The sequence below is a fragment of the Nannospalax galili genome, unplaced genomic scaffold (assembly GCF_000622305.1).
Source record: "Nannospalax galili isolate Female #2095 unplaced genomic scaffold, S.galili_v1.0 scaffold113, whole genome shotgun sequence".
Taxonomy (NCBI): Eukaryota; Metazoa; Chordata; class Mammalia; order Rodentia; family Spalacidae; genus Nannospalax; species Nannospalax galili.
The window spans coordinates 4,406,041-4,469,870 of NW_008335444.1; the positions used below are offsets into that span (position 1 = coordinate 4,406,041).

The 63,830-nt window shown below is 47.4% G+C and overlaps 1 protein-coding gene across 1 annotated transcript; it reads left to right on the forward strand.

Moving 5' to 3' along the window:
• Nucleotides 1-3,672: 3,672 nt before the first annotated feature.
• Pkp1 (plakophilin 1) lies at nt 3,673-51,339 on the forward strand. Its single transcript, XM_008830288.3, has 14 exons — nt 3,673-4,195; nt 14,406-14,512; nt 34,971-35,365; nt 38,052-38,196; nt 39,776-39,983; nt 40,788-40,965; nt 42,305-42,419; nt 44,026-44,181; nt 44,958-45,134; nt 46,250-46,403; nt 46,727-46,913; nt 47,440-47,524; nt 49,489-49,595; nt 51,005-51,339. The coding sequence occupies exons 1-13, from the start codon at nt 3,994-3,996 to the stop codon at nt 49,561-49,563; spliced, it is 2,184 nt and encodes a 727-aa protein (XP_008828510.1). The 5' UTR covers nt 3,673-3,993; the 3' UTR covers nt 49,564-49,595; nt 51,005-51,339.
• The last annotated feature ends 12,491 nt before the right edge of the window (nt 51,340-63,830 follow it).

Here is a 63,830-nt window from a genome sequence, read left to right on the forward strand (position 1 = left end):
GGCATCTAGCCTAGCCCATTTAGGGCTCGATACACTAAAGTGACTGACTGAGCATGCTCCATGCAAGCAAGGGGAATTGCATACATGCAAAGGCATCCAGAAAGACATTACCATGATGCAAGGAATCAGTAGAGAGCTAGAAGAGAAACAGATTGGTAAGGGAGGGCTCACATTTAGACTGGAGAGGAGGAGCTATGATCAGGGATGTTGAGTCCTGAGTTAGATTTGACAAGAGAGCTGGCCCTATGACCTCTGTCCCAGTATACAAGTCAGATGCAAAGAGATGGACTAAATAAGGAGGGACTGTCTTGACAAGCATAGGAGCTCAGAGAACAAGGTTATCCCTTCTTCCCTCTCCATGGAGATTTGGCATCAGTTTGGGTGCAGGTGGAGGTGATCTCATCTGGTAAGATACAATCTAAGCAAGGTGAAGCTGCAGCCTTGTTAGAGGTAGCAGAAGCCCCAGCAACCTCTCAGTGTTCCTCAGAAACATCCTCCATCTGGCAGGACTTCCCTATATTATAGGAAGTAGTTACATAGTAAATACTTGTTAAATAAATGAATCTACATTCCACAGTTTTAATGATCACTGAGGCCACAGGATATTTTCCTCTCATGAAGACTGGGAACCTTGAGTGTTGTGTGAAATCTGGGTCAAGTTAATGCTATAAGCAGGTAGCAAAGAAAAGCACTATCTATTGCCATTCACGTTTCAATGCCTTTAAGGATGAAAATTTGCTCATATTATTTCAGAATCAAGTAAAAATTAACTCATTCCAAGCTTTCCCAAGATCATACTCCCTTAGCTTCCAAACTCAAATTGACCCATGCCCATCAGAATCTTCCATCTTACATACATGTTCAACAGTCTCCTGAAAGCATGTTGTATCTGAGTTCCTTGGGTGGGTGTCAGCCTCCACATTCACTCTGTACATTGTTAAAGGAAACTTTAACAATGTTTCCTTCTTTTCTGACTGATTTCTAAAACTGGACCCCACATGGTGTGGGGCTCAGAAAGGAGGGAGAGAGATGCTGGAAACAGATGAATATCTGTTCTTCATCTGGCCCTGCAAGAATGACTTGACTGCCCCTTCCTCCCCTTCTTGTAGCTCACAATGTCAGGCTTTGGTTTCACTATTATCTAACTTCTTAGTGTTTCCTTGTGTGAATAACAGTACCTCTTGGAGTGGTTATGGGGAGGATCAGGTAAAGAGTGCATGCAGTGGTACACAGCAGTAGTGGCAGGGGTTGGTCAGCACTCCCTGTGGTCCCTTACAGGTTCTCATTCACTTTGATGTTGAGAGTAGTGGGGAAAAAGAAAATGCCATCCACAGGACCTGATTCAAGATTCTTCTTCTCTACAAACCTCATAGAGACATCACAATTACAATGTTAGGATTGGCATGAACGCAAGGGGACAAAGAACATCATGGAGGCATAAGGAGACATGAAGCAAGTGACCTAACCCAGCTTGCCTGACTTTCAATGCCACATGATAGAAACAGATACTGTTAAAAGATTGATGCATGGAAGGGTTTGAGTCCACTGCTCGCCACCAAGGAGTCATGAGGAAGTAACCTGGCATTCTGGTCCAGACTGCCTGTGTTTGGCCTTGCCTTTATCAATTACTAGCTGAATGCTCTTACAGAGCCTCAGTTTTCTCTGAGAAAACTGAGAAAGGAGACTGATGGTACTGATACCAGCTTTGTAGGATCATTGTAAGGATGTCAATGCTGTCATAAAGGGCTCAGAGCCAGGCCCCACCTGAAGGCACCATACTTGTAGGAGTATATGTGCTGGAGCATAAATGCTGCTGGTTGCTATCAGTGCAATACAGATAACATCAATACCAAAATCAGCTACCAGTGGTAGCTGGACAAATTGAATTTTATATCTGAAAACAGTTTTAAAGATAATCAGTTTGGGCTTCCATGGACTTGATTTTTATAAAAATATGAACTATTCCAATCACCTGCTTCAGGGCCCATGTGTATTCTAGAAGGTAGCAAATTTATCATTACTTAAATACCTAATTAAGGTTTATGATAGTTGGCACACTGGATCTCAGCTAGGCCAAATGTATGATATAATAGAGTTGCATTTTTATAAACTGTCATGTCTACCTCATAGTACACTTGGGCCCTTATGTAACCAATGTGTGCTGTACTTTAATGCCCATTTTATAGGACTTTTATAAGGGAGCCTGGATAGTGTGGAGGAACAAGCATTGGGCCAGGAGTCACAGATCTGGTTAGAAGAGAGGCTTTATCTATGATTCACAGGAACACTGTAAGCAAACTGCCTTCTCTCCTTACCAGTAAAGTTTGGAGCTCAGCTGAGGTGATGTACGAGGCAGTCTGTATGTAGAATGCAGTCATATGAAGTGGTGATAAAAGACTGCAGCTGTTGAACATGTTGGCATATTTTAGATCATGTTTCTAATTTCTTTTTAAGAACATAACCCTCAAATATAAAACTGTTTCTAGAGGAATATATGGTCTGCTTTAGAGCCATTGCTGTGCAAATGGCTCGCAGGAATGCCTTCTGGGGACACCTGAGCTGCCTGTATGTAACACCCACTCCTCTGGAAGTGATGGAATGACCTTCATGTGATCCTTGAGACTGTCAGTCTTCTTGATCCTCCTTTGCCCCCTGGTTGTCCCCTCCTCTGCAGATTAAAACAACAAACTGAAAGGGACTTCTGTGGGCTGTGAGCTACATCTACAAATGACAGCATCTCACAGCTATTGGAGACCCAAAACCTAAGCTGACCAGATCACACAGCTACACAGTTCAGTGGTGGATCTCCAGAACCAGAAACCTGAGTCATCAAGAAGAGCATAAAATATTCCCAGTATCGCTTACTTCAGTGGGCAAGGCAGGGTGTGCTGCCTTTCAGAAAGATTGCCATCAAGTGCTTTAAAAAGTACTCAGCTGCTGTTACACACTGAATTCATTGGCGTGGGCTCCCCAAATACCTGGAGAGGATGTCACATGCCTGAAACATTCCCATGCATGTCCCAAGGTTGTGTGCATATACAGAAAACAGTCTTTGGACAGCAGGCTCATTGTGGGTAGTTTTAGAGATGAGGCAGCCTCCGATTTTTCAGTAAGGTTTCAATTAGGGTTTATTTACCTTAAATTAGCTAATGTCATCATTCAAAAACTTTTTATTGAATGCCTAATATATACCAGGCATTGTTTTAGGAGTTATGTATGGAGTTCCAGAGAGGAGCCATTGTTCACACGAATTTTGCAGGTTTTGTATTTATATCCTAGCTAGCGACAGATGTGTTACTTTGTGGTTTATCCCAAATATTGATGCTGGTATGGCCTTCCTACTCAACTCCATTTCGTTCAAGCTGAAAGCTGTTTTAGAGAGGAATGGGTTGCTCTAGTAAGATTGAGCTGTCCTTTGGACCAGAAAATGTGCTTCTGTGCTCGGCCTGGGAGCCTCCCACGAAAAGGGCTGGTCTCTGCCATGACCTCAGTATTTGAGGGGTACCTCGCTTTAGGGGACGGTGAGGGGGGAGCTTAACAAGAAAGGCTCCCTTTTCTGAGAGAGAACTCTACTGAACTGGGCACACAGGAGCCATCAAACACAAGACCTAGGGGCGTCTCCCCTGGGCCTCACGTCGGCCAGGAGGGAAAGGAGGAGCCCAGGGCGTCACGCGCAGGGGATGGCCGCCCTGCCCCCCAGCGCGCTCGGCGGTGCCCTGCAGCTCCGAGTCTGAGCGGCGGCGCGGCCGGCCGGGTGGAGTGGGTGGTGCAGGGCAGGGGTGGTATATCCTGTCTGACTGAGGGCGGGCCCCGCCAGTGCCTCCCGAGGGACAAGCCAGGGCGGAGGCGCCAAGAGCAGCAGCGGGAGCCCTCTCGTAGACCACTCACTCTATGGCCCTAGGGAGCCGCTGAGAGCGAAACGCACACTCCCGCCCGCAGCACCGACCCGCCGCGCCTTTCCGCCCCGCCGGCCGGCGCGCGCCTCCCGCCACCATGAACCACTCGCCACTCAAGACAGCGCTGGCGTATGAGTGCTTCCAGGACCAGGACAACTCCACGCTGGCTTTGCCCTCGGACCAAAAGATGAAGACGGGCACGTCGGGCAGGCAGCGCGTGCAGGAGCAGGTGATGATGACCGTCAAACGGCAGAAGTCCAAGTCCTCCCAGTCGTCTACCCTGAGCCACTCCAACCGAGGTAAAGGCCGGGCGCCCACCGGGTCAGTGCTTCACTCCCGATGCGCTGCGGACGGGCGGCGGGGACTGAGCATCGGCGGGTCCGACAGGGTCTGCGAGGACTGCCAGCAGCCCAGCTCTAGGGCAGTTGTCAGAGGGAGGACCTGCCCACCCCTGCGCCTAGCCCGTTGCGTAAGCCCGAAGGCATGCTGTGGGTCAGGATGAGGCGCACCGGCTACCCAGAGAGCCTTTGCAGCACCCCAACTGGTTGTAGTGTCCAGAGTGCTGGATCCAGACAGGTTTCTCTTCCCAGTCCAGATCCGGGTACCAGCTCCATGCTGTCTTGAGATGTCTGTCTTGAGGTTCCAGACCCAGCGCTTGCCTATGGTCAGACGCTACCAAACCCGCCTCCCCTCAGTCTTTCCCAGACTGCGATCCCCTGCGCCTTCAGCCTCTCAGCTTGCACCCAGGCTGAGAGGGACACCAGCCTTGGCAGAGGCGGTGTGTGGTGAGGGAAGGAGGGTAAGCTAATTACTGTGACGGAGTACCAGCTCAGGAGCAGCGCTGTGGGATGGGGAGGTGGATAGGAACCCCTATTGTCTCTAGATCCTCGGTACTTTACCTGGAGTCTCACAACTGGAATATGCAAATCTGATTAGAAGGCCACCATAGGTCCAGTGCTCCCATGAGACAAGGAAGGAGGTCTGGGTGCCCTCTTTCACAGATACCAAAACAGACCCCCCCCCCCCGACTCAGCTTAGGTAGAAAGAAGGATCAAACCAAAAGAGTAGGGAATGAGTATAGGGGGTTGGGGATACTCCTAGTCTCAGAGAGACCTCAGCTGAGCCCACACTGGAACTTCACAAATTTGGGCTTCTGGCCTGTGCCCACCCCAGCCTCTGTGAGTGACAAGGTCCTGGACTGGGAGAGGCTAAAAGAAAGGGACAGGGTCCCTGAAGCTGAAGGTGGAAGGTGTTGTACCTGACAGGGGCATTAATAGAGAAATTCAGAGCAAACACTTACATATAAAGGATTCTTGGTAAGAAATATGCCAATGTTCAATTATCAAGTATCATTAGCAAAACTTTAATATGTTTGTTTCTTTGTTGTTGTTTTTTTTTTATTTAGCCAAATTGAGTAAAATGCTAATAAAGACTACACACAGTACACCTGTTCAGGTCAAGCAGGACCTATGTATTCATTAGTGCCCAGGAGACAGTGAGAGGCAAAGGTAAAGAGGGAGACAAAGGAAATAAACTTCTGCTGGTTTGGGAGCAAACACACAGGCCCACACTCTCTGCACCTAGCATCTGTCCCTCTCTTCCCCTGTTCCCTAGTAGTCCCTGGGTACAGCTAAAGGGGGGGGAAATCGCTGTTGTTGGCAGACTCTGCCACCTCCCACACCAAAAAGTTTTGCTGTTCCCTGTGCCCTTTACCCTTGTCTGGGCTCCTGGCTCCTCTCCTACCAGATGCAGACTCCCTTGCTTCACTTCCCTTTTATTTAGTGCCTTTGTCACTGCTTTCTAGTTTCATTTAAAAGGTTTGGAATAACAGAGGGCCTCATTTCCAGCCACAACCCAGAGCAAAACTCAAGGGCACCGAGTCTTCTCTGGTTGAGACTTACCTTGTCCCTTTCCCACTCTACCCTACCAGATTCAGCTCCTGACTCATAGTGCCAGGAAAATCTCAAACTGAATTCAGTGCCCAAACACCCCTTCTCCCCACCTAGCAGGATGTTTCCCATCTCAGAGTGCTGTTTCTGGCTTGGACTTTGGGGTAACCATCTGATGGTCCCCCAAGAGGGTTCAGCCAGGTGAAGGCTGATTCTCATGCCTAATGCATACTTGTCCAGAAACTCTCCTGGGACTGACCCTGTAGGTGTGTCTCCTCTACCATTGGTCCCTGGGGAGGTTCCCAAAGGGGGCCAGTTTCCCCAGCGGCATTTGAGCTGGAATAGGCGGTTGGGGCACTTGGAGCTGGTGTGTCTGGTTTATCTGGCTTTGTTTTCGTCAGCTTTCTCTGTCCTCTCCATCAGAAACGCCCAAGCGTTGTGCCTTTGCTGCATGGCCACTCTACTCTCTCTTGTGCCTGGTGATTTCCATGCCATGAGCCTGCTTTCCATCCCGACAGAGACCAGTTGGCAGCTGTGAAAGGACTCTGCCCCTGGACACTTGAATTCTCCTTTCATCTTCTCCTGGAACAAAGAGTGGTTTCTTTGGGGTCTTGAACCCCTTATCCAGCACCCCCCATTAGAAACCCATACTCTAAAGAAGGCCAGCCATCCCACCACACCAATTGCCTGGCAAAATGGCCACTGTTCTTTGAGACCGTGGGGGACAATCAGGAATTATTTACCCATGGCCTTTTAGAAGTGGCTTTTCCATTGTCCTTGGACCCTTGGCCATGAGAGTTCTTTTCTATCTTTTCAGCCAGGGGGACTTGAGCTCTTGGGGGCTAGAGAAGGAATCTGGCATCATATACCTATATCTACCCATCCCTTCCCTGAAACATGGTAGACCAGGTCCTTCAACCTAGACATAAAGTTCCCAAGAGGGCTGAAGACCTTGTAGAGAGAGGCTGTCTACCCATCTGAATTGGCCCTGAAATGTTGTTTCTCTGTGCTTTCAGGGTGTCCCTTGTGTGTCAAGGTAGCAGGTGTTTTCTTCCTAACTGAGTGGGAAATAAGAGGCAAATGGCTACTTAGCAAGAGACCTTTGCTGGGAATCTTGACATCCTAAGGGTGGGAAAGGCCTTGTGAGTGTTAATAATGATCTCAGCTATGATGAAGGGCTGACAAGTTGTTATCCCACCCCAAAGGGATCACGATTCTACCTTCTAGATTTGTAGAATTCAGTTGGAGTCTCTTCCTCCAGCTTATTCCATATCTCATTTGATCCAAGCACAAATGTACTGCTACCAGGACACAGACACCACACACAACGTTCCATAAAAAGGATCTTCCTTTTCCTGTTGCTTCTTCCAAAGAATCTAACACTACCTGCACAATGCTGCCTGCTCAAATGTCTGTGATTTCTAATTTCTGTCTTGGACCTGAAGTTCTCAAAAGTATTGCTTCCCACTAAAATACAGAGCCTTTATTCCCCTATGCCCAGAGGTTAGAGTTGGATTGGGTTTGGGGAGGTGCCTGCTCACCTTCCAAGGTTCCCACCTATTCAGGCTCCTAGGGCAGCCTTGGCCAGCTCCTGAGAGAGTGCTGCAAAGGGGCAGCCTTGGCCAGCTCCTGAGAGAGTGCTGCAAAGGGGCAGCCTTGGGCCGCCCTGCCTTGTGGACTTCTGTGTCTGTATTTGCCTGTGTCTCAGCATGAACCCTGCCTGAGGAAGGTTCTGTCATCCCACTCTTGACAGTTGCCCTCTCCTGGCCACAGACTGTGGACAGACATCACTGTGGGTTGTTTACTCAGGAGCTAAACTGAGATGAAAGATGGTAAAGGGCATTTGCGTTTAAGCTTGTTCCAGAAGCAAAAAGTACTAATTAAACTTCAAATGAACTAATTCTGTTTCTTTACCATGGATCATGACTTGAAGTTGGGGTTTTAGCCAGAATTTCTGTTGACCTGTTACAACACATGCAAAAATGCTGAGTATTTCAAGGTGTTCTGTGGCAAATCCTGATTGTTTCTGTGGATTCCATCCTTTGCTATGATCACTGGCAGAGTTTGTAAAAATATATCACAGGACAGAAGGAGCAGTGACCACACTGCCAGTAATCTGTGGGGTGGGGCTGCCCCCCAGAAAACTATAAATACTAAATGCCAGTTATTCTAGGTTTGAAAATCTGAGATGTGCTTCTTTTGGGGGCTGTGACTTCTAGAAGGTATACGATGTTTGACTCTAATACAATGGAAAGATGTCAGATATCCTTACTTGACATTCTTTATAGGTTTATTCTACACACATGTACATACATTCTCCACATGTACATTCATATATTGTAGACACACAATTACTCTACATACATGAACATGTACAATTACATACATACATATAACCCAACATACATGAATATGTACACATATATACATGTGACACATATACAGACCCCACACACATGAATACACACTTACATGCATATATTTAGCACATACAGATTTCACATTTGAAGAATGAATATAGTCTCACATATGTATGCACACATTTACCATACACATCTATACACAGATACATACACAACACAAACCCTATGAATGCACATGCACAGATATACACAGCACATACCCCAAGCACACACACACCCCACACCTTGCCGATTGTGCTGTGGGAGGAGCCATGTTTGGTGATTCTCACTCTCTGCCATGCAGTCTTGGACAAGTCACTGCCTTTCTCTGAACCTCTGCAGCTGTTAGAAGTTGGCTAAGAGCATGTCAAAAGTGCTTTGTGATGTCAATGCTCTTTGGAAATAGATTTCTAAATCCCTTTGTTTGTAAACACTTTGCCCAAACTTTCTGAAGCTGCCCTGCAAAAAAAGACTCCTCTTCTGTGGCATCCCACTTGTTAGGTCTCTCTAGTAAACGTCTTAATATGCAAAAGTAAAATTCTTGTCTACTAGTCTCAAACACTTGGCTGCACGTTAGAAATCTGGTGATTTTAAAAAACAAATACCTAGGTCCTATTGTCTGAAATTCTGATTTAGTCAATATAGAGAGTGGCACAGGCAGTGAGACTTTAAAACTCAGCTGATTCTGCCATGTAGCAAAGTTCAGAACTGTGATCCTAGTCCCTACCCTTCACTCTTGTGGGTCTGTCACAAGGATTTGCTATACCCTGCCATGTACCAATTTCCCACTCTCACACCCTGAATGGAGTGGTTGCTAGTGATAAGTGCTGAGACCCATTCTAGCCTTTGCCCACTCTAACCTACCACCCTGCCTCCATGCCAGGCCTGTCTGAATTCCCCCACACTCCACCCAGACCATGGGTTTGGTGGTAGCTACACAAGGATTATTAGAAAGAGCAGACTCCACAGAGCTGGGCTTACCCATGGCTCAACAGAGCCTGCAGGAGCTGTGTGTACTGGTAAGGTTGAGGAGAGAGTGCCTAGGCCGAGTAGCATAAAGAGCTTTGGCCTTTCTGTTGTGTGCGTATACGCAGGAAAAGTCCAAGAACCACGGCAGAGTGCTTGGTGAAATTGTGCTGAACTCCTTGACCTTCCTAGGATCCTCAGAGTTCCAGAGAAGGAGAAGCAGTTGACAGCGTTCCCTGTGGCCAGGCAGAGATTTAGGAAGAAGACTGGCCTCCTCCTGCAGCACTTGGCCATCTGCCCACACAGTCCCACTCTTGAACATCTCCTGAGGGATACTGTCTCACAGTGTCTTCCTAGCAGTTTTCTTTGTTGCCTCATTTAAAATCCTCTTGCTGTGGGTCTACCCTTAGGTACAGTAGATGAAGAGATCTGTGATATGAGTGTGTGTGTGTGTGTGTGTGTGTGTGTGTGTGTGTGTGTAGTAAATGCCTTTTCAAGGCTGAAAGACAAAGGCTTCTTTTACAGGGTTTTATGCTGAGAAACAGGTGTGCTTGATTCAAGTATAGAAGTTAAAAGACATATTAGCCTTATGGGAGATAGATTCGGCAAGATATAAATCTCCAGAGAGGCTTGCCTGTGATGAGTTCCCTGATCATCAAAGTAGAAGGATTCCTGAAAAACAGAGAAATAGAGGAGTTTCAGATGCCTTCTACCTCTGAGGGCTGCCTATTAGTCAGACAGGCTGTGTCCTGAAGGCCTTCTCTATATAGAAACTAGTCCTGGGAATTGGGGATGAGATGGTCTAGTTGAGGTACAAAGTCCCTTGCTTAGGGAGCGCTCAGCTTGAATGGGGAGATCCAGGCCATGCTTTCTGGAAGAAGGGTGGGCAGGTACACATACAGGTATACAGACCCTGTACTCCTAGGGACACACCAGCCAGCAGAGAGTAAGCACAGCCATTGAACCCATGCTAATGTGGTTGTGCTGGAGATTTAGAGTGCTAAAAGATGGATGGGATCATCTGTAGCTGATTTTTATGTAAGGTTTTGAATGCAGGGAGAGGGATTAGTTAAGAAGAGAAAGAATGCTTCAGGTACAGTGGGTGTGACCTGTTTGAAAGCTTAGAGGTAGAAGAGGATGAGTCACTGCTGTCATATTTGCCTGCTCCACCAAGTAGAGAATTCTATATCCCTGAATGCAGGAAGGGGCTGGCTTTCAAAATTTTGTAGGCGAGAAACCTTGAGTTGCCCATATAACACAGAGAGCCAGAAGGGAAGATACATAAAGGAAAAACAGTCAGGAGCATGGCAGACCATCCACCTTGGTTTTATACACTGAATTTTCACATTGACATAGAACGAGAAAAGCAGCTCATATGGTTTGTAAAGCAGGGGAAGTAAGCAATGTCCTGAGGTGTTAGGGTTCTCAGAGGGGCAGGTGTGTCCTGACAATGATGCCCAAGTTGCACTGGCTGCCAGCTTCACTGCGAAGCTGCCATCTTTTTGCTCGTGATGAACACCATCTAGAGAACAATGGGGAAGCAGATGCTTGGAAGGAGGTACAAGATGATTCTGTGGTATGAACTGGAAGTTAGGATCTCTTCCCCTGACCCCAACAAGAATCCTTTCCAAGGAGGCGGCCTTGGGTGTCTGGAATTGTGCATATCCCCTTTCTCATCCCAATTGACAGGACACTCAGAGCCCCTTGAGTAGATGATCTGGTTAAGTAGAATTCAAGGACCCTGATCCCATTTGGCATTAAATGGAGATGTTAAGCCTCTAAGTACCAGAGTACCTTCACAATAAGCCTTCACAGAGGAAAAAAGAAGGTCCTTTCAAATGGCCAGATCAGGCCAGTGAGGTCCAGCCCCAACTAACGGTGCCTTGTGTCCAGGATCCCTAGAAAAGAAGAGCCATGAATCTGGCTTTGTAAAGTGCCCAAAGGACATAATGGTGGAGACAGTGCAGGCATGGGTTGGAGATGAAGCAGGTGCAGGTGTTGTTAATCAAGAAAGCGTTCCTAGAAGTTTTTGTAGAAATGGAAAGATCAGATGGAGAATGAGGTGTTGTGGTTACACTTGCTAAGAAGCATCCTCTTCTTGCTCTTGAACTTGTCTTTTAGAGGCCATCGTTCACTATCCAGATACCCTGGGGTCAGGAGAGAGGCACAGAGTTTCTGTGTGAGAACAGTGCTGTAAACAGAGCTCACCTGCCACCTTTACCTATAGTTATTGCTAGGTGTGATTCCAGGTGTGTGACATTTCTGGATTCCTCCCTACCTCTGCCACCTCTTCAGCAATACAGCTACTTTCTGCCAGAGAAGCTGTGCTGGCTGGCATCATGGTCACCTCATTGTTACAGGGAGCTAAGCAGCTCCCTAATTGCAGACATCTCTTGGAGGATGCCTTCAGGAAGTTCCTGGAAGGAACCAACCAAGTAAGAGTTACATTTCACAGCTGTCTTCACCAGAGTCACTCTGAGACCTGGGGACCAACTCTAGGGATTATAGAACCTCTCACTCTCTAATTCCATATGCCCATGTGTCCCTGTGTCCATTTCTGCCTCCATAGCACCGTCCCTACTTTACATGGAGAAAAGCATGTAAGAGAGCAGTCAGGCAGGTGCAGGGCATGGAAGGAGATGCTTTAACCTAGAAGGAGTCAGGTTATGCTGATAGATTAGCTCTCACAGGGGTGGAAGCTACTGGAGGTTGCCTCTCCAAGTAGGAGACCCCCTGCAGCTTTGCAAAACTATCACCACTCCAGATTTTCCATTTGGAAACAGCTGGCTGACCCATGCCTGCCCTTTGAGGAGAAATGCCTACTTACAATATGAGAGCCAAGTAGACAATGGCCTGCCAAGCTTTAGAAGAGATGACGGACATAGGGTGGATAGAGGAGGGTAAGACCTGGCTGTCAGCTCCTTGGAGTCCTGATTGTGTCTATACCTGGCTGCAATCCCCTCCCTGGTGACCAAGCCCACAGAATGCCTCCTGCCTCCTGCTGACATTGCAGTCTGTCCAAGGAAGCAGCTCCATCTTGGAAACAGTCAGGGGCAAGCTACCTGCACTCACAGAGAGCTGGGAGTACGTCAGAGGCTCTGTGGATCAGGTAGAGTCCCAACACTTTAGTCCCAGGGGCAGGCCTGTCAAGAGGTAGACCTGGGCCCAGGCGCTATGGGATGTGCTTCTGAGACTCTGTGGATGGAGAAGGTCCTGGAAGGACCCTGAAGCATGAGACAAAGGAGGCAGGGTTAGCTTCAGTTGCCTGTCTATCTTCCTTGAAGGCTAAACCTTGTCTTAGGAGAAGTTTCTCTGAGTGCCATTGGGCATGTGTCACTATAATCACACAACCATAGAACACTGAGAGTGTATGGAGCCTTTAGGATACAGAGAAGCCTCTTTTTACAGAAGAAGAATCTGAGGCCCATAGTGAGCTCATGAGCCAGACTAGTACCAACCTTTCTTTTCCTTCCTTCCTTCCTTCCTTCCTTCCTTCCTTCCTTCCTTCCTTCCTTCCTTCCTCCTCCTCCCTCCCTCCCTCCCTCCCTTCCTTCCTTTCTTTTTGGTCTTTTTTGAGACAGAATCTCCCTGTAGCCCCAGCTGGCCTGGAAATCACCATGTAGACAGGCTGGTCTTGAACTCACAGAGATCTGCCTGCTTCTGACACTCCCCCCCACACCCAAGTGCTGGGATTAAAGGTGTGTGCCACCACACCCAGCGACTAGTACCAATTTAACACCTTTAGACTTACAGGGAAAAAATGAGATTTACACAGTTAAATAGCCCTATGTCCACCTTACACTCTAAGATGGTGGGTGGGAGTCAAGGGAGGTGCCCTTTGTTGTGAGTGGTCATCTGGCACTGAACAGCTGAAGTGACCCTAGGTAGGAATGCTGGCTTAATCCCTAACTGTTCATCCTGTTCTAACCTTACTCCAAGTTTAGATAATCTAGTTCCCAGGAAATGGCTTAGAGCTGGCTGACTGAGGCAGAAGGAGACACATGGACCCAGGGGAGATCAGGATCCAGTCTTCCTCTCCTTAGACAGGATTTCTGATGGGGGAGTCGAAGCATCATTTTAGAAGAAAGGGACTTATGCCCCTCTAAGAAGGCTCTTGCTTGCCCTGCTCACCTTTACTCCCAGAGGCCATATTTATGAGATTTTAATCCAGTCTTGCTATGAACATCCAGGCCACAGAGCTCCCAATGTAGCCAAAGAAATGGGACATCAGGTGGCACGTGACTTGGTGTACAACAGCAGGATGGATCACAGGCTAGAGGAATGGCCTTGGGCAGAGCTGATCAATAAAAGCTTCCTGGAAGAGCTGAGGCTTTGAAAGATGGATGGAATTCAATGACTATGGCCCAGGAGGGAAGGCAGATTCAGTGTGGGGAGTGATGTGACCTAAGTCATGAGTGTATCCCTGTTAGCTATGTTTCATGACAGTGTGACCTCAAACAGAATAGCTTGCTTCGAGCTGGGCTTTGCTGTAGGGCCCCCTGCCATCTGGTGAAAGGGAGAAGAGGACAGGCCCCACCATGAACCCCAAATCCAGTTCTGCTTTCTGTGATTCAAAGCCACTTTGCCGCTAATAACACTAATGACACTCTGTCCTCCCTCAGAGCCTGTCATTTGTGGGTCTCCAAGCACTGTGAAAACATTAATTAATCCTCACTGGGCCTTTGAGGTTGATCGCTGCTTCCCCTTCACCAGCTGGAGGACCTCTGAGAAGAAGGAAGGGGCAGGTTTCTTGACTACCTGTTGGGGCTGAGTTCAGTTTAAATCCACAGTCCTGACGGAATTAGACTCCAATCACGCCTGTGCTGCTTGGTGGCTCTGACCTTGGGGATCTAAACTTGGAATGTCAAGATCCTGCCTTCCTTCCCCTAGTGGGAAGCTGATCTTTGTGGAGCATGGACTTGTGATTCCCTGGGCTGGGACTGCAGTACTCCAAGGTCCTCCAGACCAACTCCTGACCTATAGGTGTCAAGGTACTGCAAGGGGTAATACAAGCCTTCAAGAACTGTCCCTACAACAGTTTGTGGTGGCCCTTCACTGGGCCCCAGCTATGCAGGATGTGGAGAGAGATAGAGATGGCCAGCAGATGACTTTTTCTCCACTCTCCCCCCAGAAGCTTAGACTGGTCCCCTCCATGGATGTGGTGGACCTGGATACGGGTGATGTTCTGGGGAGCAGGTATGGGGAAAGGTCACAGTCATCCCTGCCCTAACCCCGCTTCCTCTGCCTTCCAGGTTCCATGTACGATGGCTTGGCTGACAATTACAACAACTATGGGACCACTAGCAGGAGCAGCTACTACTCCAAGTTCCAGGCAGGGAATGGATCCTGGGGATATCCGGTAAGGAACTGCTTCTATCCACAAAGAACTGTACTGTTTAGGGGGTCCTGGGGCTCCTGGTGGAGAAAGCTTCACTGGATGTTAAAAAAGAGCAATACAGACTTTGGTTAGGATTGTCAGGTCTGATCAGGTCTATTCGCTTGGCCGTTGCCTCCTAGGGGTCTCTGCATACAGCTTTGCTTTTATGCTGATTGGGTATTTGAATATCTCAAGTGAAAACATTTTGGCAAAGGCATAAAAAAAAAGAAGGATTAATTTAAAAGTTCATTTCCCAAATTCTTATTTGATCATGGATTTGTGAGAAGTTTGAATTCTAGAGGTTCTTTATAGACAAGGTTAGAGGATTCTAAGAAAATAATGAAGGATGTTTTTTCTTCAGTGTTCACTGATGGTCAGAGAAGGACCTAGAAGGTCCCCTCTGCGTCCAGGAGATCATGTCCATTGTAGTGACTTCTGTGAAAGGAGACTTGTCTTGGAGTAGAGCTTTGTTTGAGTTTCAAATCAGAGAAAGCCTAGGTTCAAATTCAAGCTCTGCCACTCACTAATCATGTGACTTTGGGCTACTTCAACTTCTGGGCCTCAGTTTCCTGACAGGTAAAGTGGTTATAACAAAGTCTACTTGGGGTTATTGCCAGGATCAAATAAATTAATATACATTTTTAAAAAGAAATTATGATTCTTAAGAAAATTAATATGGGTATAGATTATTCTAGATCCTTTAATCCTGGTTCTGTCACTGCCTTCCTGTTGGCTCAACTCTCTGCAACAATCTGTCCATTTATGAAACAGATAATTTACTGAGCTGAACTCTGTGCCAAGCACTGTGGTAAGTGCTCTTGATACAATCATAGGAATCAGTACATTTTTCTTCTACTCTAAAATCGGGGGTATTGTGCTAGATGGCACCCAAGGATTCTCACAGTCCTCAAGCTTCATAATTTTTGTTTATTTTTTTCCATTTCAACATTAGCTTTCATTGCTATTGGGAATTCTTTTGTGAGGTTCTCAAGATATTGTGCAGCTAGAGAAAAAGGCAAAGCGGAGTTCTGTCTTCTTGGGGGTTTAGGATTAGCAGCATTTGCTTCTAACCACATTGACACAGTTGTCACTCCTGATTGCTAAAGGTCCTGGGGGCCTGGGCAAGGAAGAGGTTGAGTGGTGTTTGAGTTTGGAGTTCTTTTGTCATTGGCTTGATTCCTTCCTTCCTTGGTTTTGTTGGGGCTAGTTTTGGAGGATATGACTTTCTTACATGTGACAGGTTGGAGACTAAAGGAAAGAATGAACTAGGTTTTCTACAAATTTATTTCTCATTTTTTTTATTGCATATGTCAGATGGCACTCTTAGTACAATATAAATTTACCTGATCAAACCAAATGAGCTTGCAAATAAGTCACAGATGTGAAAGGGCTTTAAGACAAGTGTGATGGCCAGACAGAATTAGAAGATGCCTTAGTAGTACAAAATAAAGGGATTAGGTAAAACACAAGAAAGGCAGATTGCTGAATTTGCTAGTCCAAGTTAATAATCATGCTGACAATATAGATGTTACATGTCTTTCATGTATAATACCAGATTAGAGCTCAGAAGCTTCTACTCTGGTTCTACTCTTTTCTGTGACCTTGGATAAAACCCGTAACCAGTCTTTTCTCCTCCATGAAATAAGAGTGAGGATACCAGTTTGTCTACTTCATTCATTATATTGATATCATGTTACACTAACTGTGCTATCAAATGGACAGTGTAACCATTGAAATTTGGGAGGTGGTGTTCTAAAAAAACCTCATAAGGCCTATGCTGAACATTTGGTTTCTAGGTAATTAACTCAATCCTTAGCTGTCTCACTTGCCTTTAATGCTTCCAAACAGCCCCCACCCCTCCCTGTGCCCATTTTCTGACAACCACTGAAAATCCCTTTCCTTCCCGCACCCTAAGGCCCAACCCTCCTCACTTCTTTGCTGGCAAGACTGCAGACATGACTCATGACAGGGTAGCTGCTGAGGCACGTCCTGTCTCCTCTCAGTTCAGGAGAGGCTATGGGAACAGGGAAGAGCAGCACACACACGAGGATTTGGCAGGGGGTAGGGGGTGGGGGGGAACTGAGTAGAAAGGAAGTGGAATACTTGATATTGGGGCCAGACATATAATCAGCCTAGCACTCGGCAAACACCAGATAGGGTCCAGATTTAAGGAGAAAGAGAATAGCAGAAATAGTAACAGATCTGTGGTGTGAGATAATCCTGTGCCTGTGGGATTTTCCCATAGATGGTACAACTGGCATGAATGTTGTATTTCCCACCCTCTGGTAAAACCAATATGGCAGCCAACACAGGGCATGTAGGGAGCAGGCTTTGGTTCACCATCAGCTGTTTTCAGGAGCTTTTGAGAGCTGATGGAGGACCATTTCCCACAAATACTTCATGTTCATTCAGTCAGCCAACTGGTATTGAGCAATTGCTGGGACACAGCAGTGAGGGACGTGCACTGTAGATGAAACTGAAAAGACTCTGACTTTGCCCTCAGTGATCGTCTAGTCAAGTTGGGAGAAGCAAAAATCAACAGACAAATAGAGTACAGAAAACAGTTTCTGTACTGAAGTTTTATACCAGCACTTGCTCTGCTCTAAATGCTTCTAGAAACTGTAAACATTTTTGAGTGGAACTGTCTTCAGTGTATTTTAGGAGCCATATGAGCACTGGTCTTTTGTCTTTATTGCCATGACCCGTATTTGACAGAAACAATAGTACCCAGTTTGAATACTCCATTCCTCCAATTTGGCTCCAGTTCCAAATAACAAACCATCCTCAAATAACAATGCTTTATTACTAGTGAGTATATATTTTATTTGAATATAGAGACATTCTCTGGTCAATTCTAAAAGAAATTTCTAACAATGTGTTAAAATCAGGAATGTTACCTTATCTATATCAACAAGTCTAATTTAAAAAAACTTATTTTTCATCTCTGATCTATTTGTAATATCTACAATATTACAAATTTAGAAAACAATATAAAGAGTCCTATAATGAAGTTTAAAATGAAGTTAATGTGAAATATAAAAGGCATGTAGGTGCTTAAGGCTTAGGACCAGTCTTGGTCCTAAGAACACCATTGGCCCCATCAGGTCTCTGCTGACTACTGACCACTCTAGCCTCCTTCTTTAGAGTCAAGGATCTACTGGAAGCTAGCATTGAAGCCCCAGAGTCCTGCAGGCCTCAGCAAGAGGAAGGAATCTGTAAGCAGGGCAAAGAATGTCCCCCACCTGACATATCAGATGACCAGACTCTGTTCCTCCGTCCCAGTTTTCAGAACTAGACTTGTGGACTATTAGAGTTCCAGTGGGGTTTACATTTTACAGTTGAGGAAACTCAGGCCTAGAGAGGATTAATTACTCATCGAAGGCCTCACAGCTGACCAATAGTATGGCAGCCTAGATCCCTGACCCACTACCTCCTAACCTGGTGGAGTCGTTTTGTTTCCGTACCCCTAGGTGTTTGTACACTTTGTGATAGTCATTTTATGGATTGCTGTAATCTCTGTATTTCAGCACTGCAGCTGTGTTCTAGGGACTTGCAAAAGACCTACATATTCAAATCCTTCATTCCCCTCTACCCTCACATTCCACCCCAGCCTCCTCGCCTTTGGAAGGCCAGTCTAATTCCAACAGGAGGGACATGGCCATATCTTTCCCCTCCTAGACTCAAGCTCAGTTCACTTGATAGTAATTATTCATTGTGGTGGTAGGGTGTTAGCAGAGTAAGGTTATCAGGTGAAACACAACTAAGTACAATATTTGGGACACAGTCATAGTGAAAATCATTTGGGTTTTGGGTTTTCATCTGAAATTTAAACACAACTATATGTCCTGTGTCCTATTTGCTGAAGTCTGGCAACCCTAAGTCATTACCATAATTAAAACAAGTGGAGTTCTTATGAACTCCTCTCCTAAGCTAGGGACCTAAGCAGACTTACTTTAGGTTGCAGCCATTTCGGTGAGGAAATGGAAACCTTATGGTCCCTCTTGGTTCTTCTCATAATGGGTCATTTGAATACCTACCTTCCTCTGGGTCAGCTAGACCAGGATGAGGGATGTGGAAATCTGGGGCCAAGTGGAAGGCACAGTTCTATTCGAAAGCTGAAAATAGTAAATTTCAGAGTGTATCTGAATTAAGACAGCAGTTCTCATTTCTTTGAACATCAACACTACAGAGTTTTCCTGTTTTCTTTTTTAAAGATTAAAAAAAAATTTTTTTATGTTGTCTGTCTCCCCTTGGCCTGGACTCCACTGCTACCGTTGTGCACCGGTCCAGTCATGGAGGGTCGGGTGAGGAGAGAGACCAATGGGGAGAGAGGGGCCTCGGGCGGTGGCGAGTACAATGGGAAGAAACACCGGAGACTGTGTCAGTGGACAGCTCGTTTTAACATGGTGAAGCAGAAGTTTTTATAGGGAACTTTTGCTGGCCAAGTGGCGGGGTTGGGTTTTTGGCAGGTAGGCAGGGAGGGGGAGGGAGGGGGCTTCTAAGGCTACGGGGTGGTGTTTGTTCATGGCGCCTTTGTCATCCGGTCACATGATCTACAAGAAACCCGGTAAGGATTGAGGATTTAGCCACTTAGTAATTTTGCCGGGGGCTGTTGGGTAAGAGACAGTATATTTTAGAATGGAGCAGGCCTGACTCTTGCCGTCCTCACTAGGAGATCTCCAGGGTTGCTTGGCCATGCTCTACATTCCAGGCACTCCTGACCTATTCCCGACATTATGTGTCTGAGAGTTTGCTTGCATGTATATAAGTGTACCACCTGTTTGTAATGCCCACAGGGATCAGAAGAAGACGTCAAATCTACTAGAACTGGAGTTACAGGCAGTTTCAGACTGCCAAGTGGGTGCTGGGAACCGAACTCAGGTCCTTAGCAAGCACAGCAAGTGCTCTTAACCATTGAGCCATCTTCCCCAATCCTGAGCTTTCCTATTTTCAAAGCACGGGCATTGAGTTTTTCTGGGAGTCATATCAAGTTAGGCCATCCTTCCTAGGACCTGATCTGAAGAGGAGAGAAGTCATATGGGCATCATTAGCCAGGGGTTTCAGAACAGGGTGAACCATGGTGACTGCCATGTTGAATCAGTCACCATGCTCAGTTAAGTCCAGCTTGGCACACCTCAGAGTGAGAATCCCTGGGAACATAAAGGGGGAGACTCCTGCCTTTGTCTGGATCTTTGTTCTAGCTTCTTGCTTAACTGATATGTCCGTATTTGGTGTTCTCCTCACGCCAGGGTCTAGTGGACAATGTGCTGGAGATTTTTACTCTAAAGATAACCAAACCTGCCTACTCTAGACCTAAAGTTACCTGTAGGAAACCCTGCTGCAGTTGGGAAGACTACAGTTACATCTGTTTCCACAAAGGAACAGGAAATCCAAGCACAGTGCTCTCTGGATTGGTGGTTCACCTTCAGCCAGTTAAACTGTTGAGAGTGCATAAGGGCTAAGTTGTGGGCCACACAGTGCAGAAAGGTTTCCAGAAGAAACATGGCAGGACTCTTGCCCTAGGAGTAGCAGAAATAAGCTGCCTTTAACTAACCCACAACTAACAGAGGTTATACCCCAAGAAAGTCTGATGTGGAGGAACAAGCCCTGGGCTTTGCCCAGGACCTTCAGTGTAAATCCTGGCTTTCCCCACTTAGCTACCTGTGTGATTCTAGGCATCTTCTTAACCTGGCTGAGCCTCAGTTTGCCATCCCTGAAGACCCTTTCTCAAAGGGCAGTAGCAAGGATATAGCTATAATATATCTTATCAGCAGTGGGAGACCTAATTCTAGCCTCAGCTGGGCTGATACAAACTGAGGAACCAGGAATGGCTTTTGTGTCTCTTGACCTTGGCTTTTTCGGCATGGAGCGAGACTCTTTGATTAGATCCTAGCCAAAGGCTAGTATAGGCTTGACTAGATCTTAGCCAAAGGCTCCATGTGGCTTGAGAACTCACTCTTGACTCTGAGCTTCAGGGCCTGAAGCCAAACCTTGGTGACTTCCCCAGGGTTGGAGTTAATGGCAACTCCTCTAGTCCAGATCTCTGCTTCAGTCTTCCAGGTGAAGATTGCACTTCCTTCCTGCTTTCCTATAAGCCACCAGGAAAATGGAAGTTAATTAGTTCTTGCAACAGCAGGGAGGCATGGCAGGATTTCATTTAGCTGTACAGAGAGATAACTGAGGCACAGCATGTAGCTCTGCCCTGACTTAAAATTCAGACCCAACTCTCTCCCCTCCACCTTCTTCCCAGCCCTGAGAGCCTCTTTCCAGGTGTATGAGCTGGGATCCTTTGGCAGTGTCTGCTGGCCTCTGTCTCTTCTTGCAAAGTCCAGGTGAGGGAAGATAGAGTAGACTGTGGCTCCTGCTCCCAAGTAGCATGGATCCCGCTCCAGGAGGAAGCGATTGATGTGTTTGCCGACTTAGTGTCCCTGCTGCCAGCTCATGACTCACTCAGCCTTGGGAGATAGGAGGGTCCCACAAGGGCCCCAGGCTATCACCCAACAAGAAGAGGCAATGATCCTACTTGCCAAAGGACAGAATGTGCCTCAGAGAGAGAATGGAGGTAAATGAGAGAGCTGATGGGTGATTCCAGGGAAGCATCCTTCCTGGTAGATGTGGCGTATCTCTCCACGAATTGCTGCCACAGGAATGCTCCCTGGATTTTAATTGTGGAACTTCACCTGTGACAACTGTCTACATCTAAGGAGTCCTTGGGCATGGCCCTCCTTAACAAGTCACAGTCCATCAGAGTGGTTCTGCTTTCACCTGAGAAGTTTCTATATTGGGCAGATTCCTTTTCATGTGTCTCTATAGCTGACTTAGCTTCTCTGAGTAGCTTAAGGCCCCTTCTCCTAGCTGAGGACCTCTTAAGTCTAACATCTACAGCCTTCTTCCTTCCTTGGGGAAGAGAAGTGGAGGATACCCCCATGAAGGCCCCATGGGCCTATAGAGGGAGGAAGACATGGTTATGGAGAGAAAATGCAAATGTTATCCCTGATTGTGAGCTCCAGTGGGGAATGAGACAGGCCTCCTGGAGATGCTGAGCACTGAACTGTGAGTGGGGAGGATGGAGGATAGCAGAAAGCTCTTGGTCTGAAACTGGGGCCTTGGGAGTACTGTTCTGACTATCACAAAGAATGGTTAACACCATAAGGCAGGCAGCAGCTTGCAAGTTGCCAGCTCCAAGGGTCTCAGAAGTCTTCCTGGCTTTGTGCATCTGATCCCTGAGAACCCAGCAGAGTGGATAGAGCGTTTCCATCCCCATCTCCTCTTGTCCCAGTGGGGATCTGTAGGCCTTCTGGTCCTGCCTAGGTGTGTGGTCCTTTGTAAGGGACAGGAGGGAAGGGTAAGTATAGCCAGCTGAGGACATGGTCAGCAATGCAGGCCTCAGTGAACAGCCAGGATGCTGTTAGCAGCAGACTCTTCTCACAAGATCCCCAGAAAGGAATACCAGTGTCTCCTGGGACAACAAAAAACAGTTTTAGTTTGATGGATCAGCTATGGTTTCCAGGCAAGTTAATGCAAGCTCTGAGCTGGTGGCCAGGCTTAGAACCAATGCTTAGACTGATTCACCTGGGGAGGGATGGGAGCTCAGTTTCTTCCTCCCTAACTAGGTATTAGGAAGCATAAAATAATGTTCTGGCCCCAGAGAATGGAATAGGGTCTTCTTTCAAGAGGGAAGCTTCCAGAAGAGTTGGTCATTGCTCCCTACCCCCACCCCCATATATTCTAAGTACAGTCTCTGAAACTTGAGAAGGGAATATGTGAAGAATCAAGGATAATTGTAAATATTTTCTTTTTTATTCCAGAGGTAATTAGTGGAGTTTTGTTTTTTGTTGTTTGGGGGCTTTGGAGTAGGGGAGAAGGGGGAAGGCCTGACAAAAAGCAATCTACTTAACCAACAAGCCTTTAAAGTCCTTACACTGTAGTTAAAAACAATGAACAGATGAAACGACAGCCTAAGAGAGGATATAATTAAAAGCTAAATTCTGCAGCACACGCTGACTTCAACCTCTGCAGGCCTCAGTTTCCTGCTCTGTAAATGAAGGGGTGGGGGGCAGGGGAATCACCAAGCCATCTCAGCTGGAGTCATGAGGTTGGGGGATGGGGTCCTCAGGTTCTGGATGATAAGCAAGTGGAGGTTTACAAGGCTGAATTCTCTATTAACTCAGCTACTATGATAATCCTGGGATTAGGACCACATTTTGAATTTCCACAGAACATTCATGTTTTCATTTTCCCACTCAGTTCTTCAGTGTCTGAGATGAGTGGGTAACCAAGTATTTTTATTCTGATTTGATTTGTAGGGAAATTAAGTGGCAGAAAAGTGCAGGGGTTTGCCCATCACCTCACAGGTAGACTTGGCAGAACTGAGTCTGGAGCCCAGTGGACATGAGAAGGGTGTGAAGAGTGAGGAGAGGCAGGAGACAGGAGTGGGAGGGGGGAAAATGGGTGGGATCTTCTCTTCAAACAGGGGGACTTGAGGAAGAGCCGCATCAATGAAGTCCTGGAGGGGTCTGCGGTGCCCCTTCATGGTGCCCCTTCATGGTGAGAATTTTCTTTTGTCACTGAGCCGAGAAAGACAAATGTAGTAGTATTTCCCAGGTGGGTGGAAAAGCCATCCCCACCCTTTGCTAGGGTGAGGCTCAGTTTTCTCCCCCAGGGCCCTAGCAAGTCTCTGCGAGGCCTGCCTGCCTACCTACCTGCTCCAAGAGCGCAAACTCAGCTGAAAAACAAAATCAAATCTGGTGGAGTGGGGGTGGGGAGGGGGATGCCTAAAGACAGGTGGGAAGGGAAGCAGCCTGGGCCCCGCCCCTCCACCTCCACCCTGTGCGCTGTGGTGTGGCCCAGGAGAGGAAGACTGAGCCAGACTGGCAAGGAGGCTCTGATTTTGGCAAGGATTGAGTAGCCTACCAAACACCAAAAGCCTTCTGGGACAGTGTGGTTGGAGAAACTGAGGCTGGAGGAGGTGAGGCAACTATCCAAATCTGCATAGCTAGGCAGGAGGGAAAGAGGACTAAAGTCCTCCTGACTCCATGCCCAGAGCTCTTGCCCACCTGACTGCATGTAGCTTCTCTTTGCCAGTGGAGTATTTCTAAAATATGGGTCATTGGCACTCAGCTGTCACAATTTTTAAAACATCGTCATACCAGGGCTGGAGAGATGGCTCAGCATTTAAGAGCACTGGCTGCTCTTCCAGAGGACCAGGGTTTGGTTCCCAGCACCCACATGGTAGCTAACCATCCTTAACTCCAGTCCACAGGATCCAACATCCTCTTCCGGCCTCCCAGAGTGCTGCTGACACGAGTGCACTTACATACATGCAGGCAAAACACTCATACACACAAAAATAAATAAATAAATAAATCATACTATTATTTGTTTTTCAAGGAATTACTTTTGGGGGGGGTCTTTTTGAGTGTAGCCCCACCCAACTGTCCTGGAACTCACTGTGTAGACCAGGCTGGCCTTGAACTCACAGAGATCAGCCTGCCTCAGCCTCCCAAGTGCCAGGATTAAAGGCGAGCACCACCACAACTGGCAAGGAATTACTTTTAAATTCCAGTGTATTTCCTTTGAAAAGAAACTATGTATTACTAACTCGGATGCCCAAACAGTATCCTTTGCTATCAAGGAAGATACTCATGACCTGAATAACCAATAATAATGAACAACATGAAACAGAATACTATTTAATTCTTGCAAGGTGTATTTGCTCTATAGAAAATTTTGAGTTGTTTTGCTCTGAAGGGAGGTTGGTATGTGATAAGAAGCATAGTGACTCTATCTAGGCTTTCTCCTCATCCTCATCGAAATGGAAATGCAAGAGTTTCTATGTGCTTTAGTGACAGTTACTGCTATATCCCTGAGTTCCCCAAAGTCATCTCACAGCCACCAATGGTGCATGGCAAAAATTTGTGAGGATTCTGAGTCATAATCATTTGGGATGGTTTTTCCACCCTCACTCCTGCTCCCAGCTCAGGAAGAGAGCTGAGGACCAAGGAAAAGGTCACTCAGGTGAAGCCCCTGCCCCTCACAGAGGCCACCAGCCCCACACCTGGCTGAATACTTTTTGTTAGTGGAGCACATGAAGATGAAGTTTCTGACTATTCAGGGCCTGCCAAGAGCTAGACTCTGTGGGATGAGCTGCTCTTTGGGGCCAACTTGGACAGGATTCAGGAGTCCTCCAAATTCTTCCACCACCACAGATAACCCTAATCACCTCTCACAGTGGAGCACACTCAGGAAGCAGCGAGTGACTTATTCTTCCCTCTTACCTACCCCAGAGTCTTGGAGCAGGGTGTCCCATGACACCCGAATCTAAAGAAGCCCAACAAGACTTGTGTAACTTAAGAGACTCTGGGACCCAGCTCCCACTACTATCCATAGCTTGAGTCCCAGTGCCCTCGGCACAACTTATGTGTGCCAAGCAATGCATTTGGAGCAAGATGTGGTTAAAGGGGAACCAGTCACTCCTCCTGTAGTCACTCTCATGTTCCTACACAGAACATACCAGTTATCATAATCATTAGCTCTCATTTTTCATGGGTGTCTTTTGGGCCAAAGTGTCTTTACAGCCCCTGTCTTTGGGCAGTAGGATTGTGTCACGCAGTAAGCCAACTACACTTTTTGTTTCTTTTCTTTTTCTTCCCCCACCCCACAGTGCTGCAGATAGAACCCAGGGCCTTGCACATGCAAGGCAAGCATTCTACCACTGAGTTCCCCCCATTCCAGCTTAATACTCTTCGTAACCATCTTCAAGAATCTCCCATAACCCACCAAAAGAGGAAAGACAAGCACCTCCTATATCTGGAGTCTTTTGGAGAGGGCTCTTTAGGAGTCAGACCATCCACTGGCTGGAGAGGCTTTTGAACTTTCTGCAGAGGGCCCCCTAGGACAAAAGATTTTGCCTTTTGTTTTCTTTTGATTTTGTTGAGATGGGCTTTCACTGTGATACCCAAAATGCCTGGAACTCATGATCCTCCCGCCTCAGCCTGTGGAGTTCTGGGATTATAGGCATGTGCCACCATACCCTGTATTCTTTGCCACTTATACTTTGTTCCCATCTCTAGACTCTAGTGGTTAGTGGCTGGTAACTAGAGGACAAACATTCAGAGAGAAGCCAAAGACCTGAGTCCTGGTTCAGGGTCTGCGATTTCTTAGCCACATCTTGGCCTTGGCTGAGCTCAAGGAATATCCAAAGACTTTTCTTATCTAAGATCACCTCTGGAAAAGTGTGTTTCCCAAGTGAGCAGGTGGGGGGTGTTCAGGGTGGTATGTGTGTGCGTGTGTGTGCATGTGTGTGTGCATACACACACACACATGTTCAAGCAAGAACTGGGCATGGGAGAGGGGTGGCCAAGTACCATCATGTGAGGTTTTTTTTTAAATTTTTATTCATTTATTTTTATTTTATGTGTATGAGTGTCCTGCCTGCATGCATGTAAGTGTGCCAGATGCATGCAATGCCAATGAAGGCCAGAAGAGGGCGTCAGATCCCCTGGTACTAGAGTTACAGAGATTGTTGTTAGCTGCCATGTAGGTCCTGTGGAAGAGCAGCCAGTGCTCTTAACCATTGAGTCATCTCTCTCCAGTCTCTCCTGTGAGATTCTTTACTGTCTATAATAGCAGGAATTGTTTCCAAGTGCTCTCTGGGGTCAGGGAAGCATCTACCCTTCAGTATGCCTCCTCCATGAAGCCTTTGATCCTCTTCTGGTGCTGAGAAATACCCACATGCTCAGAGCTTACAGTGGTTCTGGGGCCACCCAGCCTCCCCCTGACATCCCAGTAAAGGAGGAGGGACACTGGCTCAGAGGAAGCTTCCTAACTGCCATATATTCTGTTGGGAAGCTGGTACACACTGCAGTGACCTCCTTCTCACTCCTCCCCGAGTTGACCATCACGGAGACAGCTGAGTTAGCCTCTGAGTTCAAAAGCCAGAAACCAGGACACTTCGGGGTAGAATGACCTAGACTCCAAATTATCTGAGTTCATGGGAGAGAGATGGCTAAGAGTCAGGGGTCCACTGCAGGGGTATGGGAGAGCTGTATCTGAATTGGCAATGCTTGGATTTCTTTTCTTTTTTATTATTATTTTCATTTTTTTGTGTATGAGTATATTGCATGCATGTATGTAAATGCACCCGTGTTGTGCAATGACTGCAGAGGTCAGAAGCAGGTGTTGGATCCCCTGGAACTGGAGTTACAGAAAGTTGATAGCCACCATGTGGGTACTGGGAATCAAACCCGGGTCCTCTGCAAGAGCACCCAGTGCTCTTAATCTCTGAGCCATCTCTCCAGTCCCAAGGATTTCTTTTCTAAAAGAAGATATGTATGCATATGAAACAAAGGTCCTGGTCTCCAAGCTCATTCTGGCAGTGATAAGAGCTGAGAAAACTCCACTTCTTCAGTGTGTTGAGAGGCAGGAGAGGCAGGAGAGGAGCTGGGTAGTGATTAGGCATGGAGCAGAGTGCAGAGACAGAGCTGGCACTGCAGCTGGCATGGTGGTTGGTTCAGAGAGCAGATGTCACCACATGCCAGCTCACCTGGGTGCCTCCTGCTGTCCACCAGAAGCTTCACGGGCCTCTCTTCTTACCTACAAGGAAGGCTTGGAGCCTACAGCCCACTAGGCCAAGATTCATGGCATCCTTGGAGAGAGCAATACCTCCTGAAAGCCTCCCAGGCTGCTGACTGGAGTTCTATAGAGCCCCTTATGCCTGGGCTGCAGGTATCTTGATACTTAAGAAGGTTTATCCTCAGTTATCTACAAATGTTTCTTAATACCGGCCAGTTGGTACATACAGTTTCTACTCTTCAAAAGTTATGAGACGCTATTATTGACCAAATCTCTTGTTATACTTTCAAGATGGACACCAAAGCTTTTGTATTTTAATGTATTTTAAAAATTCAAGTGACAAGCCAGGTGTGGTATCTCATGCTTTTAATTCCAACACTTGGGAGGCTGAGGCAGGATAATCATAAGTTTGAGGCCAGCCTGGAATATGCACTGAGACCCTATTTAAAATTTTAAAAATCAGATGACAAAATGTGCCTCAGCCCTGGGGTTGGACTGTGCTGGAGTTTGCTGTCATCCTGCCTCTAGGTAGATGAGAACTGATTATCACCAGTCACTACCCTTTAGTTCACAGATGTGTCTTGGATGCTTCTGACGGTGTTCCTGGGCAGGTACTGAGAGTTTCAGGGTGCTGGTGACAGAATCCTGGGTGGGGCTCCTCTCTTCCTTTGAGGACTCCACAGTGAGGCACACCCACCATGGCCTCCTTCAAGGCCAAGCAACACCACTCTCTGCCCAGACATCAGGGCATTGGGTTGTTCCCAATGCCTTATGCCAAGAAAAGAATAGACCCAGACCAGGGTGGTACCCATACTTCTTAAGCCCAATGCAATCATGGGCCAACACTCTCCCTGATGAAGTCCTGGCCTTGGTGACTCAGGCCCCAGTGGCTTCATTGCTGACTCAGACTGCCAAGTAAGCAGCACTCTACTCCTCTGGGAGAATTCTCCATACCTTGGGCCCTTTGTGCCCTTCCTGAGTGCCTTAATGGAAGAGGATCTGAATCTGTAAGCCCCCCATAGGAAGGCTCAGCCAAGCAGGGAGCTGCATATGTGGTGTAGCTTGCTGCCCAGGACTGGATGAAGTCCTAGTAAGAGGCAAGAAGACTGATACGACTGTTGCTTGAGAGCCCCCAGTGGGCACAGACAGGCAATGCTGGTTGCTAGGAATCCAGCCATGAAGCCTATGGAGGAGGGGCTTCGAGTCAAGGTCCTTTCTCTGGAGAGCCCTTTGCAAGGCCAAGAGGCATGAGGGCTCTGAAGTTTTGTGTGTACTGGCTTTCATGAGAAGGGTGTAGGGAGATTGCCTTGCTGAAGATGGCCCTGTTGGGAACTCCACTGGGTGTGTGACTCGCTGGGCAGAAAAGGGTGTGTCCTGTGGGAGAACCGGTTTGGCTGGCCCCACCTTGCTGGCAGAAGCATGGTTTGAAAATGCTGGGGACATGAACAGTCTTTTCATCTTAGCCTGCCTAGCACATACTCAGCTCCCAAGAAGCTAGGCAGCTTCTGTCTGGTCAGAGTTGAGATAGAATTTTCTAGATTCAGCCACTCATCTGCTATATCCCAGGGAGGGTAAAGGTAAGCATCCTGGACCTCAGGCTGAGCTTGCGCTGTGCCATCTGCATAGGCTGGTTTACTCTGCTCAGAGCCCTCCTACCTTCCTAGACGCTCGCCACATCTACGGTGGATCCCTGGGCAAGGAGACTGTGGGGACCCTAGTACCCATCAGCAGCTAGAGTCTCCATTCTCAGCACACATTCTCTAGCCCAGTCACAGCTCCCCTTTCCATAAGTTCCTGCTTGGAACCTAGCCCTGTACTAGGCACAGTAAAATGTAGCTTTGGTCTAGAAAGTTTGGAAGAATAACAGAACTCTACCTTAGTAACTAGATTACAAACAAGACCACGGGTGACTGGGTGTGCAGCTGAAGAATTCCAGCTGTGGACATCTAGGGCCAGATTGGGGGCAGAGCAGGCTTCATGGAGATGACACATTTGAGCAGAAACCTGGGAGAAATATGGAGATTGAAAGCTGGTAGGCCAGGAAAATGATGCAGGGTGGAGACAAAGTCTCAGCTGAAGCAGGGGGCCAGGATGTGGCTGCTGTTGTGGGACACTGTAAGGAGGGTGTGTTAGCAGAGAAGAGATAATGGGCTAGGCAGGCTAGGGTCAAGTTGATGTGCTTGCAAATAGCAGAGACATAGTAGGCTCTCCAGCAAGGTGGGGGCTAATGGAAACACCCCAGAAAGGCAGAATGGTGGCACGAAAAGGCAGGACCAGAGCCTTGGGGACTCCATAAGGTGCTGGTGGGAAGAGCCAGGGGTTGCCTAGAAGTAAACTAAGGAAAGCCAGGATCATGATCTAAGTCAGGGCAATACAAAGGAGAGAGGCAGAAAGAGGTGGGCACTGCCTCTTCTTAAATGGCTAGCTACTGCCCTGCCCTATGACCTTGGCAAGCAGGAGCTTTCTCAGGCCTTTGGAGCTGTGGACCTGGGGCTGTAATTACTTTGTTTTGAGTTAGTCTCCTGGGACTCTTGTTTCCTTGCCTTTGCAGTGAGGGGTGGGCTCTTGAGAGCTTCCTACTTAAAGAGGAACAGGAAGAGGGGGCCATCAATGTGGGTTGAAGCACCCACTTCTTCAAGAAAGAGGGGGAAGGGAAGAAAGTATTCAAAGGGCCTGCAGGCAGGGCCGTGAAACATCCTGGATGCTTAGGACATGAGCACAATGAAGTGCCCTCCTCAGAAGCAGAGCATCGCAGAAGGAAACAAGTGCCTCCCGGCACAAAACCTGGCTTCACTCTGTGTGTAGGTGAGTTACTAGAATCAAGACATTGGTAGAAGGAAGAGCAGAGCAGACACTGGCAAGCAGAAGCTCCCAGCCAAGCAGCCTTCTCTGTCTTACCTCAGACTATGATCACAAGGGTTAACTTCCAAGGGCCCCATTGGCGTTCCAAGTGAAGTATGTATGTCTGTACCCACACCCTGGGCTTCAACCTAGCTGCCTACTAGATGGTTCAACCTGTTGACTAAAAGTTCAGCTCTGTGCCCAGCGAGTTTCTAGTTTAGAATGCTCTGGACTGTCCCCCTTGAGGCTTGAGTTTCCCAAGAAAGCATGGGATAACCAGACAAGGGGTGTGTGTGTGTGTGTGTGTGTGTGTGTGTGTGTGTGTGTGTCCTTTGTATTCAAAGAAAAGGAGGCTGCCAGCAGATTCCTATCAGAGTGTGGGGGTGTGGCTGGAGAGGCCTTGGCAGTAGAGCTCTCCCACCTGCTGTGGGCACAGGTGTCCATGCATTCTTTTCTGGCTACAGCTGTTTGCTTTAAGACTTGGAAGACCATGTTTGGAAATGGGTTGTGGGGGGGTAGGGTTGCTATCATTTGGGGCCTGGAGGCAGGCCCACTAAAAACATCCTGTGATCCTTGGCCATCTAGCACAATGAAGAAGTGTCTTGCCTCAGATGTCTTCCCTCAGATGCCGGAGCACCCAAGAAAGGAGACACTTTACCATCCTGGCAGGAAGCCTGCTCCGTTTTGTGTGTGCCATCTGGCCAGAGGCATCTCCTTTTTTCCCAAACGTACTTAGACCTGTTCTGTGTTATGGAATGAGCTCAGCATGGGGCTCTGAATACTGGGTGCCCCCTTGGCTTGAGCTGTGCTGACTTCCTGAGTCTATCTCTTTTTGATGACTTAGAAGCTTCTTTTGATATGGTGTGGATCATTGAAAACCCTCAGGCAGGGGCTGGGGAGATGACTCAATTACTAAAGTGCCTGCCATGCAAGCACGAGGGCCTGAGTTTAAATGCCCTAGTACCCACTTAAAAGTTAGTTCACATCTGTGCTGGGGCAATGGAGACAGGCTGATCTTTGAAGCTCATTGACCAGCTAGAGTAGCCAAATCAATGAGTGCCAAGTTCAGAGAGAGAACAGGTCCCCCAAAATAAGGTGGCAGGGTAGAGGGTTGGGAACTAGCTCAGACAGAAACATGATTGACATGCAAGTATGAAGACCTGAGTTTGAATCCCTAGTACCCACACAAAGCCAGGTATGGTAGCATCCACTTATAATCCCAGTACTGGGGAGGAAGACAAGAGAATCCCTAGAGTGTAGACACACACACACACACACACACACACACACCTTCAGCCAGCTCCCAAAGGCAGCCAGTGTGAGAGTCAGAGGGATGCGGATGGTTCTAAACACTTGTGTCATGTACAGTCCTAAGTGCTTTACAAACATTAGTCCAATGACTTCTAATGACCCTCTATGGTTATGTACAATTATGGTCCCAGTTTTACAGCTGAGGAAACCCAGGAATTTTGGGTTTAAGTCCCTTGTTAAGGTCACACCCAAGCAGGCAATTGGCTCTACTTTGTGCTCTTGAGTACCAGGTCAAGAGATCCCATGTGTAAGTCCTTGCTGGTTGAGCTTGAGGAAGGTGCCTGGATTCCCACCGTGCTACTGCCAATTCAGTGTTAGAGGCTGTAGCCACAGCTAGGTCACAGGCCACCTGTGCAGTCACAACCTGCTTCATCTGAGCCTTGGAGAGAACCCAGGCACTTATAGCACTGGGAGAGGCCAGAGTCCAGCCGAGTTTTTCTCCTGCTTGTCAAAGTGATTACAAAAGGTTATAGAGATGGGAGAGCCATCTCTAGCTGTCTGTAGTCACCACACTCATACAACCCAGCCCACCAGCACTGTAGCTCTAGAAGCTAGGGTGGGGCTCACAGGAATGGATGATGCTACTGGGGTGTGGCTGATGTGGGGTGCTGGTAATGCAGTCCCACGGGGGCGCCCTTGCCTTTCTCACCTCGCCCATTCCCTGGGGGCAGCCCACCTCGCTGAGACTTGCCAGTGCTGCCTGCTGCTCCTTTTCCCAGCCTAAACCTCTGTCAGGCTTAATCAGCAGGATGCCGTCTTCCCTGGGTTTGGGCCAGGAGAGTGTCTGCACTTTTCACCAGGTGTCTAAGATGACGTCCAGGTGTGTCACTTACTGAGAACAAGGGAGATCCTTGTGTTTCCTTTTAGAGCTCAGCCTGCCTTGGGGAGTGTTTGACTTTCTCTCCAAAGTGCCATCTGCCACCTTCCTTCCCAAGAGAAGAATGTAGAATGTGGTCTCTGGCAAAAGCAGCAGTCTTCCTTACACTCTGGATGTTATCTTCAAGGTGCCCGTTTCATCTCCCAATGCTAAAAGAACTGCCTAGCTTCTCCTACCTCTGCTTGCTGTTGTTTTGTCTCTCACAGCTCCCACAGACCAGCTTCCTGTGTGGCAGGTTGCGTTTACCCAGTTGGGGGGAAGAAAATTGTGCCTGAAGAGCGCATAGCTTGGTGTGGGTGAAGGAAATGCACTTGACATTGTCAAGGTTAACAGTCTGTGGCTTCTGAGTTTTGGACACTACTTCCAGCTGGTAGTTTGATACCTATTCATTTTGGGAACTAGAACCATGGGTGGTTCCAGCTCTTTATGACTCCCTGCAAAGTTGAAGCCCCTCCTTAGTTGTGTGGCTAAATCCAGTACGGAGAGGAATTCCTCACTGCCTAACAGCCTCCTTTACACACACACAAACACACATATACACTCATGCTCACACTAACACAGCTTGCATCCATTTTCTCTTCTTTCTCTGCTTCCACTGTTTCTTGGGGTGGGGTGGGCAGGCTCTGGCCTGGACTTGGCTCTGGCTCATCCCAGCAAAGGTGAGTCCCAAGTCAGCACCTGTATGGAGAGGTTTTATCAGGCTCAATGCCGATCCTGTAGTCTGAGAACAAGTTCTAACAGGCTGGACCCGCCAGCTTGCAAGCTCCTGGGAAAGTCTTCTGTGGACATTCTGTCCCAGAGCTAATTCCCAAGCGAGTCTCTGGCACCACAGGCTCCTCCCAGGAAGGTGAACCCTTAGCTGGGCTCACACACAGTGTTAAGATGTGTTTTCTCTTTAGACAAACCTCTGCCCCACTGCTCCTCCAACCAATCTGACAACATAGTCCAGAGGTCTCGCTGTGCCCCACTCTGAAGCCCCAGGCCACCTCTATGTGCTACGGCAGGCTCCTAGTTAGCAGCTTTTTGTACCAGAAGCCAGAGGAACAGAGTATCATCCTTCTGTGGCCTTTAAAGGATTTCCCCCTAAAAAGCCTGATACCATATGTCTTGGCAGAAAGGAGGTAAGACCAGGAGTGTAACTTAAAATAACAGTGGAAAACACTCCTGACCAGAATAGATGGTCAAGCACTGGGTACAGGTGGGGAAGGGGGCTGGTTCTATCAGAAGCCTTGTGTGTCGGTGATGGCTTGAGGTAGCAAGACCCAGCTCATGGCTGGTCTCACTGACTATTGGAAGGCCCCTCTCTGACTTGCAGCCCCTTCCTAGACTATGCCTGTGTGGCCACATCAGTGGTGTAGAACTTTCTTGCCCACGTTCCCACAGTAAGAAATACATTTTCAACTGAGGAGATGGTTCAGCAATTAAGAGAGCTTACTTGTTTTGCAGAGGACCTGAGTTCATTTCCCAGGACCCATGTTGGGTGGCCACAATTGCCTATAACTCTAGCTCCAGGGGGATCCAATGCCTCTAGCCTCAGCAGGCAGCTGCACAGACATGCACATACCCATACCCCCCAGAAACACATACACAAATTTAAAAATAAAATACACTTTTTATTTTGTGTGTATGAGCATATTGCCTGCATGTATGTAAGTGCACCCATGTCATGCAATGCCCACGGAGGTCAGAAGAACATGTCGGATCCCCTGGAACTGGAGTTAGGGACGGTTGTTAGCCACCATGTGTGTGCTGGGTATCGAACCCACGTCCTCTGCAAGAACAACCAGTGCTTTTAACTACTGAGCCATCTCTCCAGTCCCATAAACTATTTTTAAAAGATGAACTTTTTTTTTTTTAACAGACTATCATAGCCGTTAGAGCTTTATTTAAAATGATCTCCATGCCGTGCTGACACATACATACAAATAGTGCTAGGTTATCAACATGACAGAAAATAAATCCTGTTTTAAATAATTTTAGTTCTTTATTTGTTACTGACATGCACAACTATCTTGTACAATGGAGACCTGGGTTCACAGCAGTTACTTGTAGTTTGAAGATGCTATTTGTTACAAAAATAAACTTTTAGATTGCAATTCAGAATCTACTAACTGTATCACAAAACAGTGTATAGCTCTACTGGCTGTGTTGCACTCTGTATTGTATATTTGTTTATTTTCCAATGTTACTTTATTCTATATTCTTTTTTTGTTGTTTTGTTTTTTTGGTCTTTTTGAGACAAGGTTTCCCTGTAGCCCCAGTTGGCCTGGAACTCACTATGTAGACCAGGTTGGCCGCCTCCTCAAACTCACAGAGATCCTCATGCCTCTGCTTCCCAAGTGCTGGGATTAAAGGCATGCACCACCACGCCCGGCTCTGTTCTATATTCTTTTTTTAATTTTTATTTTTATTTTATGTGTATGAGTGTATTGCCTGCATGTATGTGAGTGCACCCGTGTCATGCAATGCCTCAGAGGTCAGAAGAGGGCTCCAGATTCCCCTGGAACTGGAGTTAAGGAAAGTTCACAGCCGCCATGTGGGTGCTGGGAATCGAACCTGCAGTCAGTGCTCTTAACTGCTAAGCCATCTCTCCAGCCCCTCTAGTCTATATTCTTAAGAAAGGTGGACACATCTGCTAAAATGTTCTCATATTACACGTTAGGTCACAACCCACATTTGGAAAAATAATATAGACAATGGCCAAAATTCCTTTCTTTGCAAACATTCTCAGATCCTTTGAACACTGTGATGAGAGTCAAGGAGAGCTGTCCTCATGGCCAGCTAGATCTAGGATGCCAGTCAGGAACTTGACTGAACCTTCACATCTTTTCTGTTTAGATCTACAATGGGACCCTCAAGCGGGAGCCTGACAACAGGCGCTTCAGCTCCTACAGTCAGATGGAGAACTGGAGCCGGCACTACCCCCGCGGCAGCTGTGCCACCACTGGTGCTGGTAGCGACATCTGCTTCATGCAGAAAATCAAGGCGAGCCGCAGTGAGCCTGACCTCTACTGCGACCCAAGGGGCACCCTGCGCAAGGGCACACTAGCCAGCAAGGGCCACAAGACCACCCAGAATCGCTACAGCTTTTATAGCACTTGCAGTGGTCAGAAGGCTGTCAAGAAGTGCCCAGTGCGCCCACCGTCCTGTACCTCCAAGCAGGACCCTGTGTATGTGCCACCTATCTCCTGCAACAAGGACCTGTCCTTCGGCCACTCAAGGGCCAGTTCCAAGTGAGTGCCGCAGGGCTGTGGCAGGGCCTGGTGGGAGGCAATTCACTAGCCTGGCCCACTCTGCAAGGTGTTCCCAAGGAGGAGGGAGAGGCCCAGTCTGTGTTCCCGCTCCACTGTCACCACCTTGAGGCATCTCTGGCTTGATGAGCCACAGACCTAAGGAGTCTAAGGAGTGAAAAGGCTGCAGAACCCAGACATTGCATACACAGGGTTTAAGGGTCTAGGTTATAAACAGAGGAAGGTCGAGGAGGGAAGGTTAGCAAGGTTAGTGGCTGTGAGAATGTGTCTCTCTGATCAGCAACAGCAGCAGCAGCTGGGAATGTTAGACATATTCATTCTTGGGCCCCACCCATAGCTACAGACAGAAATACCTGGATGTCCCAGCAAGGTGTGTTCCAACAAGCCCCCCAGGTGATAGTCACACACACACATATACATACCACACACACATACACACACAACATACACACATATGCATGGGGGAGGGGGGTAGTAAGTCCAAAGGACAAGCAGAACAGATAGGCATGACACTTAAAGGATGTGGTCTGCTACTGAGGAATGAGAGCTCCTTCACAAATGAAGGGCTACTTCCCACCAAGAATGATAGCAGCCCAACAAGGTGTCCTATAAAGAGTCAGCCATAGACACAGGGCACCTTGAGGCCACAGTGACATTGAGCCTGCCCTTCAGGACACAGAGTTCCATAACCCTTCCAACTGTCCTGTATAATTTATGATAGTTATTAATTTATTTGACAAATATTTCCTGAACTTCCATTCCACACAGGCTCTGTGGTGAATGCAGGAGGCAGAACTGTGCTGACAGCCCAGTGCAGCTCTGGAGCTACTTCTTAGTGCTGAAGAGCTTTGCCTTCTTCCTCTTCAATCATCACAATCCCTTTCCAGAGAGGCACTGGTTTCCTGAGGAGTAAACAAAGCACAGAGAGGCTCTTGAAAGCTTGCCCCAGACCACAGAGCTGATTATATATCCTGTGCTCTGGTTTACTAGCCCTACACTGTTCTGAAAGTAAGCAGGACCCCATTTTAAAGTAACTTGTCACATTTGAAGACCATAAGGTATATTTAGAATAACTTGGAAAGGACTCTGAAATCCCTGTTTCTTGGAGACTAATCATGGCAGCATCTGGCCCCAACCAGAGGTCCTGAATAGAGGGTCTAGGTGAGAGATAGGATGAGTGACAAGCCATGCAGAAGCAACATTTGACTGATAGCAGTAAGATGCCCTCTTCTTGATACAGGGCAAGGGAGCTACTAGTCCACTGCCAGAGAACTCTGCCTCATGAGTGATTTTTCCAGAAATGAAGTTAGATTGCCCTGGCTAAAACTATGATTATTTATTGAGCATCTACTATGTCAAAACATTTGTCCAGTACAAATGAAGAGAGGATTCCCACTGCAGATCCTGAGGATATCTATGGGGTAGGGCTGGGTGCCACAGAGGGTCTGTCCCTGCCCTCAGGCACCTCTCCTCTCCTTTGAGAAGCAAGACACACTCAGGAGAAAGGCTGCCTGTCACTGCACACCATCGAGATGGGGGAGTTCCTAGAGAATGGTTCCTTTCCCTGGAAAAGCTTCCTTCCTAGAAGGGGGACTGCAGCAGGCCTGAGCTAGTCCTTCATGCCTGGAGCTGAGGCAGTCTTGCTGCAGCAGACCCTTGGCAGAAGTTGGGGAATGTGCCAGGCGAGCCAGGCATTTTAAAAGATATTTATTTATTATTTATGTTTTATGTATATGAGTGTATTGCCTACATGTATATAAGTGCACCTGTGCCGTGCAATGCCCACAGACATCAGAAGAGGGCATCGGATTCCTTGGAAGTGGAGTTACAGATGATTGTTGGCCACTATGCGGGTGCTGGGAATCAAACCCAGGTCCTCTGCAAGAGCAGCTGGTGCTCTTAACTGCTGAGCCATCTCTCCAGCCCCCAGACATTTATTTAAACCATGGACTGTTAGCCGGTTCACCTAACCTATGCCCTTCAAAGTCAATCTAAGCAGTTTGAACTTGAACCTGCTACATAGAGATGTTGCTGGTGGTTCTGAGCTGGAGAACAAACCCAGTGGACTGAATTTTAGAACTGTTTCTCTAGTTAAATGCTATAACATGTTGGGTGGTGGAGCTTGGAGAAGAGAGCCAGTTATGGGGCTCTCTTACCACTATATCCATGGAAGTGATCCTGACACAGAATGTAGTGGTTGTGAGGATGGGGAAAGAGTGGATTTAAGAATTTTTGTGTAAGAAGCTAACTGGGCTTGGGGTGTGATGGAGGGGGCAATAGAGGGAAGGAAGTAAAGGGAATAGACAGATCAGTCTCTTTCACTTTCCCAGCACCAGGCACAAACATGAGGAAGGGCAGGATCATGGAGAGAGTCCCATCAGGAAATAGGGCCAAGTTTGTGCACAGTGCAAATAGAACTGGTCTATTTGGGCCTGAACCCATAATAGGGACTTCCATCCCATGAGGGAAGAAATCCAGTGTGTAAGCTTGTCCCTTCTCTTAGGGCACTGTTCATAGAATACTCCCCAAGAGAGCCTGGTTGCTTTTTTCTGGTCCTCTTGAGGGGTGGGGGTGGGAATGAGGCTGTGGTAGCTGTGTGGGCAAGGAGGAATTTGGAGGCTTCCCAGGCTTCCCAGTTCACCCTGTAATGCACCCCACATCCCTCTAGGATCTGCAGTGAAGACATCGAGTGCAGTGGGCTAACCATCCCCAAGGCTGTGCAGTATCTGAGCTCTCAGGATGAGAAGTACCAGGCCATTGGAGCCTATTACATCCAGCACACCTGCTTTCAGGATGAATCTGCCAAGCAACAGGTAACAGGACACATACCTTCCTGTCCAGTAGGCCTGGGAAGGATCAGGGTCAGCCCAGCCTTGCATTTACACCTGGGTGGGAGCATATGCAGCTGGTTCCTTCTCACCCCACCTAGCCCCAGAGATAAGGAGTATTCCTGGCATTGCCCAAGTTCCAAGCCACATCTTATCTGCAAAGCAAAGCCCTCCAGAGTGGACATTAGACAGGTGCATTTCCACCACTGGTCACTACTAGGACACCTTTTCCTGGGGAGATGTAAATGTTGACTCATCCAAGATAGGGCACCAATGACAGGTCAACATAACAATTCCACCAAAGTCCAACTTGGCAAACCAATGAGTTTAATGCTTACAGAGCATGGAAAATGGGTAACTTGCAGGACAAAGGGTGATCCCAAAGCAGCTATACCACTGAAAAGTCTGTTGGGTAGATGGTGTCTTCAATCAGCTAATCTTTACACAGTATGTTTTGTGTCACTTCCAAACAGAAATGAGTCTCCAAAACCATGATACCACAAGACCATGTGCAGCTTGGGCAAAATTGCATATAACTGGGAGGGAGGTATAAGAAGTGACTGGAATCTAAAGGAAAGGTTTAATGGCACCCCCACTCCCCTCCTTCTATGAGGAAATTTCGAGGGCCCAATTTTTTTTAATTACTACATCTTATTGTGTGCATGTATGTGTGTGTACACACGTGTGCATATTCGGAGGTCAGAGGACAACTTGCAGAGCTGGTTTCTTCTACCATGTGGGTCCTGGAGATTGAACTTAAGTTATCAGGCTTGATGCTAAGTACCTCTACCCACTGAGCCCTCTCTCCAGCCTTCAGGAAACACAGAAACCCAATTTTGAGGGTCTCTTAAAGTAGTTGAAGCTGTCCTGTAAAGATGACCATGGCTATTATTGCTCGGAGGACAGTATTCTGCAGCAGCCACAGAAGAGGCTTAGGGGTCAGTGACAGTCATGGGTGTCACAGAAAACTCCTTTTTCAGATTCCACTAAAAGATATGATTGTTCCCCATTCCTCAGCTACCCCCTTCCCAGTTCTCACCCCCTCACACACTTTTCTCCCTATGTCCCTCCATCTTATGATAGAAAACAGGGCTCATTTATGCATCCCAAGCTTGGCTGTCCCTATAGTCCAGTCCAAGGATGACTATACCACAAGCAGCTTCCTAGAAGTCAGAGGTAGTTTGCATCAAAGTTTACCACAAGAAGAGCTTCCATGGGAGCATCTCTCGTATGTCTGCTCTGCCTTAAGATTTTTGAGGTGTATGTATACACATCTTCTCATCTGGCTTTCACCATGCTCCAAGGAAGGAAAACAGAGCTCCAGGCAGAGGAGGGACTTGCTGAGGGTCTCCAGCTAGCACTCAAGGGAGCTAGGATCTGAATCCAGGTCTTTTGGCTTCTTGTCTGAGTCAGTTACCATTACCTCATGCTGCTTATTTGTTTTGGTTGACTGGAGTGTTTTCTGACCTGATTTTTTTGGTGTGAAAAACAGCTACTCTGAGCAAAGACTAATTGGCTCAGTCTTCCCTCCCTTGACTAAGCAACAATGCAACTCTCTCTGCAGGTCTATCAGCTCGGGGGTATCTGCAAGCTGGTGGACCTCCTCCGCAGCCCCAATCAGAATGTCCAGCAGGCTGCTGCAGGGGCCCTGCGCAATTTGGTGTTCAGGAGTACTGCCAACAAGCTGGAGACCAGGAGGCAGAATGGGATCCGTGAGGCCGTCAGCCTCCTGAGAAGAACTGGGAGCACTGAGATCCAGAAACAACTGACTGGTAGGATGTCCCAGGAGGAGTGCCATGGTGGGGACTGGGAAAGGTGGTAGATTGTGTCTTTGGTCAGTCCCTCTAGGCTAGGCACAGCTGTGCAGATTTCACTGAGCTACGATCTCAGGAGCTCAATAGTGCAGGCCTCAGCCACAGTAGTGATATCCAACTGATGACCCGGGATAGTGTGTCCTCTCAAGAGGGCATCTTTAAGGCTAGAGTGAAGGGGGTGGATCCTTATGCAGTAGGCACTGGAATTTGCAGGTGATGGAAAGAGAACAAGTCAGATGGGGTAGGGTTAGTAGATCTTAAAGGAGGGCCCTACCCTATGTTAAAAAAAAAATACAATAAGTACTCAAGGTGGGGCATGGGACAGAGAGGTCACCTTGAATTAAAGCAAACAGAGACTGCTTCAAAGACAAGACTATGTTCAGAGTAATAAACAAACTTCTGGACTGACTTTCTGTGTTTGGTACTTTCCGTGCATTGCTTTAGAGATGGAAAACAGAGACCATCAAAGGTTCTAAGTTCTAAATTTATGGTTACAACTATATAAATCTAGGTTAATCAATTATGCACCTTCCAATGTGCATAATTTTCACCTAGCCAAAGAACTCTGAGACACCTCCAGACCTCAAAGAACCTTCAGTCTATTGGGGGCATTGAGAGTGGGCTCATGAGGGAGCAGACAATGAGTCTGATGAGCCAAACCTAACTGGAAAGGCCCATTTGTTAGAGCCCAGGCTGGGTGTGGCACCTCAGTCCTTGGGTTTTCTGAGCCTCCTGTGTTGACCAGGCTATCTCTGCATCCAGGACTACTCTGGAACCTGTCTTCCACTGATGAGCTGAAGGAGGAGTTGGTGGCCGATGCCCTGCCTGTTCTAGTTGACAGGGTTATCATTCCTTTCTCTGGTTGGTGTGATGGCAACAGCAATATGTCACGAGACGTGGTGGACCCTGAGGTTTTCTTCAATGCCACAGGCTGCTTGAGGTGAGAGAAGAGGGCACATGAGGTCTTTCTTTCTGCTCCAGCCTCAGGCCTTCCCCAGGCAGCCTCCATCTCAGCATTCAGCCAGGGCAAAGAACATGAATGTAACATCCATCCTGCCACTGACTCTTGTGGGCTGGTTGCAGGACAATGAGTCCAGGTGTTTCCAATGTCTCTGAGTCTGACTAGGGCTTAGAACCTCTTGAGAGGATCCAGAGGGCAACATTAGGAATGTAAGTGTGAAAATGTCTGTATTTGAATATCCAAACTGGTTCAACCGTACATATCCCCTCCTTCACGCCCAGAAAAATGCATTTCTTGTATTATCTTGAAGAGCGTTCTTTTATACAAAAGTCTACTGATTGGCTGCTCATGAGTCACTTCCTGGCTGTGGTGCTGAAACCATTTGCCATGCTCATTGGCATGAAGGTGGCACTGCTTTGCCCAAAGTTGTCTGAGTTCCACAGCAGGGTGTGGCAAAGCTCTGGAGGAGCTGGTAGAGGAGGGATCTGGCTATGCCTGTTCTCAGAGCTATGGAACCATTGAGTAAGCTCCCTTTTAGGGGCTTTCCTTTCTGTAATGGGATTTGTTTCCCAGAACTCATGAGAAGCCCCCAAGTGGGGGTGCAGTTGGTATGTGCTTCTTTGTCTCTACTTGTGCTTCTCCCAGCCAGCCTCCAGTAGCAGCCTCCAGGGGGCAAACAGCCTGGCAAGATGAAAAGCCAGCACAATTAAGGACTTTATGGGGCTACAAGGCTGCTGGGTGCACATGTGAGACACACACACACACACACACACACACACACACACACACACGCATGCCGTACATACTGTTTAGAGTTTGGGAATGAGCTACTACTGTGACTGAGCACAGACTGCATGAACAGGCTGCATCTGGACCCCAGACAAGACCCTCTCAGTTCTAGTCCAGATCTAGCACCTCCACAGACCCTTTTTGCCTCCACAAAATGACAGCAAACAGCAGCTTCTAGCTGCTGTCCCACAAGTGGCCACTAGAGGCAGTTATTGGGCTGCCAGATACATGTAACCATTGAGAGTCTCAAAAGTCATGGGCCTGAAGACTAAGGGGACAGAAAGAACAATGAAAAGCAAGTTCAAAGGAGAGCCATTCCGCTGGGGCTAGTTAGATCTAGCTAAATGATTTTCCCCTTCTTTCCTTCTTCTTCGTTTATTTTTCTTTTTCCTCTTCCTTCTTCTGCCACAACCTTCAAATTTCACCCTGTCCTTTCTGCCTGCTCTTCCCTGCATGTTCCCCTGCTGTGTTCTGTCCCCTCCCTCTTATCCTGCCCACATCCTCCTTCCCTCTCCATTCTCTCCCCCAGGAACCTGAGCTCAGCTGATACTGGACGCCAGACTATGCGGAACTACTCCGGGCTCATTGATTCCCTAATGGCCTATGTCCAGAACTGTGTGGCCGCCAGCCGCTGTGATGACAAGGTGAGGCTACACCCCATTGGTGGCACCTTGACCCCTACCCTCATTACCTCTGCCTAGAGCTGCAAAGCACAAGGCCACAAACTCGAGTCAGGGACTCCTGATCCTGGCATTTCTCTCTCTCATAACCCACGAGTCAAGGTTTTACTTACTGGGTGCCTTTGAGACCTGGTCCAGTGACAGGACAGGAGCAGAGTCAGGAGCAGTGAAAGGAACATCAAGAGCAGGATTTAAGTGCTCTGAGGTTGGGCTCTGGGGCCACACTGTTATCATGGTTCTGAACCCTGCTCTGCAGCCCTTGGGAGCACATGATGGTGCTCCCAGGCCTCCCTTGTCCTTCCTGAGATGAAACTTCTACCAATACCTCCAGAAATTCATTGGCAGGCCACTTTCCTGCCCTCTCTAGACATCTACAGAAGTATACATAGGCTGAAAGGACACAGAGAAAAGACAAACTGAAGGCTGGGATACTCCCACCGCAGCAGGGCAGTGGTTCAGAAGACCCACACCCTGAGAGGGGAGAGTTTTATCTCATTTCCTCCACTGGAAGTGACAACATGGTCTCCAAAGACAACCTTGTCACTAGGTTGCTTGGTTCCATGGGGCAAAGGGCCTTTCTGCTTTGTGTGCAACATCCCTTACACCCAGACATCCTCAAGCAGTGGAAGTCAGATTCCCTCTGATCCCATCAGAGACCAAATATTGCCAGGAGGGTATATCTGCCACCTCCTAGCCCTAGCCTGGATACAGATGTAGCCCAGCTGCTGCTGTGAAGTCCTGGGCCCTGGGTCCCACTGTTAATATATACATAGCGCCTTTGATGTTGGAGGCTGAGGGTAACCATGGGAAAAGGGAAGCAGGAAGGACAGTGATGACTAGGTGGCTGTGTAACCTGAAGGAACTGGGGCTGCTTCTGAAGGAAGTTGTTTCAGGAAGGAAGACACATTCAGTCTTCTGGCCTACAATGGTCCACAGCAGAGGAAACAGTCACTACTGCTTGCCATGTTTGTTACATGCAAGGCCCCGTGGTTGGTGCTTTTCATGTGTAATGTCCATCAGTAACCGAGGGAATTGGCTCAAGACTCCCATGAACACCAAAGTCCACAGACACACAAGTCCTATAAAGTGGGTATTTGCATATAACCTACACACACTTTTGTATATACTTTAAATCATCTCTACTTATAAAACCAAAGAAACTATCAGTGTTGTGTAAATAGTTGTTATTAATAATGACAAGAAAGAAAACTATATTTTCATTAGTAAGGCAATATTTTAAAAAATAATTTCAATTTGTGGTTGGTTGAATCCATGGATGTGGAACCTGAGAATATCCAGGCCCACTGCACAATCTCCTCAGTAGCCCAGTGAAGTGAGTTTAGTCCATTTTACACCTAAGGAAATGGAGGCCTATAAAGGTGAAGTAGGTCACACAGGTTCAAGCAGCCAGGAAGTAGCAGAGGCAGGATCCATGTCTAGTTCCCAGAGTGTCGCTGAGAGAACTTTCCAGACTGAGAGTGTATAGACCACTTTGATTACTTGGGACGAGTGGTAGGTCCAGAAGTTCACTGGGACTGGGCAGCACTCAGGCACTCTCTCCTTACCCCAGTCTGTGGAGAACTGCATGTGCATCCTGCACAACCTCTCATACCGCCTGGATGCTGAGGTGCCCACCCGCTACCGCCAGCTGGAGTACAATGCCCGCAATGCCTACACCGAGAAGTCTTCCACTGGCTGCTTCAGCAACAGGGGTGACAAGATGATGGTGAGCACTGTCCATCTGCAGAGCCAGGGCCCACCCCCCAAGTCCTCGCCAAGTCCACTACCCCAGTAGCCTCTCTTCTCTGTCCTCTTGGAGCCTGAAAACAGACTTAGAAGCTAGGCCCCTGCCAAAGCCTTGTTCTCTGAAGAACACCACAGCCCAGAGGCTGGGACAGGATGCCCTACCCAGCATGCACAGGGGACCTGTGATCCTAGGATGTTGGAGCCCAGACCACCCAAAAGCAAAAGTTCTATGCTCCTTTCTGCAAGCCTTCATTGCTCTCACTATATAATGGGGTAAATCATCCTTGTCTTTCCTCTGACCCTGAGCATCAGGGGACAATAGGATTCTGACCATCTTGGGCACTGGTTCCCACTACATCCTGTACCTCCTAAGAAGGGTACAGTGGAGGCAGAATCAGACTGTGGAATCTGTTCCAGGTCATCCTGGTTGAACCCAAGGCAGGTCAGATTATCAGCATCTTGCTCAAGACTCTAATGCGGCCTTACAAAATTGGAGGGTCAAGACCAAGACTCCTTGGAGAATACTTCCAGAGATATTAGGAATAAATACTCCCTGCCTTCTCAGATACCAACTAGAAGATGGTGGTCCATTCTCCCATTCCATGGAATGCTAGGATGCACAGATGAAAGGGGTACAGGGGGCTATCTTCTCCCATCCTTCCCATCTGGATCCACAAGTTGAGACTGGGGGAGAGGCAGAGTACTTGCATTATATCCCCTCACCAAGCTCCCCACTGACCTGCTGTATGTCTTTAGAACAATAACTATGACTGCCCCCTTCCTGAGGAGGAGACCAACCCAAAGGGCAGCAGCTGGCTCTACCACTCAGATGCCATCCGCACCTACCTGAACCTCATGGGCAAGAGCAAGAAAGATGCCACCCTGGAGGCCTGTGCTGGGGCCCTGCAGAACCTGACAGCCAGCAAGGGCCTGGTAAGGAAGCCCTCTCCCCTGTTTCTCCAGCCCACACTCCAGTTTGCTCCCTGCAGCTCCCACCAACCTATCCTGTCCTTGGCTAAGTCTTTCAAATACATCCAGTTCTGAATAAACTTCAGGCTGTAAACATGAGTATATTGGGCCTTGGGCTGGTCACCAGGGAAGTGATGAGAGCTGACATGCCTTTGTTGTCCAGGAACTCCTGGGTGATGTCCAAACTGTAATCTCTCAGTACTGATTCCCTGGGCTCTGCCTGCTGTGGGAGACAGGAATGGGGAGTGTGTTTCACAGAACAACATTTGATAAACTGACAGAGGTGGAGAAAGGAAGTTTGGGGCATAGGCAGGTCCAGAGGAAGCTGTGAGGGAATGGCATAGGCCTTGAAGCCAAATATAAAGTTTGAAGGCATGATGGGTAGGGCCAGAGGAGACTTGGAGAATGGCCATCTGTTTTTCAGCTGTACTTAGGACAAAAGGGCTTGGGCAGCATCAGACATGGGCAAAAGGAGGGTAAGGAAACTTCCCTGGCTATGAGGGAAGGAGCCTAGGGCCTCCAATCTAGCCTGGGGCCTAGATCAGATCACATCAGGATACATTTGTTGCTTTGAGGTCTAGATGAGCTGGCTTACCTCCAGATGACTTCAGTGATGCCTCCATATGGACCCTGACCCTTTCTGATCAATCTTTGTCTCAGAAAAATGATCATATTTTCTTTGTCACACGCCCTTGACCATGTGTCTTCATGTGTATAGACACTGCTGGGAGAGGTATCTGAGGTAGGCAGAGCTGAGACAGCAGATGAGGACGGCACACTGTTGGTCTAGACACCGTCCGTGGGTTAGCATGAGTGAGAGAAATGAGACTTCCTCTGCCCACTTGTCTGAGTTTCAGGCTGTCCCCACCAGGCATGGGGAGCCAGGCAGGGGCAGAGGGATCCTGGCAGGGGCAGGGGGAAGCCTGGCTGTTCTGTAGTCACCCAGGTATGAGCAATTTGGTCTTCTCCCATCTTCAAAGGGAAATGCTCAGGGCTTCTTTGCTTGGGATTCCCTGCCTCTCTCCCTGCATAGTGCCTGGAAGCCACAGGCGAGCTCTTCCCTGGCTCTTCTCTCCTAGATGTCCAGTGGCATGAGCCAGTTGATTGGGCTAAAGGAAAAGGGCTTACCACAAATCGCCCGCCTTCTACAATCTGGCAATTCGGATGTGGTGCGGTCTGGGGCCTCCCTCCTGAGCAACATGTCCCGCCACCCTGTGTTACACAGAGTGATGGGTAAGAGCCTCTCCTCCCTCTACATAGGATGCAGAAGGCCTCTACTTTCTAGAGCCTACTAAAAGGTCACCATCAAACCATTCCACAGGACAAGTATTCTGAGGGGAAGTAGACCCAAGACAGGTGTGGGAGTAGGAGGGACCTGTCACCTGAGGGAGGGGCTTGTCTACAGAGACCCATCTGGGTTGGAGTTCCCATGGAACCTTGAGGGGCCACCTTGCTTGGTGCCTGGCTGAGGGTCTGTGAGCACTGTGGCCCTGGAAGGAACTCCTCAGCTAATCCTTGGTAATCCTGATCCCACTACCCGACTCCTTCCTCTCTAGGGAACCAAGTGTTCCCAGAGGTGACCAGGCTCCTTACCAGCCACACCGGCAACACCAGCAACTCTGAAGATATCTTGTCCTCGGCCTGCTACACTGTGAGAAACCTGATGACCTCACAGCCTCAGATGGCCAAGCAGTACTTCTCCAGCAGCATGCTCAACAATGTCTTCAACCTGTGCCGCAGCAGGTGGGTGGAGAAGGGACCCATCTCCCTTCTCCACACAGTAGCACCAGTTAGGAGTGGAGAAAGTGCCCAGTGCTAGGGGTACAGGATAAGGGAAAAATTCTAGAGGCTGATTGCTGAGGGGCTCTGGTTCCAACCTCCAGGCCCCAGGGTTGCATAGAGGAGACAGAGGCAGAACCTTTCTTGGCTGGGGGACATGTGGGGCACTGGATTGTCCAAGGATCTACTGGAGACATAGGACAGCAAGGCCCAAATGCATGGGAACTTTTCTATGCTTCTTAGGGTTCTCTTCTAGGGACAAGTGCTGGTGAACCGGAGTGGGAAGGCATGACCACTTGATGGCCCTAGGGTGCCTCCAGGTGGACAGGGGTGTGAGATGTGCCCACTGTGTAATGACTAGTGTCAGCTGTTCCCCATTTGGGTTCTCTTTCATGCACCCCAGGGCCTCCCCACATTTCTGAGCTCTGAAGGGAGGGTGGCAAGGGAGAGGTGTTCCTGTGTCTTATGGAATCTCATCTCACAAACCCAGTGCCTCACCCAAGGCTGCAGAGGCTGCTCGGCTACTCCTGTCCGACATGTGGTCCAGCAAGGAGCTGCAGGGTGTCCTTAGACAGGTAAGAGCATACACTAGTAGCCCTCTTGACCAGACTCTTCCTACACTTGCCCTGTACTGAAGTCTCAGTTAATCAGAGAGAAGGTTGGTCCACCCCACCAGGCAGGGTGAGACTGGCTCCAAAGGAGAGTCAGAAGTAGATCTGCATGGCAGTAAGTGTGATCAGGGCTCTGATCAGAGCCCTGGGTTCCAGGATCTATCACACGTGTTAGCCAGGTGGAGGTGGAGGGTGAAGGAAATGTGTGAGAGGCCTAGGGTAGGATCACTTAGGAACAAGCTGGCAAGCAGGTTGAACAAATGATACCAGCCATTTGGGGACACAATATGTCCTCAGGCTAGAAAGGTTCAGTGGCTCAGTTTCAGCTGAAGACTTGCACTTGTGCCTTTGGCTTGGATTGCCTATGAAAGTTTCAGGGGAGGGTCTTAGGATAAAAGCTGCTTTAGAAAGGCTAATTCCATGCCAGTAATCGAGGAACAGTGGCTCCTAGAGGTTGACCAGAGTGATCTTTATCCCTCATTGTCCTCAATACCTCCCAGCAAAACAGGAACCAAGGCCTCTATCAGGCCTTGTGCTGTGAGATATCTTCACTCTGAGTCTTCTTCCCCATTCCTATGGCAGTTATTTCTTAAGATGTAGGCAGAGAGAGGAGGAAATAAAGGACAGGAAGCAGACGATACAGAATAGGACTGGTGATACCTGAAGCTTTCACTTGGAAACATGGTTATATTAACAGAAGTACATCAGTTGATAACAGGTGGAGGAGGCTCTTGAGGTGGGAGTAAAAGGGGTCCCTATTTGCAGAGGCTGAGTCTGGATGACTTGGGTGGGAGTCAAGCAGGTGTGGTATATATAGTCTTGGCAGATGCCAGAGCTGCTGTGCAGATTGATAAAATTCATGAAAACACACATGACCCTTGTATGCTCCATATCTGCAGAAAAGCCTTAAAAAGGCATGAAGACCCTCACCTGGGGATGAAAAAGAGCAAGATCCTGGAAAACAAGAACATCTGTGCAAGGTGCCCAAGAAGGGCACAAGAGTGAGCAAGCTCAGCATAGCTACAGGGGGAAATGACATCATGTATCATATGCCCGAATTCCATAAGACTTTGAGCAGGATGCTATGTCATCCTGTTTCCTGTTCCCAAAGGTTGACCATAGCTGAGCCAGCTCTCAGAGCTCAGTGCTGGGCCCTTTTCTCATGACCCCTGGACAGTTGCTACTTTACACTGTGTTGTTCTCATTCACTCTGAAGCATAAATTGAATATCTTCCCTATAACAGAAGAAATAATAAGAACAAGGTTCAGCCTTCTCCCAGCTTGAGCTTAGGGGCTGGTGAAGTTGTAGGCAGGAGAACAGACAAGCCTTGTAGCACAGCAGCTTTGCCCTGCCCCTGAACTTGAGAAATGTTGGGCCTTTCCTCACTTTCTGGGACCTATAAAAGCCAGGTATGCTGGTGTACACCTATAATGTTAGCACTTGGGAGGCAAATGGGATCAGGAATTCAAAGCCATCCTCAGCATCATAGTGAATTCAAGGCCAGACTTAGTGACATGAGACCCTGTCAGGGCAGGACAGAGCATAAATGAGAGATAGTGACAGTCAGAGGGGAAAACAGCTGCCATAATCTAATCTGATTCTGGTGGTGGTTCTTGGTGAAGAGTAAAGAGTGCTACCTCAAATTCTCATGCCTTGCCTCAGATTTCTGGAAATACAGCAGGAAACTCAAATGTGCAGGAGGAGGTCCAAGCGCAATTCACTAACTCATGGATATGAATGGCATTGTGCTTGTTTAATCAGGCCCATTGTAGCCCAGGCCTATGTACATAGTGATCAGAGCACACTGGTTTGTCCACAGTCTAGATGAGCCTTAGGATGCTCTAAGAAAGTGACTCCTGATCAGGCATCAAGCCCCATGCTGCTTGTCCTAGGATTTATCACCTGTTTGTCTTTCTCCCCCTTGCAGCAAGGTTTCGATAGGAACATGCTGGGAACCATAGCTGGGGCCAACAGCCTCAGGAACTTCACCTCCCGATTCTAAGAAGATACTGTCCAAGCAAGTTCAACTTGCAGGTAAGAATCAGCCTGCTCCATGGCAAGGGCCACCATTATAGCCAGTCCCAGAGAGGAGCTAGGCTGTGCTCTCAGGGATACAGAAGCATCTTTGGCTTGGCAGACGGTCTGGCTCTGGCTGACAGGAAGACAGCTATGTGACTCTTAGCTGAGGACATGGGCTGCCCCATCATAGGGCATTAGAGACGTATAATGTTCTGTTAACACTGGAAGGGTCAGAGGTCTTGGCAGGACTGCTGAGTATAACTGTGTAGGTTGCCCACTACACAGCCCCAGTGGTGCCACTTACAAGGACCATAGTGGCTTATATAATATAGGAGATACACAGTGTCATTCTGGGTTTGGTCAGCCACAGCTTCCTTTTCATTCATTCCCAGCTCTGCACACACCTAGTGTGGACAAGGTTTATTTCCAGCTGTTGATTCTAGGGACCAGAAACCCAGACCCAATACTCTGTTAAAGGTTTGCAAGCTTGACTTTAGTTCCCTAGAATTAACTGAGATGCTTGCTATATACACACCTACCCTCAATCTCAGAATTAACTGAAATGCTTCCTACATAAACACCTACCCCCAATCTCAGCAATTCTGACTTGCTAGTCCTTAAGTGAAGCCCAGGAAAATGTATTTTTAGATGAGTATTGTCCTAGTTTGTTTCTCCATTGCTGTGACAAAACACTCTGACCATGAACAACTTGGGGAGGAAAGGGTTTGTCTTACATCTCCTGGGTCACAGTTCATCACAGAGCCCAAGGAAGGAACTCAGGGCAAGAACCTGGAGGGAGAGCTACTGCACAGGCCATGGAGGAATGCTGCTTACTGGCTTGCTCCCCTGGCCCATGCTCAGCCTGCTTTCTTATACAACATAGGCCCACCTGCCCGTGGGTGGCACCACCCACAGTGGGCTGGAACCCCCATATCACCCAACAATCAAGAAGATGCCCCACAGGCCAATCCAATGGAGGCAATTCACCAGTTGAGGCTCCCTCTACCCAGGTGTGTCAAGTTGACACTAAAGCTATCCAGCACAAGTATCTGAAGGGTTTTTGATATAGATAAGAACCACAGCTAAATACTGAAGCAGACACCTTTGGTTAAGTATGAGTGAGAAGGGATTTGTGGTGTGACTGAGTGGGGGTGGGTATGTTGCTGGGGATTGAACGTAGGGTCTCACTTATGCTTAGGCACATGCCTTATCACTGACCTACACCCCTATTTTTTTTCACATTTTATCTTGAAGACCGGGTCATACTAAATTGTCCAGGCTGGCTTTGAAATTGCTGTGTATCCTAGGTTGACCTTAAATTTGTGATCCTCTTGTCTCAGTCTCCCAAGTAACTGGGATTATAGGCATGCAACGCTATGCTCAGTCTTAACTATATGCTAACTTAACAGTTTCTCTTTTTCTAGAAAGATACAACCCAGCTGGGAAGACCTCAAGCCTTGAGGATGGGCTATTCCATCCATCCTGTGCAGTATTGGAGAAGCTCACATGCAGCAGAGGGCAAATCTGAAAACTGTGGATGATGGAAATATTTTTTATTTTTTTTTCTTTAGGGGGACTGGCAGGCAATGGGGATTGGGGAGGTGGGGGGGTACTTTCTTGACTTAACAGGGCTTACATCTGATGTCAATACTTCCTTCTCTGAGAAATAGTATATATATATATGTATATGTGTATAATGTAAGTATGTGTGTGAACTTGTATACGTGTGTGTGTGTGTGTGTGTGTGTGTGTGTGTGTGTATCTGCCATCTGCGTTCTTGGTCAGGAAGGGCATCTCCTGTTTCTCTCCATACGCACCTTTTATACTCCAACCCAGCAAGTAAGTCACATGGGTCCACTCCACAAACATGTCTTCATACCTGGCTCTCCAAACCACATTAATTAAAAACTAGGCAGAACTGATGGTCGGAAAGATGGCTCAGTGGGTAAGGGTGCTTGCCACCAAGCCTGACAACGAGTTTGATCCTGGGGACCCACATGGTAGAAGAGAACTGACTCCTACAAGGTGTCCTTTGAAATGCCTAACAGCATAACCACAAACTGCAGAAGGCTAGGTGTGCTGTTTCTTTGCAGCTCATGGATAGCACAGAAGACTCTCCACATCTCCCCTTTATAGGCAATGGCAAACGTGCTTGTTAGCTAGTTGGAAATGTATTCTGCCTAGGCAGGGGCTCTTGTAAGTCAAGCCAGAGAGAGCTCTACAGCCTTTCTGTGTCACTTCCCAGAGGGCAGGAGAAGGGAGAGTAGCCAGGGCTGGGGCTAATGTTCCCTCTTAAGAGGTCACTTTGCAGTCAGGGAAGTTGGCTGGGGTGCAGAGGCTCAGAATATCTCATAGGAAAGCCTCAAATATCTGACAAAACTGCCTTTCCACGATGCTACAAGGCCCAGGTCTGGCAGGATACGGAGCTGAGGAAGCCAAGAGGACAGCGTCACTTGCTTAGCTGGGGAGTAGGAGCAGAGAGACGAGCTCATAGTTTTCTTGGTCTCTGCACCCACAGGAAAGTTGTAACTTGCAGAGCTCCTGATTTCAGAGCACCTACAAGCTGCTACTGCAGGAGAAAGAAAGTAAAAATGGTGCTCGAAGCCAAAGAGCTGTTCTGGGAATAGCTATTTGGTCTCATCTTTCCAGGAAGATGCTGAAGCTGGGCACCTGCCTGCTCAGGTTTCAGATGGAACAAGGAGGGAGAGTCGGAAATTACCAGGGAAGTGCCTCAGACCAAGCCTGTTTTTTGGGTGTCAGGTGAGGGAGTGCTTGAGATCCCAAAGACTGCAGGAAGGGAATTTGGATAGATGGACCAGGAAAGGGTAGTATCCTATTAGGGCACCAGCCAAGCCTCATCCTGACCAGCAGCCAGTCGTTTCTTCCTGAACCCTAACTGTCCTGTTTGGACTTTGTGTTTGTTAAACAAAGAGGCCCATTGGGGATGGGGGCAGCCACCCCCCGACCCCAGACTATGAGTTTCAGACAGCAATAGCAAAAGGACTTCTGAGAACCCCATAAGAAGGTCTGTCTGTCAAGGTCCATAGGACAAATGGCAGGATGGCACAGAGCTGAGGGGTCCCCAGGTCCTCTCATGTCTCAGCCAGTGCCTCTCAGCTGGTATGGTTAGTGCTGGGTAGACCTGAGTGATCAGTGCCCCATCTTCCTTCCAGGTCTCCTCCTCTCTGTGCTTCCCCCAACTCACCCCTCTTCTTACCCTAACGGTAAGACTGAAAAACTCCCTTTTGGCAGAGGATGGCCTAGTAAGAGACCTGGCCCCTGAGGATGAGGGTCAGATACATGAGAACATTGCCCTTGAGGTGTCCCAGGCCATCTAACCCAATGTGCCTAGCCACTCTGGATCTACAATACCCTTCCCAGTTTGGGCTCATATTGGAAGCTGCCTCCTGGCTCACCCTTCCTTCAGGTATCAGTGTGGGAGGCTATTCCATGACAGTGTCCTTCGGTAGGACAATGTGGGATCCTGAACAATCCATTTCTTAAAACACACTGTTGGCACACTGCTCTGTGCCAGGCAGCATTTTAAAGAAGCACCAAGGATGTATAAGTGAATGAAACAGCCCATACCCATGTCCTCATGTTTATATTCTCCTAGGGAGATAGGATACACGGGTCCTATGCTTTAGGAACCGTCCCCCTCCCCTTTTAGTCCTAAAGAACTATGCAGGACAGTCAAGGCAGTAAGTGAAGTTGTTAATAAGCCCAGGGCAATGCTTTCCCCTTAGTACAGTCTCTTCCAAAAGCCCCCTGGGCTTGTTTTCCTTTCCCTAGGAGAGACTCCATAGGCCCACGGTCCACCCTGGATATGAGGTAGCTGCTCAGCTATCTGGGGGACAGTTAGGCCAGGCATGATTGTGGTAACTTTTTTCATGCCTTCTCAAGCTGCCTAAGTGGTCTGGACCCCTGAACCAAGCCTGTCACTCAGGAAGGCAAAATTGAGGGGACTTGAGGATGCATTTCTAGAAGCAGGGAGTAAGGGGCTGGCCTATCTTAGTGTTTTAAATCAAGTTCATGTCATACTTCCATATCTAAAACAAGTTATAATTTGGGACTAAATGGCCTTGAGTCTTCCTTGACTCTTGGGTCTCCTGTGAGAGAGATCCAGCTATTGGCCATCAGCAGCCTGCCCAGTGGGGGTAATACTAGCTATCCAGATCTAAAACTTCTCCCAGGAAGCAAGGATGTCCTTTTCTTGTCCACCTCAGTTCCTGGCTGTGAGGTAGTGGCTGGGGCTCTGAGATTAATGCAAAATGTCTGGGAATCTCCTTCCATGCCTCCTTCTCCTTGTTCTGTGTCTGTGTGAGAGCCTTGTGCTGACCAGGCCCAGTTTCCCTGTATGATACACCTTGTATTTGCTTTTTTTTTGGAAATATAGGTAATCAATAAATTGCTAGTGTTTCTTTGAAAAATGTTCACACTGTGTATTATTTGGAGTACTGTTAAGGAATGGAAGGGGCTACTTGCTTTCCTCCAAGGTCTCCTCTTACTATGCACCAGGCAAGGATTGAAAATGCCACCAAGGGCTTTCATAGATACCTACTCTATCATAATCCATGTGTTTTCCATGTTCCAGGATGCTGAGATTGCTTTCTTGATTTACAAATAAGTGGGGCCTAGGAAGGGGACACATATACTTAATGTCACCCAGGTTGCAAATGGAAAAGTCACTCTGAGCATGACCACATACATCCAAGCAGAGTCCTGTAGGATGAAGTCTAAGGAGCTCATGTTTCCAGAATGCTTACTCTGCCTGGGCTGCATGTCGGCTGCTAGAGGGTCACAAACACAAAGGATGTGGAGAATACCAGGGATGGTATGAACATAACATGTGTGAGACCCTGGATGGGGAAGGGAGGTGCTGAGGGAAGCCCTAGAAGGGAATTCGTCCCAGCCTAGAATAATGGCAAGGGAAAGGCCTCCATTGTAGCCTCCTGGGGCATCATGCTGCTTGGTAACAGCCAGGAAGGAGGAGCTCAGCATCACTCAGGAGAGAACTCTGACTGTTCGTGGCCCACACTATTAGATGCACTAGGCTGGGGCCTCTGGGAATGTTTTGAGACCTGAAAATTGTACTGTCTGCAAAAAGCAGATCAATTACAAAATTAAAATATCAATAAATGTTCACATTTTTATGTTTTCATCAAAATACAACTTGCAGGCCAAAGTACCCAACTTAAAATGTATGCAGCTCAACCCTCTTCAAACTGAACAGCACACAGACCAAGAAACAGAACAAAACCAAGCCCCACTCCTACCACTCCTGTTTCTATACCCACTCCTTGACTTCTAATGCTATGTTTCTTTAAATTTATTTATTTTCTAATATTTTATGCATATGAGTGTTCTGTCTGCATGAGTATATGTGTACCTATGTCATGCAATGCCTGGAGTTAGACAGTTGTGATCCTCCATGTGGGTGCTGGGAACCAAACTCAGGTCCTCTGCAAGAACAGTTAGTGCTCTTAACTGCTGAGCCATCTCTCCAGACCTCTAATGATATATTTTAATTAGCCTATTTTGAACTTCACATAAAGGGAGCCAACAATAAGTCTGGTTTTGGTCTCATTTTAGATCAACAGGTGGGTAAGATTCATGACAATTTCTGTTGCATGCTCCATTGCTACTGTTCCTGTGCAACTACACTACAATGCAAGATGCCACATCACACCATCATCATTCTTACATCTTGTTTTTACAAATGTTTGAAAGCAAAGAAATTCAATGTTGCACTGGTTTGGGGTACATTTTACAAATATCCTAATTCAACTGTTTGGGCCAGGAAGATGGCAGGTCCTTCAGGGGACAGGCCAATGAGCATGGGATGGCCTGGCTCCAGGAGCCAATGAACAAGATAAAAGGAGACCAGGAACACAAAAAGCCTGTGTGGTAAGAAGGGCAAGACTCCACAGACCTGGAGGCAGAGTCTCCCAGACCCTGTGTCCATGCTGCCCACAGGTCCACATGCCTAGCCTTGAAACCACTTCCCTCCTATTCCTTTTGCAACTAGCCTGGCATGGAACCTGACTCTCCCAGGAGCCAGAGAGCTCAAGCATGAAAGAGGTGCATTCTGCTGCCAGCACAGTCAGAGCACAGGGTGAACAGACATTGGGCAATGGTCTTTGGGAAGAGCACACAATAACTCCTTTCACTTTCAAAGCCTTAGGGTGTTCATCTTCTGTTTGGGTCTGTACTTCAGTGTAGTGGCACAGGCAGAGCACAGAGAATCAAATTCCAGTTGATAGATGAGGAATCAGAGACAAAGTGATTAGCTGAGTCACACAGCAAGTTTGCAGCAGAACCAAGCCTGAGTATCAGAACATGACAGGGAAGACTTCCATGGAGGCAGCCATATTGTGCACTACCAAATCTCTAATGAATCAAGGTTCAGCCATACTGTACACTACCAAATTTCTAGTGAATTAGGGTTCATGGAATCTTAAGTCAGCATAAGTTTGCACATCTTATGAGGTGTTGTTGCTGTACAGGCATGCAGAAAAATAAAAGTTCTGATTCACAGACTATCTATCAGATGCCAGAAACTGCCACATGCATCGTCTAGTCTGGAGCTGTCTGGTCTGGTTGGTTAGAATATAGTGTCAATGAGCCTAGGGCTTCATGGCAAGAAATGTCTCAGTGACCCCAGCAGGTATCCTCTACCCTCTCTGGTCACCGTTCAGACACCTGCTGGAGCAGCATGTGTGTATGTCACTGGGAGACAGGTTGACCATCTTGGGGAAGCATGTGGAAGCTGAGGAGTCTGCTTATGGAGAATAAGCAGAGAACTCCACACTTCATGCTTCCAACATGCCAGTGACCTCTTTAGTCAACCATTAAGAAATTTCACCATAGCTGGGGATGTAGCTCAGTTGGTAGAGTGTTGCCTAGCATGCATAAAACCCAAGTTCAACCCATAGCGCTGCATAAAGCTGGGTGTGGTGGCTACGCCTATAACCCCAGCACTCGGGAACTGAAACAAGAGGATTGTTACTTCAAATCCAGCCTGGTCCACAAAGCAGGACTGAAAAAAAAAAAAAAAACCTCAAGACTGATGAATTAATAAATTAAATGTACTTCTGCCAGACATGGTGACACACATATATAATCCTATCACTCTCTGCACTTGGGAGACTGACAGGAGGATCAGGAGTTCAAGGTCAGTCTTGGCTACACAGTGAGTTAGAGGCCAACCTTGGCTATAGTAAGTGAGCCCATGTATGCAGCTCTGTGACTCATACCCCTGCATTCTGGGGCCCATGTTTTCCTGGAAGATAGCTGGGCTGTAGAGGACAGACACCTTGACCACCTACTCTGTGACCATAAGCAGGCTGAACACTGACACTCATTGTCTTTAATCTTCACATGGATACTACATACTCAGCACAACCATTCCCATGTCACTGAGAAGGAAACCACAGTTCAGAGAGGCTGAGTAATCTGAACCAGGTATGAAGACAAGTGTGGTGTGCTCCTCCCTTGACTTGGCTCCTGAGCTGTCCTCTTACAACTCCATCTCTACACAGAGGTGCTCCCTTTGAGCCTCCCATTACCTGGGCTTAGACAAGAATGAGTGCCTGTATCCCTGTCATTTGCTGTTCACCTTTCCTTTTTAATCAAGAAATGTCTGGGGAGGAAAAGGCACTTGTCCTCCTCCAAAAATCTTCTTAGAACATCTAGATAGAAGTTAATCACCCACAGTCACCATCAGAACTAAGAAAAGTCTGTTCTTCCCTTCTTCCTTCTCTCTCTCTCTCCCTTCCTCCCCACCTTCTTCCATCTCTCCTCAAAGTTGGTCCTGCCTGGTCCAGTTTGCCTGGATTTCAGTGCTCCTGGGGTTCAGCCAGTCCCAACAAACTAGATAGATGGACATTCAGCAGGATGCGGAGGGTGGAGCTGTTGCCATGGGTGCTGGCAGTGGATGGGACTCGCTAGGGAGACAAAGGGCATTCAAGGCTCGCCATCCAGTTTCTAGGTCTTTCCTCTGGAGCTGACCCACATCTGGGATGGAGACAGAGTTGGAAGGGTCTTTGGAGCTCTCCTGGCAGGTAACAGTCACATATTCCCAGCCTGTGAATCCTCTGGGTAAATGGTGTCTAATGCAGAAGGCTCAGAGACCACACAGATGAGAGGAGTGGCCAGCATGAGATATATTCTCATTCTCTCTCTCTCTCTCTCTCTCTCTCTCTCTCTCTCTCTCTCCAAGTCCCTATGAGCATACACAGTCATGTGGTTGACAGGAGGCTCTGTGACAGCACTGGGTTCATGTGACAAGCAGTACTCCTGTAACTCTGGCATCACAACCAAGAGTGCAGGGAACGAAGTGCCCCCACGTTCTAAAGAAATTTTAGAATAATTTGGGCCAGACATTTTTGAGCAAAGATGTGATAAGCGGGGGAGCATGTAGAGACAGGAGAGGTTCACAGACAGAGGGTCACAGACTGGAGATGTAGTCTACCTACTGAGTGAGAAGAAACTGCGAATGAAGAGCGAGGTGAAGCAGGAACGAGGCATGGAGGCATTGGGCAGCCAGCAGAGAGCAGCCTGCAGATGGAGGGCTGCCCTGACTCCGAGAAGTGATGCTGAGGTGCTTGCTAGAGGGATGGGAGGGGACCCCTGGGCTCTTGCTTAATTGTAGCCTCTTCCTGCTACTCCTCCTCCTTTCCCTTCTCTCTTTTAGGTGAAATATGGATGCAGCAGAATGCACAAATCTTAAGAGTACCATTTCACAATCTTTCAAACACACACATACATACATACATACACACACACACACACACACACACCTGTGCAACCAAAAGCCCCATAAAAATACAGAATGTGGCAGAGCATGCTGGGGCACACCTTTAATCCCAGCACTGAGGAGACAGAGGCAGGCAGATTTCTGTAAGATGGAGGCCAACCTGGTCTACAGAGCACATTCCAGGCCAGTCAGGGCCACACAGTGAGTCCCTGCCTCAAAAAAAAAAAAAAAAAAAAAAAAAAAAGATCGATATAAGACAGATGATAGTGCCAACACTTCAGAAAATGCCATTGCCCATGCTCCTAGCTAATAGCTCCCTCCACTCTAAGAGGCAACCACTGTTCCTTATTTCTGATGTTGGTAATTTGTATTTTCTTGCTTACTTGCTCTCCCTCTCACTTTCCATTTAACTCGAGTCTAGCTAGTGCTTTATCTTTTCAGAAAACCAACTTTTGGCTGTGCTAATTTTCTCTAAACTTTTCTGTTTCACTACTTTCTGCTCTTTGTTATGTTTATCTACTTGTTTTGTCTTTATTTTGTCCTTTTTTCCTAGTTTCTTGAAGCAGAAACTTAGGCTATTGATTTTAGGTATTTCAAGTATTTTGAGTTCTAAGTATTTTTCAGCTGCATCTTTTAATTTCTGACATATTAAACTTCCATCACCATTTGGTTAAAATATTTTCTGAATTCCCTTTTGTTTTTTAACTTGTGGATTGAGAACAGTATTATTCAGCTTAAAACATTTTGGAAAGTTCTAGATACTTTCTTTTTATTAACCATTATAAGTAAGGAACACATTCTGTATAATTTCAGTCCTTTTAAATTTATTGAGATTATTGATTTATTTCATATCCCAGCATATTTTCTCAGCAAGTGAATCATGTACAGCTGACAAACCCATATACTCTCTAGCTGTTGCAAGCCCATACACACCTGCTTGCTATAATTTCCCAGTGAATGTCATTATCCAATGTCCCTGTTTCTGATGGTAATCTTTGGAGTTTTTTGTTTGGTCAGTTGATTTTCTTGCTTTCTTTTCTATTTCATAAGCATATATTTATCATGTAAAATTATGGACTTTGTATGACATCTCCATACACATATATCACGTACTTGGCTCATTTTCACTCCCCATTGCCCCATTACCCTCTTTCATTTCCCCTCCACTAGCCCCCTCCTTTACCCAAATAGATAGTCCCATATAGGTATATATGCAAATATATACACAATCTAGATTCAGCATCTGAAAAAATCTGGCTTATCTCTTCTAACACAATGATCTCCAGGTTCCTCCAATCTCTTGCAAATAATATAATTTCCATTGTGGGGTTCACTGGTTAAAGGTGCTTGCTATCAAGCTTGATAGCCTGAGTTCAATCCCTGGAATCCACATGGTAGAAGGGGAGAACCTATTCCTGTGTACATACACATACACACAAATAAATAAATATAACTTTAAATTCCGTTGTATATATATGCATATATTGTCACATTTCTTTACCCATTCATCTGTTGAGGGACAGCTAGGCTATTCCACAACTTGACTGATATGAATAATGCCACAATAAACACGGATCTACAGGTTTCTCTGTGTATACTGACTTAGATGCCTTCAAGTGTCTACCCAGCTAGGGCTGGATCATATGATAGTTCTATTTTCAGTGTGGGTTTTGTTTTGTTTGTTTTGAAACTCTATACTGAATTCCATAGTGACTGCTCTAGTTTACATTCCCATAAGCCTTTGATAAGTATTCCATCCCTCATTCTACATCTTTTCCCAGCATTTGTTATCTGTTTTCTTTGTGCTAGTCTTTAATCTTTGTTTTTAAATCTATTGTAATATCAGATGAGTCTCCAGTTTTCTTAGGGTACCATTTGTATCTTACATCGTGTCCTAGTTTGTTTCTCCACTGCTGTGACAAAACACTCCAACCAATACCAACTTGGGGAGGAAAGGGTTTATTTCATCTTATATCACCTGGGTCACAGTTCATCCGGGAGCCCAAGGTAGGAACTCAGGGCAGGAACCTGGAGGCAGGAGCTGGAGCACAGGCTATGGAAGATCACTGCTTCCTGGCTTGCTCCCCCTGGCCCTGCTCAGCTTGCTTTCTTATGCAACACAGGCCCACCTGCCCAGGGGTGGCATCACACACAGTGGGCTGGGCCCTCCCATATCATTCATCAAGAAGATGCCCCTCAGACATGGCCACAGGTCAGTCCAATGAAGGAAATTCCCCAATTGAGGGTCCCTCAACCCAGGTGTGTCAAGTTAACACTAAAGCTATCCATCACACATCTTTTCCACCTTCTTACTTTGAACCTGCATTTTTATCCCAAGTGTGTATTTCCTACACATAGAAAATGATTGAGACTCTTAATCTATTTACATTTAGTGTTAACTACTGATATGACTTGAATTTAAATCTACCATTTTATGATTGTCAGTTTTCTTTTTGTCTTATTTTTCCTTTCCGTTTCCTTCTTTTTAATTAAATATTATTAAAATCCTATTTTCATTTATCAATATAATTTTAAGTTGTACAATTTTGTGCCTTTTGTTATTGTCCTAGAAATTATAATATACATTTTAAAATTTTCATAGTCTACTGACAGTTGATACTGAATCACTTTAAATGGAACAAGAATTTTGGAGATGGCAGATTGGACCTGCAGTTATCATATCCATTTCGTTAGCAAATAAGAATGAGAAACACTTTTCCACTTTAAAATTTACAGTCCTTGGTTGGAGAGATGTCTCAGGGGTTAAGGGCATTGACTACTCTTTCAGAGGACCCCACTTCGATTTCCAGCTCCCACATGGTGGCTAACAACCATCCACAACTCCAGTTTCAGAGGATCCAGTGTCCTCTCTTGACCTCTGGGATACTGCATGATGTGGGTGCACTTATACACACGCAGGCAATGCACTCATACACATAAAGTAATAAATAAAATATTTTTCAAATTTTACAGTCCTATGTAGGCATTCTGAATGAAGGATGTGAGTTAGATTTATTTTTAATAAGTCAGGTGAGATTGAAATTTGAAATAGCTTGTCTTCTTGTATTTCACTAAAATAAGTATTGTATCATGGAAAAAAAATAAGATTCCTGCAACCAGCAGGATGTAGTGGCACATGCCTTTAATCCCAGCACTCAGGAGGTGGAAGCAGGAGGATCTCTGTGAGTTCAAGGCCAGCCTGATCTACATAGCAAGTTTCAAGCCAGCTGGGCTACAAGAAGACCCTGTCTCAAAAAATTCTTACAACCAGATTCACTTACCAGCACTCCTTTTATGCTAGAGTTGTTAATGCATTATACCTACATATATTGTAAACTCTACAATAAAATCTGATGTTTTTTACTTTAGCATCATATAGCACAGCATTTGAAAGAAATTAAGAGAAAAGTAGTCTTTAGTACTTACCATTTCTGATGTTTTCCATTTCTCCATGAAGACTCAAATTTCTATCTGGTATTATTTCACTCTGGTCTAAAGATATTCCTTTATTGTGCTCTTTCATGGCAATGAATTCTCTAATTTTACATCTATTTTTAAATGTTTTTATTTTTGACTAGGAAATGGTTCCGTGGGTAAGAGCACTTCCTGTGCAAGCATAAGGAGCTGAGTTTAAATCCCAAGCACCCACATAAAAATCTGGGTATTGTTACTCATACCTATGGGGCAGAGTCAGCAAGATCACTGGGGCTTGCTAACCATTAGTCTAGCTCCAGGTTCAGTGAAAAACCCTGTCTCAAAGGAATAAGATGAAGAGTGATAGAGGACGGTACCAGATGTCTTCTTCTGGTCTCCACACATGCACAGAGGTACACATACCTAGACACATGTTGTGTGCGCCCACCACACACACACACACACACACACACACACACACACACGTGTAAATATACACACAATTTTTTAAAAAGAAAAAAATCAGAGATCCTAGCAGACAACCTGAGAGGGTAGGTTCTGACCTCCATTGGTATAGCAGCTTTGATCTCAGCAGACCGCCAGAGAGTGCCGGGTCCTGGCCTCCCTCTGGCCTCCCTCTGGCAGAGGGCTTGAGAATGCAGGGTACTGCCTGAGAGCACCCGAATCCTGCCTCCACGTGGTGGTGAGCTTCCCCTAATTGTGCCATACCCATCCCCCTAGCTGGGATGTCGTGAGGTCCCGCTCAAGGCCCCAGTGCAGATCTGGCTTTGGTAGGCTAAGGCTGAGACCCTAGCAGACAGCCTGAGAGGGTGAGTTTCCACCTCCATCGGTGTAGCAGCTCTGATCTCAGCAGACTGCCAGAGATTGCCAGGTTCTGGCCTCCCTCTGGTCTCCCTCTGGCCTCCCTCTGGCATAGGGGTTGAGAATGCAGGGGACTGCCTGAGAGCCCCTGAATCCTGCCTCCACATGGTGAAGGAAGCCTGAGTGTACCTGACTGGGACATGAATTGGGCTTCTGTGGGTATTCCTGAATAGCTGATCTGAAGCCATCAGTTCCTTCCAAATTAAACCTGAGAGAACCTGAACCCTGGACTAACCAGCTTTACATAACCAATAAAGAAAGGATCTAGGCACCTAGATAATACAAACAGAAGCATACTTCAATTTAATTCTCATATCAGAATCATAAACAACAAAAGAAAGTCACATGCCAAGATCACAACAAAAGAATAATAAAATGGAAAGCCAAAACACTATGTCCCCACCAAACTCCACCGATCCTGTAGAAGAGTTCTATAAGGAGAACTCCCTAGAGACAACCCAGGACAATGAATTTAAAAGAACAATCATGACGACCCACAGGCCTCTCTCTGATTCACAGGCCTCTCTCTCTGGGTAAGTCTAAGTAGATTGCACCCTCTGCACCTTGACTCCCCCAGCCTCATCCACCCTCCCATCTCCCCCACCAGTCTCTCCTTCTAGCCTGGGTCCTGACCCATTCCTTCTCTTGGCGCCGCAGGCACTTGGGGAACCACCGCTGCTTCCTGATCCTTTGCATCCAGACCAACTCAGTTCCTTCTCAGGTCCCCAGGAGCACTCTGGGCCCGGCCCGGCCCTCTCCTCCAATTCCCTGGGCCTGCACACCACCAGCCTCTTTCCTGGACACAGGGGCTGACCTTTCCTCTTCCTGATCCTTTGCAACCAGACCAACCCAGCTCCTCAGTGCAGTCCCCAGGACACCTTGGGACTTTTTCCCACCCCCATCTTCCTTTGCATCTCTGGGTAGCATGGCACCCACTGCCCTAGACCAGCATCTTTCCTGGGCCCAGCTCCCAGGCCAGTCCAACCGCCCAAATTCTTGAGGCCAAAATCTTTCCTGGAGGGCTCCAGACCTTAGTAGAAAGCCTGAGAGCATCTGATCCTCATCTGACTTGGGCCTCTGTGGGAAGTCCTGAAGACAAAAGCAATCTGGCCACTCCAATATAAAATCAAAAGAGAGAACCAGAAGCTTAGACAAACCAGCTATTCATGCCCAAAAAGTAAACCACAAAGCCCCAT

Bases quoted from the DNA above. Each gene is read 5' to 3' on its own strand.
- Pkp1 (XM_008830288.3), top strand. From the start codon at position 3,994: ATGAACCACTCGCCACTCAAGACAGCGCTGGCGTATGAGTGCTTCCAG. The intron at 42,420-44,025 runs GTGAGGCTACAC...TCCTTACCCCAG, and splicing joins CCAGCCGCTGTGATGACAAG to TCTGTGGAGAACTGCATGTG. The intron at 46,914-47,439 runs GTGGGTGGAGAA...TCACAAACCCAG, and splicing joins TTCAACCTGTGCCGCAGCAG to TGCCTCACCCAAGGCTGCAG.